This window comes from Aegilops tauschii, chromosome 3 (assembly GCF_002575655.3).
Source record: "Aegilops tauschii subsp. strangulata cultivar AL8/78 chromosome 3, Aet v6.0, whole genome shotgun sequence".
NCBI classification, from domain to species: Eukaryota; Viridiplantae; Streptophyta; class Magnoliopsida; order Poales; family Poaceae; genus Aegilops; species Aegilops tauschii.
In genome coordinates this window covers 591,424,943-591,496,266 of record NC_053037.3, presented here as the reverse complement: position 1 = coordinate 591,496,266, position 71,324 = coordinate 591,424,943, and the positions used below count along the sequence as shown (strand labels likewise).

The 71,324-nt window shown below is 45.4% G+C and overlaps 4 protein-coding genes and 1 pseudogene across 6 annotated transcripts; 1 reads left to right on the top strand and 4 right to left on the bottom strand.

Annotated features, from left to right (window-relative positions):
- Positions 1-9,957: 9,957 nt before the first annotated feature.
- Positions 9,958-12,698, bottom strand: LOC109766491 (amino-acid permease BAT1 homolog; annotated as a pseudogene).
- A 23,844-nt stretch (positions 12,699-36,542) lies between these two features.
- LOC141021073 (uncharacterized) lies at positions 36,543-40,198 on the top strand. The gene is made up of 6 exons (XM_073496010.1): positions 36,543-38,962; positions 39,054-39,227; positions 39,317-39,427; positions 39,511-39,577; positions 39,692-39,793; positions 39,897-40,198. Exons 1-6 carry the CDS (start codon positions 37,689-37,691, stop codon positions 40,035-40,037), a joined length of 1,869 nt encoding a protein of 622 aa, XP_073352111.1. The 5' UTR covers positions 36,543-37,688; the 3' UTR covers positions 40,038-40,198.
- Positions 40,199-46,176: 5,978 nt separating this feature from the next.
- On the bottom strand, positions 46,177-52,428 carry LOC109751811 (uncharacterized). 3 transcript variants are annotated; one of them, XR_012205699.1, is made up of 11 exons: positions 52,020-52,428; positions 51,005-51,133; positions 50,834-50,925; positions 50,561-50,632; positions 49,614-49,659; positions 49,214-49,374; positions 48,469-48,553; positions 48,266-48,337; positions 47,664-47,761; positions 46,454-46,533; positions 46,177-46,371 (listed from the first exon to the last, which is right to left on the bottom strand). XR_012205699.1 is itself a non-coding variant. In XM_073511214.1 (11 exons), the coding sequence occupies exons 7-11, from the start codon at positions 49,285-49,287 to the stop codon at positions 46,776-46,778; spliced, it is 402 nt and encodes a 133-aa protein (XP_073367315.1). In that variant the 5' UTR covers positions 49,288-49,374; positions 49,614-49,659; positions 49,729-50,202; positions 50,561-50,632; positions 50,834-50,925; positions 51,005-51,133; positions 52,020-52,427; the 3' UTR covers positions 46,576-46,775. The 3 variants fall into 3 exon arrangements, 2 of the variants coding, with proteins under 2 accessions (XP_073367315.1, XP_073367316.1); XM_073511214.1 differs by lacking the exons at positions 46,177-46,371; positions 46,454-46,533 and adding exons at positions 46,576-46,848; positions 49,729-50,202 and having other exon boundaries at positions 52,020-52,427; XM_073511215.1 differs by lacking the exons at positions 46,177-46,371; positions 46,454-46,533 and adding an exon at positions 46,576-46,848 and having other exon boundaries at positions 52,020-52,427.
- A 3,929-nt stretch (positions 52,429-56,357) lies between these two features.
- LOC141020761 (uncharacterized) lies at positions 56,358-59,328 on the bottom strand. The gene is made up of 4 exons (XM_073495703.1): positions 58,829-59,328; positions 58,559-58,627; positions 58,191-58,458; positions 56,358-56,411 (listed from the first exon to the last, which is right to left on the bottom strand). The coding sequence occupies exons 1-4, from the start codon at positions 59,326-59,328 to the stop codon at positions 56,358-56,360; spliced, it is 891 nt and encodes a 296-aa protein (XP_073351804.1).
- A 313-nt stretch (positions 59,329-59,641) lies between these two features.
- On the bottom strand, positions 59,642-64,320 carry LOC109751812 (DNA repair protein recA homolog 2, mitochondrial). Its single transcript, XM_020310698.4, has 8 exons — positions 64,141-64,320; positions 63,983-64,043; positions 63,237-63,457; positions 62,605-62,692; positions 61,715-61,884; positions 61,206-61,352; positions 60,524-60,658; positions 59,642-60,351 (listed from the first exon to the last, which is right to left on the bottom strand). Exons 1-8 carry the CDS (start codon positions 64,258-64,260, stop codon positions 60,067-60,069), a joined length of 1,227 nt encoding a protein of 408 aa, XP_020166287.1. The 5' UTR covers positions 64,261-64,320; the 3' UTR covers positions 59,642-60,066.
- Positions 64,321-71,324: the final 7,004 nt, after the last annotated feature.

Sequence of the window (71,324 nt, the reverse complement as noted above, 5' to 3'; positions counted from 1 at the left end):
CAAGGATCTGATGCCAATTGTTGGCGCCGCCTCTTGCAGCGCTGCTCCTCTTCTATACCTTGCAACTCTCGCAGCTCAAGGTTTCTCTCAAGGACACACTCACCATGGAAGAACCCAAAGAAACACGCACGCACACAGGCGCCAAGGAGAAAGAGACATGGCTTTGTCATGAAGCATTTTCTACATGGTGTATCTCACTGGCTACATTTTCTTCATGGTGTATCACACTGGCTACATTGTTTTTGTGCCCAACCGGCTACCTTTTCTCATTCATCAGTCCAACGTCCAACTTAAATACCCAGTACAATAGACTCATACATAGCTAAGGCAACAACCTGCCCGGTTCTCATGCCATGCACCCCACAACTTGATCCACTAATCAACTGACCTATGCACTAACTAATCTAGCTACATGCATGCGCACGTACATCACCGGAGCAATCTCTCCACAACGGCCACATGACTTGGCCAGCTAACAAACTCATGCATCAACACTATCTAATATCCTAATATCACTACTAACTTGTGTGTACACACATTAACTCATCTCCACGTGAGTACACAGCCGCATCCTAGTAGCTGGACACGACTACATGCATGAAACAAAATATGATGAAAAACTAAAGAACAAGGTTAACTCTAACAATCACCCACTTAACCTTGTTATCGCTTATTCCTCTCTTGAAGCCCATGGCCATCGATGTCGTCGGTGCAACACGGAGCGGCCGCGAATACCATCTTGTCAAGCCGATTGCCGCCGTTGCCGTTGGCTTCAACAAGGTACACACCTTCAATGCCTTCACCACGAGCTGGCCGTCGTGGCGTGCTCGTTGCCGCATGTTTTCCACCGGTGCCGCAACTTGCCGATGACTCGTTCGTCACCAATGACGCAACTCGCCGGTGACTCGCCTCCATGTTTTCGACGGTGATGCACGACTCAGACATGGAAATCGTCGTGGCAGTGGCCTCCGCTCCATGGCCATCACCTTCTTGCCACCAGTGACGCAACTTACCGTACAGCATACCTTTCCCCATCGCTCGTGATGCAGCTCGACAATGAGGGAGACACATACCAGCCACTAGCAGCATCACGCCGCCAATGCCCTCCACCATGCGCCGATGACCTCCACGTCACATGGAGTCCGCTGCGCCGCCACCACCGCCTCGGATCAACAAGGCTCTGATGCCAATTGTTGGCGCCGCCTCTTGCAGCGCTGCTCCTCTTCTCTCCCTTGGAACTCTCGCAGCTCAAGGTTTCTCTCAAGGACAAAATCACCATGGAAGAACCCATAGAAACACACACGCACACAGGCACCAGGGAGAAAGAGACATGGCTTTGTCATGAAGAATTTTCCATGGTCAATCTCACTGGCTACATTTTCTCCTTGGTGTATCACACTGGCTACATTGTTTCTGTGCCCAACCGGCTACCTTTTCTCATTCATCAGTCCAGCGACCAACTTAAATACCCAGTACAATAGACTCATACGTAGCCAAGGCAACAACCTGCAAGGTTCTCATGCCATGCAGCCCACAACTTGATCCACTAATCAACTGACCTATGCACTAACTAATGTAGTTACATGCATGCGCACGTACAGCACCGGAGCAATCTCTCCACAACGGCCACATGACTTGGTCGGCAAATAAATTCATGCATGCAATACTATCTAATCTCCTAATCCCACTACTAACTTGTGTGTACACACATTAACCCATCTCCACGTGAGTACACAGCCGCAGCCTAGTAGCTGGACATGACTACATGCATGAAACAAAATATGATGAAAAACTGAAAAACAAGGTTAACTCTAACAATCACCCCCTTAACCTTGTTATCGCTTATTCCTCTCTTGAAGCCCATGGCCGTCGATGTCGTTGGTGCAACAGGGAGACGGCCGCGAATGCCATCTTGTCAAGCTGATTGCCGCCGTCGCCGTTGGCTTCAACAAGGTACACACCATCAATGCCTTCACCACGAGCTGGCCGTCGTGGCGTGCTCGTTGCCGCATGTTTTCCACCGGTGCGGCAACTTGCCGATGACTCGTTCGACACCAGTGACGCAACTCGCTGGTGACTCGCCTCCATGTTTTCGACGGTGATGCACGACTCGGACATGGAAATCGTCGTGGCAGTGGCCTCCGCTCCATGGCCATCACCTCCTTGCCACCCGTGACGCAACTTACCGGACAACATACCTTTCCCCATCGCTCGTGACGCAGCTCGACGATGAGGGAGATACATACCGGCCATTAGCAGCATCACGCCGCCAATGACCTCCACCATGCGCCGACGACTTCCACGTGACATGGAATCCGCCGCGCCGCCACCACCGCCTCGGATCGACAAGGATCTGATGCCAATTGTTGGCGCCGCCTCTTGCAGCGCTGCTCCTCTTCTATACCTTGCAACTCTCGCAGCTCAAGGTTTCTCTCAAGGACACACTCACCATGGAAGAACTCAAAGAAACACGCACGCACACTGGCACCAGGGAGAAAGAGACATGGCTTTGTCATGAAGCATTTTCTCCATGGTGTATCTCACTGGCTACATTTTCTCCATGGTGTATCACACTGGCTACATTGTTTCTGTGCCCAACCGGCTACCTTTTCTCATTCATCAGTCCAACGTCCAATTTAAATACCCAGTACAATAGACTCATACATAGCTAAGGCAACAACCTGCCCGGTTCTCATGCCATGCACCCCACAACTTGATCCACTAATCAACTGACCTATGCACTAACTAATCTAGCTACATGCATGCGCACGTACATCACCGGAGCAATCTCTCCACAACGGCCACATGACTTAGGCCAGCTAAAACCCTCATGCATGCAACACTATCTAATATCCTAATCTCACTACTAACTTGTGTGTACACACATTAACTCATCTCCACGTGAGTACACACCCGCAGCCTAGTAGCTGGACACGACTACATGCATGAAATAAAATATGATGAAAAACTAAAGAACAAGGTTAACTCTAACAATCACCCCCTTAACCTTGTTATCGCTTATTCCTCTCTTGAAGCCCATGGCCGTCGATGTCGTCGGTGCAACACGGAGACGGCCGCGAATGCCATCTTGTCAAGACGATTGCCGCCGTTGCCGTTGGCTTCAACAAGGTACACACCTTCAATGCCTTCACCACGAGCTGGCCGTCGTGGCACGCTCGCTGTCGCATGTTTGCCACCGGTGCCGCAACTCGCCGATGACTCGTTCGTCACCAATGACGCAACTCGCCGGTGACTCGCCTTCATGTTTTCGACGGTGATGCACGACTCGGACATGGAAATCGTTGTGGCTGTGGCCTCCGCTCCATGGCCATCACCTCCTTGCCACCCGTGACGCAACTTACCGGACAGCATACCTTTCCCCATCGCTCATGATGCAGCTCGACGATGAGGGAGACACATACCAGCCACTAGCAGCATCACGCCGCCAATGCCCTCCACCATGCGCCGACGACCTCCACGTCACATGCAGTCCGCTGCGCCGCCACCACCGCCTCGGATCGACAAGGCTCTGATGCCAATTGTTGGCGCCGCCTCTTGGAGCGCTGCTCCTCTTCTCTGCCTTGGAACTCTCGCAGCTCAAGGTTTCTCTCAAGGACAAACTCACCATGGAAGAACCCAAAGAAACACACACGCACACAGGCACCAGGGAGAAAGAGACATGGCTTTGTCATGAAGCATTTTCTCCATGGTGTATCTCACTGGCTACATTTTCTCCATGGTGTATCACACTGCCTACATTGTTTCTGTGCCCAACCGGCTACCTTTTCTCATTCATCAGTCCAACGTCCAACTTAAATACCCAGTACAATAGACTCATACATAGCCAAGGCAACAACCTGCCCGGTTCTCATGCCATGCACCCCACAACTTGATCCACTAATCAACTGACCTATGCACTAACTAATCTAGCTACATGCATGCGCACGTACAGCACCGGAGAAATCTCTCCACAACGGCCACATGACTTGGCCGGCTAACAAACTCATGCATGCAACACTATCTAATCTCCTAATCTCACTACTAACTTGTGTGTACACACATTAACTCATCTCCACGTGAGTACACAGCCGCAGCCTAGTAGCTGGACAAGACTACATGCATGGAACAAAATATGATGAAAAACTAATTAAAGAACAAGGTTAACTCTAACAATCACCCCCTTAACCTTGTTATCGCTTATTCCTCTCTTGAAGCCCATTGCCGTCGATGTCGTCGGTGCAACAGGGAGAAGGCCGCGAATGCCATCTTGTCAAGCTGATTGCCGCCGTTGCCGTTGGCTTCAACAAGGTACACACCTTCAATGCCTTCACCACGAGCTGGCCGTCGTGGCATGCTCGTTGCCGCATGTTTTCCACCGGTGCGGCAACTTGCCGATGACTCGTTCGACACCAGTGACGCAACTCGCTGGTGACTCGCCTCCATGTTTTCGACGGTGATGCACGACTCGGACATGGAAATCGTCGTGGCAGTGGCCTCCGCTCCATGGCCATCACCTCCTTGCCACCCGTGACGCAACTTACCGGACAACATACCTTTCCCCATCGCTCGTGACGCAGCTCGACGATGAGGGAGACACATACCGGCCACTAGCAGCATCACGCCGCCAATGACCTCCACCGTGCGCCGACGACCTCCACGTGACATGGAGTGCGCCGCGCCGCCACCGCCGCCTCGGATCGACAAGGATCTGATGCCAATTGTTGGCGCCGCCTCTTGCAGCGCTGCTCCTCTTCTATACCTTGCAACTCTCGCAGCTCAAGGTTTCTCTCAAGGACACACTCACCATGGAAGAACTCAAAGAAAGACGCACGCATACAGGCACCAGGGAGAAAGAGACATGGCTTTGTCATGAAGCATTTTCTACATGGTGTATCTCACTGGCTACATTTTCTCCATGGTGTATCACACTGACTACATTGTTTCTGTGCCCAACCGGCTACCTTTTCTCATTCATCAGTCCAACGTCCAACTTAAATACCCAGTACAATAGACTCATACATAGCTAAGGCAACAACCTGCCCGGTTCTCATGCCATGCACCCCACAACTTGATCCACTAATCAACTGACCTATGCACTAACTAATCTAGCTACATGGATGCGCACGTACATCACCGGAGCAATCTCTCCACAACAGCCACATGACTTGGCCAGCTAACAAACTCATGCATGCAACACTATCGAATATCCTAATCTCACTACTAACTTGTGTGTACACACATTAACTCATCTCCACGTGAGTACACACCTGCAGCCTAGTAGCTAGACACGACTACATGCATGAAACAAAATATGATGAAAAACTAAAGAACAAGGTTAACTCTAACAATCACCCCCTTAACCTTGCTATCGCTTATTCCTCTCTTGAAGCCCATGGCCATCGATGTCGTCGGTGCAACACGGAGACGGCCGCGAATACCATCTTGTCAAGCCGATTGCCGCCGTTGTCGTTGGCTTAAACAAGGTACACACCTTCAATGCCTTCACTACGAGCTGGCCGTCGTGGCACGCTCGTTGCCGCATGTTTTCCACCGGTGCCGCAACTCGCCGATGACTCGTTCGTCACCAATGACGCAACTCGCCGGTGACTCGCCTTCATGTTTTCGACGGTGATGCACGACTCGGACATGGAAATCGTTGTGGCTGTGGCCTCCGCTCCATGGCCATCACCTCCTTGCCACCCGTGACGCAACTTACCGGACAGCATACCTTTCCCCATCGCTCGTGATGCAGCTCGACGATGAGGGAGACACATACCAGCCACTAGCAGCATCACGCCGCCAATGCCCTCCACCATGCGCCGACGACCTCCACATCACATGCAGTCCGCTGCGCCGCCACCACCGCCTCGGATCGACAAGGCTCTGATGCCAATTGTTGGCGCCGCCTCTTGCAGCGCTGCTCCTCTTCTCTCCCTTGGAACTCTCGCAGCTCAAGGTTTCTCTCAAGGACAAACTCACCATGGAAGAACCCAAAGAAACACACACGCACACAGGCACCAGGGAGAAAGAGACATGGCTTTGTCATGAAGCATTTTCTCCATGGTGTATCTCACTGGCTACATTTTCTCCATGGTGTATTACACTGGCTACATTGTTTCTGTGCCCAACCGGCTACCTTTTCTCATTCATCAGTCCAACGACCAACTTAAATACCCAGTACAATAGACTCATACGTAGCCAAGGCAACAACCTGCCCGGTTCTCATGCCATGCACCCCACAACTTGATCCACTAATCAACTGACCTATGCACTAACTAATCTAGCTACATGCATGCGCACGTACATCACCGGAGCAATCTCTCCACAACGGCCACATGACTTGGCCGGCTAACAAATTCATGCATGCAATACTATCTAATCTCCTAATCTCACTACTAACTTGTGTGTACACACATTAACTCATCTCCGCGTGAGTACACAGCCGCAGCCTAGTAGCTGGACACGACTACATGCATGAAACAAAATATGATGAAAAACTAAAAAACAAGGTTAACTCTAACAATCACCCCCTTAACCTTGTTATCGCTTATTCCTCTCTTGAAGCCCATGGCCGTCGATGTCGTCGGTGCAACAGAGAGACGGCCGCGAATGCCATCTTGTCAAGCCGATTGCCGCCGTCGCCGTTGGCTTCAACAACGTACACATCTTCAATGCCTTCACCACGAGCTGGCCGTCGTGGCATGCTCGTTGCCGCATGTTTGCCACCGGTGCGGCAACTTGCCGATGACTCGTTCGACACCAGTGACGCAACTCGCTGGTGACTCGCCTCCATGTTTTCGACAGTGATGCACGACTCGGACATGGAAATCGTCGTGGCAGTGGCCTCCGCTCCATGGCCATCACTTCCTTGCCACCCGTGACGCAACTTACCGGACAACATACCTTTCCCCATCGCTCGTGGCGTAGCTCGACGATGAGGGAGACACATACCGGCCACTAGCAGCATCACGCCGCCAATGACCTCCACCATGCGCAGACGACCTCCACGTCACATTGAGTCCGCCACGCCGCCACCACCGCCTCGGATCGACAAGGCTCTGATGCCAATTGTTGGCGCCGCCTCTTGCAGCGCTGATCCTCTTCTATACCTTGCAACTCTCGCAGCTCAAGGTTTCTCTCAAGGACACACTCACCATGGAAGAACTCAAAGAAACACGCACGCACACAGGCACCAGGGAGAAAGAGACATGGGTTTGTCATGAAGCATTTTCTCCACGGTGTATCTCACTGGCTACATTTTCTCGATGGTGTATCACACAGGCTACATTGTTTCTGTGCCCAACCGGCTACCTTTTCTCATTCATCAGTCCAACGTCCAACTTAAATACCCAATACAATAGACTCATACATAGCCAAGGCAACAACCTGCCCAGTTCTCATGCCATGCACCCCACAACTTGATCCACTAATCAACTGATCTATTCACTGACTAATCTAACTACATGCATGCGCACGTACAGCACCGGAGCAATCTCTCCACAACGGCCACATGACATGGCCGGCTAACAAACTCATGCATGCAACACTATCTAATATCCTAATCTCAGTACTAACTTGTGTGTACACACATTAAGTCATCTCCACGTGAGTACACAGCCGCAGCCTAGTAGCTGGACACGACTACATGCATGAAACAAAATATGATGAAAAACTAAAGAACAAGGTTAACTCTAACAATTACCCCCTTAACCTTGTTATCGCTTATTCCTCTCTTGAAGCCCATGGCCGTCGATGTCGTCGGTGCAACACGGAGACGGCCGCGAATGCCATCTTGTCAAGCCGATTGCCGCCGTCACCGTTGGCTTCAACAGGGTACACACCTTCAATGCCTTCACCACGAGCTGGCCGTCGTGGCACGCTCGTTGCCACATGTTTGCCACCGGTGCCGCAACTCGCCGATGACTCGTTCGTCACCGATGACGCAACTCACCGGTGACTCGCCTCCATGTTTTCGACGGTGATGCACGACTCGGACATGGAAACGTCATGGCAGTGGCCTCCGCTCCATGGCCATCACCTCCTTGACACCTGTGATGCAACTTACCGGACAAGATACCTTTCCCTATCGCTCGTGACGCAACTCGACGATGAGGGCGACACATACCGGCCACTAGCACCATCACGCTGCCAATGACCTCCACCATGCGCCGACGACCTCCACGTCACATGGAGTCCGCTGCGCCGCCACCACCACCTCGGATCGACAAGGCTCTGATGCCAATTGTTGGCGCCGCCTCTTGCAGCGCTGCTCCTCTTCTCTCTCTTGCAACTCTCGCAGCTCAAGGTTTCTCTCAAGGACAGACTCACCATGGAAGAACTCAAAGAAACACACACGCACACAGTCACCAGGGAGAAAGAGACATGGCTTTGTCATGAAGCATTTTCTCCATGGTGTATCTCACTGGCTACATTTTCTCGATGGTGTATCACACAGGCTACATTGTTTCTGTGCCCAACCGGCTACCTTTTCTCATTCATCAGTCCAACATCCATCTTAAATACCTAGTACAATAGACTCATACGTAGCCAAGGCAACAACCTTCCCGGTTCTCATGCCATGCACCCCACAACTTGATCCACTAATCAACTGACCTATGCACTAACTAATATAGCTACATGCATGCGCACGTACAGCACCGGAGCAATCTCTCCACAACGGCCACATGACTTGGCCGGCTAACAAACTCATGCATGCAACACTATCTAATATCCTAATCTCAGTACTAACTTGTGTGTACACACATTAACTCATCTCCACGTGAGTACACAGCCGCAGCCTAGTAGCTGGACACGACTACATGCATGAAACAAAATATGATGAAAAACTAAAGAACAAGGTTAACTCTAACAATCACCCCCTTAACCTTGTTATTGCTTATTGCTCTCTTGAAGCCCATGGCCGTCAATGTCGTCGGTGCAACACGGAGACGGCCGCGAATGCCATCTTGTCAAGCCGATTGCCGCCTTCGCCGTCTAACTCGAAACTGCGCTGGGTTGACTTTTAATACACTTGTATGCGGGTTCGGCTTGCATCTCTTAATAATAGTCCTTTTTTCACGAGCTTTCCCATACAGACAAAACTTTTCTAGAATACGCACACACACACGCAAAAATGAATAACTCATGGATCTAAATCATAGTCTGATCCATACACCACCACAAAATCATTGACCACTGACGGGCGCTTCATCGTCTCCGTTGGTTAGTTTTTTTTCACATGACAATGATTAAAGGTCACTAGTAACAAAAATAACCATCGACGGGCCTCCCTTCCTCACCAGAACTTTGTTGGGCATTCTCTTCTCCCCCATAGTCGTCGCCATCTCCTCTTCCATGATGGCCTTCAGGGCCTCATCCTCTATCTTCCCACAGGCGGAGGCGTCCCACTGGGTCAAGTCAGCAGTAAGAGAGGTTGGGGGCGAAGGAGTTAGAAGCGGTGGGCACAAAGGGATTCATTGATGGAGGAAGGGAAGAATGATATCGCCATGGATGATCGAGGAGAGTGAAGGGAGAAACATATATCATTTTGGTTTAGGAAGAAGAAATAAAGGTTAGGGGGGAGGGGGGGGGGAGGGAGGCGAGCAAGAAGAGTGGAGGCATCGGGGCCGTCACTAGTAGAAGTGTCACGGGACAAAACTAAAACCCACTAGTACCAACTTATCTTTGATGAACTGGATCACCTATCCAAGTCACCACTAGTGGTCATGAGCGTCCCATCAATGTTAAGTACTCCCTCTGTCTCAAAATGTAAGACTTTTTTTTGACACTATCATAGTATCAAAAAACGTCTTATATTTTGAATCAGAGAGAGTACTACAATAGATAGTTCTTCTCTTCCCTGTCAGTGATGGCCGGTCAACAATGAGTACTTTTCTAGTAGTGCATATAACTATATATTGAGCCTGCAATTACAAGGGGTTGAGACTGGAATCGTCATAGAACCCCAGGTGATATGTATAAGTATAACGATGACCTTGCCACACAGATGAACCACACCTTCTTTGTCAATACTCCTACTCGTAAATCTAGGTTCACAAGCAAATAATCTCACAGGACACAAAATTCTAGTACGTGTCAACATTTATAATTGGTCCTTTGAACCAGAACCGAGCATGGAACACCCAGGAGCCAACGCTGAGCAGCAGCACGCCCCCGACTGCCACCGGGCGTGTAGTTGAAGTTGTCCTTTGCCATCGGGTACGCAACCGGCAGCGAGAAGAGCACGGTGACGAAGGCCACCCATAATACGGCTGCCCAGCCGATAACGACTCCGTACCTGCCAAGATGAAACGGCCCCGAGATGAATGACTTCCGGGCCGTGGTCACACGGAAGAAGATGGGCAACGCCTAGGAGATATACAACCCCAGCGTCGCGATCGACAACATCGCCTGGAACGCCACATGACTCCCCAGCGACTGCACACATGCCAAACAACACAATGCAAAGAAGAAACAAATGTTAGAACTATGATGCACCGAGTTCGTGGGATCATTGCATGGTCGATCAATATATGCACATACATACTGTAAGGGCCATGGTGAACGCCACGACGATGGAGAGCCAAACGACGTTCAGTGGCTTGCTCACCTGGTACCACATGTGAGAGTATGGCATGGCCCCATCACGGGAGAAGGCGTACCCCATCCTTGAATTGCTGGTGATGCAGGCGACTCCACAGAGGAACATGGCAATGGCAACGACGCCTAGGCAAGCGAGGCCCCCGACGCCGCGGCCATATCTCTGATGGAAGGTGTTGTACAGGGCTTGAGCAATGGCGTAGCTACCGGCATCGTTGTCGGCACTCAACAAGTACGGGATGTCTGTCACGATCGATGTCAGCGCCACCAGATAAACCCACCTGATGATCGTGGCTAGAGACACTGAAGTTATGATCCCGATCGGGCCACTCCTATCTGCGTTCTTCGTTTCTTCTGTCTAGGATTGTGAGATTGAATATCAGGTCATTAATCATCATCTTCTAGGGCATATGTTTGGTTCAAATGAATGGACAAAGGAAAAATAGAGGAAAGTTTCCATTGATCTCACTTCAAAAAACGCCAACAATCCACTTGAGCCTATTTTTCCAAACCCTATGCGTGAAAAAGTTACTAATACTCTTGGTGGTATGTAACATTCTAGTTATACCTTTTCAGATGGTTTGACTATGATTTAACCATGTTTATTTGGATTCACGTGAACCAAATACTCAAGTTTCCAAAATTCTTGTGTTTATTCAATACTTTGTGTTACACATGCATGCATGTCATATTCCTGTGTTTTTCTTGTTCCTCCAAACCAAAACAGACCTATATATAATGTATATGGGGAATATGATTAAGTAAATAAATTACTTTTAAATAAGTTGATGTTTGTTGGAAAAAGAGGACTAACATACCATGTGAGCAGATGTATCATATAGCCAATGACAGAGTATTGGCTCATCAACAACCCCACAGCTAGAATGTAAAGCCTTGCCATGGACGCCCATGCCATTGTCCGTGTTGAATTGCGTAAAGATGAACTCAACACTTGCCCTTTCATTGGCAACTGCTGGAATCAATATTGCTAACACGAACACGCCTAAAATTGTTCAAAGTTCAGACATGCGAAGTTGATGGACAGCAATAAGTTGATGAAATTTGTATCTTGCGTTTCATAGCATTTCAAACACCCAGAAAAGACGTTATGAAAACTTGTAATATGGGATGTGGATACAGCTTACTTACCTCCCTACACAAATAAGATGTACTTTTTGTGAATCGGGTGCACGTTTTAGTGTGTTTGTTCACTAATTTCAGTATGTATGTAGTTTATATTAAAATATCCAAAACATTTTATATTTGTAAAGAAAGGGAGTACAAGAGACTTTTGAACATACTAGGTAGATTAGAAAATCAGAATACCTGCAGCATTCCAGAAAGCACCGAACTTGCCAAACCAGGAGAGCCAGTGAATGGGGAGGCTGTTGATGAGCCCATGCAGGACCAAGATGAAGCCGTAGATGGCCAGCACGACGTACTTGGAGGCCCTATAGCCGCCGCCTTGGGCTCCGCCGGTGCCGAGCAGGATGATCACCTGTAAAAGCTGCGCCAGCGAGAAGTCCACGCTCGTCGTAGACGCCCACTGCCAGAGTCAGTCAAAACAGGAGGCTAGACCATGTCAGCTACAGGCAAAAAAATTCAGTTTACTACAGAAACATCAACAAAAAAAAGTAAGCATGAGTTCACTGCACGTCTGCATCATCTGAGAGACAGAGATTGTTTGCAGTATGAGGTGCGAGGTGTACCTGTCCGACGATGTTGAACCAGCCGGTGACCCAGGAGGCGAGGGACGCCCACTTGCCGCCAGCAAGCTTGGCGCTCCAGTAGTAGAGCCCGCCGGAGGTCGGGTAGGCCGAGCAGATCTCGGCCATGGACAGGGCGACGCAGCCGTTGAACGACGCCACCACCAGCCACCCCAGCGTCATGGACGCCGGCACGCCGGAGCGCAGCCCCGTGTTGTTCGTGGACGTGACGCCGGTGAGCACGGAGATGAGGGAGAAGGAGAACTCGAAGTTGGACACCACGCTGAGCCCGCGCTTCAGCTCCTGCTTGTACCCCAGCTGGTGCATCCTGGCCCGGTCCGCCCGGGCGACGGAGATGGCCACCGCCATGGAGCGCGGCGGCGCGGCCATCCACCGATGTCCTCCGCTTCTGCTCTTCTTCCTCTACCTTGGCTTAGCTATCGTTTGGTAGTAGTAGTAAGCTTGTAAAGAAGCTGGTCATGGTTGGTGTAGCAGGGGAGTGGAGTGGAAACGATCCACGGCGGCGCCGTGCCGGCGTGCAGAAGAATATTGCTAAACCTACTCGGGAATCGGCATTTGGCTGCGGCGTGATTCCGCGTGTTTGACCCAACGGAGAAGATGGCGGCAAGTGATGCGTCAGAGTAAATGGACTACTGGTCGCCCGTGAAACAGAGCTACAGTAGATCCTACTGACTAACTTAATTACAAGTGACAGATCGAGGAAAAGTGTTTGTTTTATGACATATGCATATGGATGATATTCTGTGGTAAGAAATCACAAACTGTCTATCTTGCTGGAATTTTGTCTATTTTGGGCCTAGCCCAATAATAGTTTGAGAAATTCCTAATAAATCCTAAAGGCCTGCACAACCCATTCGTGCAAGGCAAGAGGTGGAACTAAAGTTTAGTCCCACATTACTAGTTTAGAGGGAGTTGGACCTCTTTATAAGGGAGGCTCTCTCTCCACATGTATGAGGATGAGAACAAGAGGGACATCCACGCTCGCTCCTCCTCCGACGCCCGCCTCGCCACAACGCGGGTTGCGGGAATGAGCCGCGCTTCTTTGAGTCCTGTACGGGAGAAGGGTGATAAGGTTTTTGGGGAGCGCTTCGCGCGACTACTGACTTATTCATCACGGACTCCGACGACTTCTTCCCCGACATCGACAACCTCAACGACGACATGGCTGGAGAGGATGTCGACCCCAAGTCCAGTACTTCTACTGCTGTTGTCCCGTACGTGTTCTTGCTCTTTCTGTTAGAAGTTCTGCCACAGTTTTTTGCTCTAGTTTCTGCCCTACATATGTTAGGTTCTACTTCGTATATGCAACTTCATCTAGTGTCTGTTCTAGATGTGTTTAGTTCAAGTTCATATATGCAGATACAATTTACCTTCTCTCTGTCAGATTGCATGACTTGCTTTATCTCTGCTATATTAGTCATGTTTTATCTAGTATTTCTGTTAGCAAAATTATTTGGTAAATTGCTCATATTTCCAACATATCTGAAGATTCAACATTTGATCGGAGTTGAGCTACAATCTAAACTTCATACTACTACCTTTTCGGTGCCCGCGGCCGGCCACCGTCCATCTTCGATCCTACTGTATTTCTGATAGACCAATTACCACTTTGCCGGTGAAAAATGACCATGACGACGTCGATCTTCAATCGGACGGCTACCAAGCTTCTGGATGTACTTTATGAATGCTTTGCAACAATAGTGAATCAAATGTGTGGCCTTCACGTCTTTGTCATGTTAACTTTGGTTGCATGTCGCGGCTAGCGAAGTTGAACTTAATCCCTAGTTTCACCACTGACAAAGGATCTAAGTGTCAAGTTTGTGTGCAAGCTAAGCAACCTCGTAAGTCTCACACGACTGCAGAAACGAGAAATTTTGCACCACTAGAGCTCATACATTCAGATCTATGTGAAATGAATGGTGTTTTGACAAAAGGTGGAAAGAAATATTCCATGACGTTAATTGATGACTCCACTAGATACTGCCGTGTGTATCTTCTGAAATCTAAGGATGAAGCTTTAAACTTTTTCAAGATCTATAAAGCTGAAGTGGAAAACCAACTTGATCGGAAAATCAAGAGGCTTAGGTCCGACCGTGGTGGAGACTATTTTTCCGATGAATTTGATGCTTTTTGTGCGGAACATGGTATAATCCATGAGAGGACGCCTCCCTATTCACCTCAGTCAAATAGGGTAGCCGGAAGAAAGAACCGTACTCACACTGATTTGGTTAACGAACTCTAAGTCGTTGAACAAATTTAATTCTAAATAAAAAGAATACACATTTATGCAGTATGAGATCATGTTAATTGGTTGCAAGGCTGAAGATGGTCCAATGCTAGTGCCATTAGAACCTAGCTATTCAAATTCAGGATACTGAAATGTGAAAACAGTGTGCAGATTACTACTACTATCCATGGTGGAAAGTAAAAGGGACCCAATATATAACTTAAATACAACCTAGTTAGTTAGTGGAGCTTAATTCATCAGCCACATTAGTACGGACGTTACGAATTGCCATAAGCAAAGCAGCAGCTACCTGTCTATCGGGCACCCACAGATTTTAAAACGGAAATGCACATGCGGGGCTAATAAGCAGTTGATACGCCACAACAATACAGACAGATTGCGCGGACACAAACATTGGTCCATCCACGATATGATTAGAAAGTTAGTAGAATAATGCATCAAGCATGCTTACTAACTTAGTAGCCACCAGCACAATATTCTGCCGCTTAGGTGGCTACCTGCTAGAATACACACACACTGAGAGGAGAGGAAAAAGAAGACGAGACGACGACGGCGACGACCGGCCTCCACCACTAAGCTCCACTCCACAAAGCAGAACCGCTAAAGCGCCGAGAGAGGGAGGCCGACCATTATAACCCACACAAATTCCCTAGAACCCGAGCACTGAAAAAGGAGAGGAGGAGGAAGGGGAAGCTAGAGAGTCCCGCAGCTAGAGAGCAGTCATAAGCTTTTCTTACTTTTGGTGCCATGTCGAGGTGGACGGTGCGGCCGTGCGGGCTGCTGCTGCTGCTCCTGGCGGTGACCGTGCCGGCGGCGGTGGACGACAGCGGCGAGAAGTGCACGGGGCGAGTGTGGCAACCCGTGCGGCATCCCGTGCCTCCAGCCCGCCACCGCCGGAGCCGGCGCTGCCCCCGCCCGTCTACTACCCGCCGCCGCATCCCGAGGCCGTCTACCAGCCGCCGCATCCCAAGGCCGTCTACCCGCCGCCCATGCCCACGGTCGACTGCCCGCCGCCCCCAACGAGCCGTCGCCCGGGTACACGCCCGCGCCCTACACCCCGACGCCGTCCACGCCGTCCGGTGGGTACACCCCGACGCCCTCCCGCGGATATAATCCTACCCCGTCCAGCCTAAATACACTCACACAGTCCCACCAATGTTTACTAATGAATTGCTACCTCTATCAGATTAACACTTGATTGCGTGGAATCTGCTAGCGGGCTCCCTCCGCGTCGTCTCCTGCGAGGCGGCCCGGAGGCCAACCCCAACCCTCGCCGTCGCTACCTCCTCCCCCCCCCCCCCCCCCCCCCCCCTCCTCCTCCCTCGCCGCCGCCCAGGGGCGCGGCCGGGCGAAGCCCTGCTGTTGTCGGCGGCGGCGGGGCTCCTTTGTCTCCCCGCTCGGGCGGTGCTTGCGCGGGCCGGCGTCCCGGGCCGGGTCGTGGAGCTGCAGCCGGGCTCCATGGCGGCGCGGTGGGCGGCTGGGCGGGTGGCGCGCGTGTGCCCGAGACGGCGGCGCCTCCAGCGCGGCCAGATCTGGCCCATGGCGGCGCGGGCTGCCGGTGGCCATCTCTGCCGTGGCCGCGTCAGGTGGTGGTGGCACCGCGGCAGTTGGTGGTGGTGGTGCGGGCCAGAGGTTGAAGACAGCGGCCGCGGCGGCTCTTCCACATCTGGCCTCTCGGCGGCATGGGCCGCGACGGCTAGGGCTGCGGGCGGCGGCCCTGACCGAGGCCCCCTCGGCTGGTCGGGGTGGCGGCGCAGTGGCGGTGGCTGCGCGGGTGCGTACCCGGCGGCTGCCGTGGTGGTGGCAAGTTGATTGCGGCGGCGGCCAGATTGTTCTGGCGTCAGCTCGTCTGTAGGCTGCCTGTATCGGCCTTCGACTCCTCTCCTCGGCGTCCGTTCGCTTCTCTCGCCGGTGGGCTGGCCTTCTCCCGGCTGCTGTCCATCGACCGTCTCGCACCCGGTGCCGTAGGACTGAGCTGGTCTCGCGCCCGGCAGCAGGACCGGCCGGTCTCGCGCCCGGCAGCAGGACTGCGCTCGTCTCGCGCCCGGCAACAGGACCGGCCGGTCTCGCGCCCGGCGGCAAGACTGCGCTCGTCTCGCGCCCGGTGTCGAAGGACGGCTCGATGGAGGCTTGTCGCCGGCCTATTGGGTCTCGGTGCTGGGACCGGCCAGGGGTGCGAAAGGCGGAGCCTTTCCGCCCGTCTCTTCGGTTGGGGTATCGATGGGGCTCGGAGGACTTGGTGTCAAGGTCTTGGATTCCGGGGCGGCGGCCCTGGTGGTGGTGGCGCGGTGCTCATGGGCAGAGCTCGTGCCTCGGTGCTGCCCGGCTGCCACGGCCGTGTGGGCGGCGTGGTAGCCGGGGTGTGGCGTTCGGTGGCGGTGTGTGTTGGCCGGGCCGAAAACCTACTCTATCTTCGGACGGACTGGCGACGGCGAAGATCGCTCCCTTCTTGAAGGCGTCGTCGCGGCTATCACTGCCCATCGTGTTGCTCCAGGGGAAACTCTGATCCTCGGATCGGGCGGTGGCGGCGCTCCGGTGCCGTATCCTTCTTGAAGGCGCCGCCTTGGAGCCCACGGTTCGTCATATGCGGCTTCACTTCTTCGCGGTGTCCACAGATGAAGCTCCCGGTGGCTCGTGTAGTGCTAGGGAGTGTGTTGCTGCGCTCAGCGCCTATGTATGCTGCCTTGGGTGTGTGTGCGTTTGTGGTGGGTGCGTGCGGTTGTACTGGGCACTGTTGGTCTATGCTTTATATATAAAGCGGGGCGAAAGCCTTTTTTGGTAACACTTGATTGCTATCTACTGAAGAAAACAATAGCCGTGTGCAGCAACAGGAAATCATCCAGATGGCCGAAATTTCGTGATCAGCATATACTTGGGTGGCAGAATCGCTTGCAAAAGAAGGAGACTCGAATCATAAGTCACACGCTAGCCCGAATTATATCTCCCCACTTCTGATAACCGGACACCTACCTGGATCGTAATTCGTGCGCCGCCCAAAGCGACCCCCCCGGGCTGATCTAATACAATCCAGAGGCGATTCAGATCGGAGAGACGCGAACAAAATACTTTATTTTATCCCGCTCGAGTTACTCTCGGCAGCGCCCCGCGCCGATTCGACAGAGGCGGGCAGAAAGCGGAGGGGATCGACGGGTGCGTACCGAGCGCGAGGCGGCCACCGCGCGACGAGGAGGCTTTGCCGTCACCTGTGGTGGTGTCGGGGGCGGGGTCGATCTCCGGCTAGAGGAATCGGTGGCGATTGGAGAAGGGCCGGTGGTGATAGGGAATAGGATGCTCTCAACCAGCGGTCGGGTCGGCTTCCGAGGGAAGAAGTCATGGGGACGGGCCGAGTGTGGGGTCGTTTGGCATGTGGAGGCAGTGGACATGCTGAGTAGTAGCGTGGGTGTATCGCCTGCGCTATAGCTATTCACTTAATAGTAGCGTAGGATTTACGACCCGCGCTATTAATATTTTTTCATCTGGTGGTCTGGTATGGCACACTTACCAGTAGCATGCCCAAAACAAACCAACGCTACTGCGAAGCCATACTAGAAGCGCGCTTTGTACCCAGCGCTACTGGTACTTACCAGTAGCGTGGGGACACAAATAAACGCTACTGGTAAACTTCTATGTATAAGCATTTTCCTAGTAGTATGTATAAGTCATGAAGAAAGCAATAGCAATAAAACCTAACGATCATTATACTAAGCTAACGGATGGGTCTTGTCCATCACATCATTCTAATGATGTGATCCCGTTCATCAAATAACAACACATGTATATGGTTAGGAAACTTAACCATCTTTGATTAACGAGCTAGTCAAGTAGAGGCATATTAGGGATACTCTGTTTTGTCTATGTATTCACACGTGTACTAAGTTTCTGGTTAATACAATTCTAACATGAATAATAAACATTTATTATGATATAAGGAAATATAAATAACAACTTTATTATTGCCTCTAGGGCATATTTCCTTCAGTCTCCCACTTGCACTAGAGTCAATAATCTAGTTCACATCGCCATGTGACCAACACCCAAAGGGTTTACTAGAGTCAGTAATCTAGTTCACATCGCCATGTGATTAACACTCAAAGAGTATTAAGGTATGATCATGTTTTGCTTGTGAGAGAGGTTTAGTCAACGGGTCTGCCACATTCAGATCCGTATGCATTTTGCAAATTTCTATGTCTACAATGCTCTACATGCAGCTACTTTAGCTAAATGCTCATACTTCCAATATGTATCCAGATCGAGACTCAGAGTCATCCAGATTGGTGTCAAAGCTTGCATCGACGTAACTCTTTACGATGAACTCTTTTATCACCTCCATAACCGAGAAATATTTCCTTAGTCCTCTAAGGATAATTTTGACCGTTGTCCAGTGATCTACTCCTAGATCACTATTGTACTCCTTTGCCAAACTCATGCTAAGATATACAATAGGTCCGGTACACAGTATGGCAGACTTTATAGAACCTATGGCTGAGGCACAGGGAATGACTTTCATTCTCTCTCTATCTTCTGCCGTGGTCGGGCTTTTGAGTCTTACTCAACTTCACACGTTGCAACATAGGCAAGAACTCCTTCTTTGACTATTCCATTTTGAACTACTTCAAAATCTTGTCAAGGTATATAGTCATTAAAAAAATCTTGTCATGCGTCTTGATCTAGATCTCGATGCTCAATATGTAAGTAGCTTCACCGAGGTCTTTCTTTGAAAACCTCCTTTCAAACACTCCTTTATGCTTTCCAGAAAATTCTACATCATTTTCAATCAACAATATGTCATTCACATATACTTATTAGAAAGGTTGTAGTGCTCCCAATCACTTTCTTGTAAATACAGGCTTCACGACAAGTCTATATAAAACTATATGTTTTGATCAATTCATCAAAGTGTATATTCCAACTTCGAGATGCTTGTACCAGTCCATAGATGGATCGCTGGAGCTTGCACACTTTTTAGCACCTTTAGGACTGAAAAAACCTTCTGGTCGCATCATATACAACAAAACCATTAAGGAATGCAGTTTTGACATCTATTTGCCAGATTTCATAAAATGTGGCAATTGCTAACATGATTCAGACAGAATTTAAGCATCGCTACGAGTGAGAAAATCTCATCGTAGTCAACACCTTGAACTTGTCGAAAACCTTTTGCGACAAGTCGAGCTTTGTAGATAGTAACACTACCATCAGCGTCTGTCTTCATCTTATAGATCCATTTATTATCAATGGCTTGCCGATCATCGGGCAAGCCCACCAAAGTCCACACTTTGTTCCCATACATGGATCCTATCTCAGATTTCATGGCCTGAAGCTATTTTGTGGAATCTGGGCTCATCATCGCTTCCTCATAGTTTGTAGGTTTGTCATGGTCTAGTAACTTGATTTCCAGAATAGGATTACCGTACCACTGTGGTGCGGAATGTGCTATGGTTGACCTACGAGGTTCGGTACTGACTTGATCTGAAATTTCATGATCATTATCATTAGCTTCCTCACTAATTGGTTTAGGCATCACTGGAACTGATTTCTGTGATGAACCACTTTCCAATTCGGAAGAAGGTACAATTACCTCATCAAGTTGTACTTTCCTCTCATTCACTTCTTTCGAGAGAAACTCCTTCTCTAGAAAGGATCCATTCTTAGCAACGAATATATTTCCTTCGGATCTGTGATAGAAGGTGTACCCAACAGTTTCCTTTGGGTATCCTATGAAGACGCATTTCTCCGATTTGGGTTCGAGCTTATCATGCTGAAGCTTTTTCACATAAGCATCGCAACCCCAAACTTTCAGAAACGACAGCTTAGGTTTCTTGCCAAACCACAGTTTATACGGTGTCATCTCAACGGATTTAGATGGTGCCCTATTTAACGTGAATGTAGCTGTTTCTAATGCATAACCCCAAACGATAGTGGTAAATTGGTAAGACACATCATAGATCGCACCATATCTAATAAAGTACGGTTACGACATTCGGACACACAATTACGCTGTGGTGTTCCAGGTGGCGTGAGTTTTGAAACTATTCCACATTGTTTTAAATGAAGGCCAAACTCGTAACTCAAATATTCGCCTCTGCGACACTAGTAGAAAAAGGGTCAAATGTGAGACACATTAGTCCCGGTTTGCATTTGAGCCGGCACTAATGTGTCCATTAGTGCCGGTTTAAACGGCTAGGCGGGAGGAGATCTTTAGTACTGGTTCAGTGCGAACCTTTAGTACCGGTTCTTGCCACGAACCGGTACTAAAGCCTCGTTAGCCTCGTTAGTACCGGTTCGTGGCATGAACCGGTAGTAAAGAGGTTATGGCAGGCTGTTTTTAGTCCCACCTCGCTCCCCTAGCAAGATTTTTACCACCTTAATATGTTACTTCTCAAACCATCACAAGCACTTGGTCTTCATTGAACTCTATGTGTAGAATTTGTGGTCGCAATATGAGTCTTCACCAGTTTCTAAACCGTTGAGGACTCATATTGACAATTCAAATTGTACACAAAAAGATCATTGATAATCAATGTATTTTTTATGATAATCAATGTTTTTTAAACTTATTTGAACTCCAGACTATTTTTGCGTTCAGTATGATGCATTCAAAGCGACGTCATCAATTTGAACACGTTCTGACATCATTTGTTGTTTTTCAGTCATTTACCGATTTGTTTAGAGAGCTAAATGAGCGTGAAATATAAAGTCACTACAAAATGAACTCTGAAAATGTTGGAACTTGGCATGGTATCATCATTTCACCCGCATAGCATGTGCAAAAGAGTAGAGAGGGTCACGACGAAAACTGGACGCACTTCATGTACAAACTGGACAATCTCTTTCGGAGTATCAGGGTTTCGGACGAGAACTCATCTGTTACACGGGCACTTCAATGTTTTTTAAACTTATTTGAACTCCAGACTATTTTTGCGTTCAGTATGAAGCATTCAAAGCGACGTCATCAATTTCCAAGACGTTCTGAAATCATTTGTTGTTTTCAGTCATTTACCGATTTGTTTAGAGAGCTAAATGACCGTGAAATTGAAAATCACTATAAAATGAACTCTGAAAATGTTGGAACTTGGCATGGTATCATCATTTCGCGCGCCGCCCTCGCCGGCCCCGCCAAGCGCCGTCGCCCCCGCCGCCCATCGTCACCGTCCCCGCCGTCGCCCCCGCCGCCCGTCGCCGTCGCCCCGTACTACGTCGCCGTCTCGATCGCGCCGTCGCCCCCGGCCCGTCGCCCGTCGTCGCGCCGTCCCCGTCGCGTCGCCGTCTCGCGCCGCCGCCCGTACGCCCCCGCCCCCCGCTCGTACACACACACACACACATATTTTTTTACTTATTTTCTGTTTTCTGTTGTTTAGATTAATGTTAGATGAATTACGTAGATAAGAATGTTAGAATGTTAATGTTAGATGAATTATATGGAAAAGTTGTTAAATATTAATGTCAATTGTTAGATGAATTAGCTAGATATTAATTAGGTATATATATATGAGATTTGAACTAGTTGAATTAATATAACTAGTTTATTTTTAGTATGAAAATTAATAGAACAAGTTTATTTTTAGTAAGAAAATTTAGGTATATGAGATTATTTGAACTAGTTGAATTAATATAACTAGTATATTTTTAGTAAATGCTTAGTTGAACTAGTTGAATTAGTAGAACTAGTTTATTTTTAGTAAGAAAATTTAGGTATATGAGATTTGATGATCTAATTAAAATATTACTATATATAGCTACTTTATATATTTTAGTAAGAAAATTAATAGAACTAGTCTATTTTTAGTAAATTCTTAGTTGAATTAATAGAACTAGTTTATTTTTAGTAAGAAAATTTAGATATCTAAGATTTGATGATCTAATTAAAATATTACTATACAAAAACTAGCTACTTTATTTTAGTAAGAAAATTAATATAACAAGTTTATTTTTAGTAAATGCTTAGTTGAATTAGTTGAATTAATAGAACTAGTTGAATTAATAGAAGTAGTTGAATTAGTTGAATTAATAGAACTAGTAAGTGTTTAATGTTTCACCTATATGAACATAGGAAATATCGTCTGACGATGAAAAAGATTTCATTATGTGCGAATACTGTGAAGACTAGCGCGGCCTGTGCGACAGAAATTTCCTTGTTGATTATAGGCGCTTTAGCATCAAGCTGGATGAGACCTTTGAAGTGGATACAGTAAGTCACGACGACAAGTCTTTTTTCGTAATTAAGCATGACTTATATATGCTTCATTTGCTTTAACTTATAATTTTAAATTTTCACTATTCTACTAGCGCAACCCCTGCCATGCAAGAATTTTTGTCTTGGATAAGATAGGTTTCAGTGCTATGGAAACTATGGAGGTAAAGAGAGTTTACCTGAAGACCGAGCATGGTTATACTTTCAACGTCAAATTATACAATGCAGACACGTACACCTATTTTGTGTGCAAAACTTGGCAAGCACTATGCAAGGCTTATGCATTTGAGCCTGATATGGTTATCACCTTTGATATTCGTCCGGAAGATGATATTGCAGGTAATAGAGACATCTGGGTCAATGTGCAGACGCCTCTAGTTCTACCATTATGTCAGTTTCTCAACCATATTTATGTCTTTTATATTGTTTATTCAAAAATAGTTGACAACTAATTTCTATTGACAGCTTATTTCCATTCAAGCAAACATGTCCGGCGCTTGGTAGACAGGACCTACTACTGTCCCAGAGCTGAACTAAACTGCGAAGAGATAAGTCATTATGTTTCATGGCATGAGGATCTTCATATTGTCAAGACAAATTTTCTTCCTGCACTTAGAAATGTTAGTACTCAAAACGTGCGACCAATAGTGATCGTATTGAACTACCGTCACATCTATTTATGAAAGATGGTAAGATTTTTACTAACCTCAGTGCATCTTTTGCATACATTAATTTTTTGCTAAACTTTCATTGCTAAGTATATTAATTACTATATGATGTTCTTCAACAGGGAGTCCCGATGACAGTTGTGCCTCAGTGGATCAAGACTAAAGGTCACATGTCAATGGTTAGCTTACGGCCAAGATATCCTACATTGCACATGAGTGCATTCAGGATTTCTAAAAGCGATGAATGCTTAATAGTGAAAGATTGGAGCAAAATTGTTAACGATCCCAGAGAAGTACTAGGGGGCAGCAATGAGAAGCGCAGCCCACGATTAGGAGACAGGTTCATCTGCATGCTCCAGTATGATGAATCAGGAGAGCTATACATGTTCTATGCTATTTTACCTGAGAGAGAGCAGCAGGAGTGATTTAGCTAGTTCATGCTCTTAGTACTTGTCCTCTCATGTCCGTGTTCTTCGTCCTGAACTTAATCTCAAAGAGTGATTTGCTTTTGTGGTGTTATGAACGCTTATAATATCATGACCATGTTAAAGTCGATGTTATCTTTGCTTCTGGTACAAGTGAATGTTTCTTCTTTAAGCTAGTGTTGGTGGTAATTAGATAGCGGTAATGACTATGATGATTAAACAGTGGTAATGACGACTATGATGATTTTTAGCTAGCTAGTATATTGTTGTTGATGATATGATGCAAGAGTTTTTATATTAATATGATGATGATGATGAGTTATTATATCATTTATGAAAAAACCGCAGATTAGTTTCAGCTGGATGGATCCTAGCTAAGTGATCAGGTATATGCCATATCCATGTTATACTTGATCACTTAATTATAGGTGATCAAGTATAATATGGATATGGCATATACTTGATCTCACTTAGCTAGGATCCACATGCATCGAGTCGAAACTAATCTGCGGTACTTTCACCTAATGATTTAACAACTAAAATAATCACTAAATTAAATTGAAAACACAAAACTAAAGGAAAAATAAAAAATAAAACCAAAACACCCCCAAACATTTAGTACCGGTTGGTGTTACCAACCGGTACTAATGAACACCAACCGGTACTAATGTCCTACACGCACCCGGGCCTGGCTCGTGCCACGTGGTGGCACTTTAGCGCCAGTTCGTGATGAACCGGTACTAAAGGGGGGGCCTTTAGTCCTCACTCTTTAGTGCCGGTTGTGGAACCGGCACTAAAGGCCCTTACGAACCGGCGCTAAAGCCCGGTTCTGCACTAGTGCGATGATGATTGTAGAAACTTTATTTTCTTGTTACGATGATTCTCCACTTCACTCTAAAATTCTTTGAACTTTTCAAATGTTTCAGACTTGTGTTTCATTAAGTAGATATACCCATATCTGCTCAAATCATCTGTTAAGGTCAGTAAACAACGATACCCGCTGCGAGCCTCAACACTCATTGGACCGCATGCATCGGTATGTATTATTTCCAGTAAGTCAGTGGCTCGCTCCATTGTTCTGGAGAACGGAGTCTTAATCATCTTGCCCATGAGGCATGGTTCGCAAGCATCAAATGATTCATAATCAAGTGATTCCAAAAATCCATCCGCATGGAGTTTCTTCATGCGCTTTACACCAATATGATCTAAACGGCAGTGCCACAAATATATTGCACTATCATTATCAACTTTGCATCTTTTGGCATCAATATTATGAATATGAGTATCACTACGATCGAGATTCAATAAACCATTTACATTGGGTGTATGACCATATAAGGTTTTATTCATGTAAACAGAACAACAATTATTCTCTGACTTAAATGAATAACCATATTGCAATAAACATGATCCAATCATATTCATGCTCAACACAAACACCAAATAACATTTATTTAGGTTCAACACTATTCTCGAAGGTAGAGGGAGTGTGCGATGGTGATCTTATCAACCTTGGAATCACTTCCAACATGCATCGTCACCTCGCCCTTAACTAGTTTCTGTTCATTTTGTAACTCGTGTTTCGAGTTACTAATCTTAGCAACTGAACTTGTATCAAATAACGAGGGGCTACTACAAACACTAGTAAGGTGCACAATAATCTGTATATCAAATATACCTTTGTTCACTTTTCCATCCTTCTTATCCGCCAAATGTTTGGGGCAGTTCCACTTTAGTGACCATTTCCTTTGCAGTATAAGCACTCAGTTTCAGGCTTGGGTCCAGCTTTGGGCTTCTTCACGGGAGTGGCAACTTGCTTGCCATTCTTCTTGAAGTTCCCTTTCCTTTTCCTTGACCTTTTACTTGAAACTAGTGGTCTTGTCTGTTGGGGAACGCAGTATTTCAAAAAAATTCCTACGATCACGCAAAATCTATCTAGGAGATGCATAGCAATGAGCGGGAGAGTGTGTCCATGTACCCTTGTAGACCGAAAGCGGAAGCGTTAAGCAACGCGGTTGATGTAGTCGAACGTCTTCTCGATCCAACCGATCAAGTACCGAACGCACGGCACCTCCGCGATCTGCACACGTTCAGCTCGGTGACGTCCCTCGATCTCTTGATCCAGCTGAGTGCCGAGGGAGTGTTTCATCAGCACGACGGCGTGATGAAGGTGATGATGAAGTTACCGACGCAGGGCTTCGCCTAAGCACTACAACGATATGACCGAGGTGGAAATCTGTGGAGGGGGGCACCGCACACGGTTAAAAAACAATCGACTTGTGTGTCTATGGGGTGCCCCCCTCCCCCGTATATAAAGGAGGGAAGGAGGGGGCCGGCCGGCCTCATGGTGCGCCCCAAGGGGGGGAATCCTACTTCTACTAGGAGTAGGTTCCCCCCTTTCGTGGTCCTAATAGGAGGGAGAAGGAAGGGGAAGAGGAGAAGAAGGAAAGGGGGGCCGACCCCCCTCCCAATTCGGATTCGGCTTGGGGGGGCGTGCCCCACCTCTTGGCCGCCTCCTCTCTCTTCCACTAAAGCCCATGTAGGCCCATTAAGCCACCGGGAGGTTCCGGTAACCCCCCGGTACTCCGGAAAATGCCCGAACTCATCCGAAACATTTCCGGTGTCCAAACATAGCCTTCCAATATATCGATCTTTATGTCTCGACCATTTCGAGACTCCTCGTCATGTCCGCGATCACATCCGGGACTCCGAACAACCTTCGATACATCAAAACACATAAACTCATAATACCGATCGTCATCGAACGTTAAGCGTGCGGACCCTACGGGTTCGAGAACTATGTAGACATGACCGAGACTCATCTCCGGTCAATAACCAATAGCGGAACCTGGATGCTCATATTGGCTCCTACATATTCTACGAAGATCTTTATCGGTCAAACCGCATAACAACATACATTGTTCCCTTTGTCATTGGTATGTTACTTGCCCGAGATTCGATCGTTGGTATCTCAATACCTAGTTCAATCTCGTTACCGGCAAGTCTCTTTACTCGTTCCGTAATGCATCATTTCTTAACTAACTCATTAGTCACATTGCTTGCAAGGCTTATAGTGATGTGCATTACCGAGAGGGCCTAGAGATACCTCTCCGACAATCGGAGTGACAAATCCTAATCTCGATCTTTGCCAACTCAACAAAGACCATCGGAGACACCTGTAGAGCATCTTTATAATCACCCAGTTACGTTGTGATGTTTGATAGCACACTAAGTGTTCCTCCGGTATTCTGGAGTTGCATAATCTCATAGTCATAGGAACATGTATAAGTCATGATGAAAGCAATAGCAACAAACTAAACGATCATCGTGCTAAGCTAACGGATGGGTCTTGTCAATCACATCATGTTCTAATGATGTGATCCCGTTCATCAAATGACAAATCATGTTTGTGGTTAGGAAACTTAACCATCTTTGATTAACGAGCTAGCCAAGTAGAGGCATACTAGTGACACTTTGTTTGTCTATGTATTCACACATGTACTAAGTTTCCGGTTAATACAATTCTAGCATGAATAATAAACATTTATCATGATATAAGGAAATATAAATAACAACTTTATTATTGCCTCTAGGACATATTTCCTTCATAATGGCTCCTGGTGAAACTTGGGGAGGGAGCAAACTCCTTGTGTGGTGATTGAATTGTGAAAGTAACTTCATCCACCAAGGTTCGAATCAGTGAGCTCTTTTTTATGCACCAAATGGAAGCGGATTTTTGGGACATGGTTCCACGCGAGGATGTAATCTGGGCAGACCATGCATGCGGTGTGATTAGCACTTTATATAGCGATTATATGAATACACCAACGCTATGCTTGGTTAATTCAGCAAATACAGATATATGGGCTGGTGGTTGGCTATCTTAAATGAAGCTGGATACGTACTTGAGAGATCAATGTGAGGTGCTATGCATTTTTAATGGTTGAGTGGTTTCCCAGCACACCTTGAATGTTGATAATTACCACGTGGGCTTAACGACTCATTTTTTCTTCTTTGGTCAGCCGTTGTTCATAGTATGTGTTTTTTTAAGTTGTTCATAGTACTTGTTGGGATTGTAATAGTGCCTCCCCTAGTGGAGACGGTGGGGTTCGGCATATATATGTTGTTTTCATTTTTCAAACGTCATATACATGATGTTAGGGGCTAACACAATTTAGTTACTAGCCTTACTGAGGAGATATAACATTACTTTTTGAAATAAAAAAATGTTAACACAAACATCTATACATGCAGAGCTTTAAAAACTGGATTGCAAGAAACTAGTATTACATTAGGAGCAGCTGGGTTGTGGCCTTCATTACTACCATAGGTACTTGATAAGGATGCAAATAATACGTACTAGCAAATAAACATGTGCGTGAGTACATCTGCTAGGGTGGGTTGTGATAATGAGCCATCACTAGTAGAAAACAGGGCATAGGTCACAGGGCAGTTTTCACATTAGCCCCGGTTCAGTCACGAACCAGGACCCATGGGGGCATTCGTCCCGGTTCGTGAGCCCAGGGGGGCGGCCGGGGCCTCGTGGGCATTGGTCCCGGTTCGTATGGAACCATTTGTCCCGGTTCGAGCCACGAACCGGGACTAATGGTCCTCGCTCCTGGCCCACAACCATTTGTCCCGGTTCTTGGCATGAACCGGGACAGAAGGCCTGGATTTAGTACCGGTTCATGCCACGAACCGGGACCAATGAGGTGCCTATATATACCCCTCGCCCGCGAGCAGAGCACTCCAGTGCTCTATTTTTCTCTGGCCGGCGAGGGGAGGGCTTTGTGGTGCTCTAGCTCACCTCCTATGCACATGAGGTGTTCGATGAAATGCCCGAGCCACACTAGTTAAGCTTTGTCCTCTCAAAGCTCGACCTCAAAGCTCCATTTTCCTCGAGATTTGTCTAGGTTTAGCGGCCCGTCACGTCCCATTCCCGTCTTCACCGCCGTCGACCGCCCGCGCCGATCTCGTCGCCGGCAACACCGTGGTGAGCCTCTTGTTTATCTTCTTTTTGAAAGAAAAAAATTCTTACTTTAGATAGATACTTGTCTAATTTTCTTACTATTTTATTCCTTCTTATTACATAGTGCGATGGTTTTGGTATCCGCCCCCGTCGGCCCTCGTCCTGTCTATGATTCGGATGTGGTATATATTATCTTTTTATAACTATTTGATTCATTTATTGTTTATGACAAATATACCGACCAGCGTGACATAGATTTTATTTATCTAGGAGGTGGTTGAACCGGAAATTCTAACCGACCCTATTGTCGAGAGGTTAAATTTAGTTGAAGAAGAAAACAATTACTTGAAGGGAAAAATAAAAAAAATTGAGGAGGAGAAGATGATATTGGAGTTGCATGTTGCGGATGTCGTCGATGATCACAAGATCAAGATGGATGTAATGCGCTTGAAGATTAGAAAGATTAGAAAATATGCCATTCATACCGAGGCTTGGTATCATTATGCCGTTGGATCAATTGTTACCTTGGTTGCGATTATGATCGCATTTGTTTTCGCATTGAAATGTTTTACATAGTTTCAATGTATGGTTTAATTAATTAGATGCTCTGGAGAGCTATATATATGCTGTTAGATGAGAACTATGTATGTACTTTGGTTCTAATGTGATGATGAACTTCTATTAATTTGGTCACTTAACTATCTATTCATGATGTTCTGTAATGGTTTTTGACACACTTAATTATATATAATGCACGCAGATGAACCGGCAATGGATGTACGGTGACAGACACACCTCCGAGTACATTAAGGGCGTGCATGATTTTCTCGAAGTGGCTGAGGCAAACAAGCAGAATTGTTTTATGTGTTGTCCATGCCCTACATGTGGGAATACGAAGTCTTACTCTGACCGGAAAATCCTTCATGCCCACCTGCTTTACAAGGGTTTCATGCCACACTATAATGTTTGGACGAGGCACGGAGAAATGGGGGTTATGATGGAAGACGGCGAAGAAGAAGAGGACGATGACAACTATGTGCCCCCTGAATACGGTCATGCTGCAACGGGGGAAGCTGCTGAAGATCAAGAGGAACCAGACGATGTGCCCAATGATGCTACAAGGGGGGGAAGCTGCTGAAGATGAAGAGGAACCAGTGCCCGTTGATGATGATCTCCGCCGAGTCATTGTCGATGCAAGGACGCAATGCGAAAGTCAAAAGGAGAAGCTGAAGTTCGATCGCATGTTAGAGGATCACAAAAAAGGGTTGTACCCCAATTGTGAAGATGGCAACACAAAGCTCGGTACCGTACTGGAATTGCTGAAGTGGAAGGCAGAGAATGCTGTGCCTGACAAAGGATTTGAGAAGCTATTGAAAATATTGAAGAAGAAGCTTCCAAAGGATAACGAATTGCCCGACAGTACATACGCAGCAAAGAAGGTCGTATGCCCTCTAGGATTGGAGGTGCAGAAGATACATGCATGCCCTAATGACTGCATCCTCTACCGCGGTGCGTACAAGGATCTGAACGCATGCCCGGTATGCGGTGCATTGCGGTATAAGATCAGACGAGATGACCCTGGTGATGTTGACGGTGAGCCCCCCAGGAAGAGGGTTCCTGCGAAGGTGATGTGGTATGCTCCTATAATACCACGGTTGAAACGTCTGTTCAGAAACGAAGAGCATGCCAAGTTGATGCGATGGCACAGTGAGGACCATAAGAAAGACGGGAAGTTGAGAGCACCCGCTGACGGGTCGCATTGGAGAAAAATCGAGAGAAAGTACTGGGTTGAGTTTGCAGCTGACCCAAGGAACGTATGGTTTGGTTTAAGCGCGGAAGGCATTAATCCTTTCGGGGAGCAGAGCAGCAATCACAGCACCTGGCCCGTGACTCTATGTATGTATAACCTTCCTCCTTGGATGTGCATGAAGCGGAAGTTCATTATGATGCCAGTTCTCATCCAAGGCCCTAAGCAACCCGGCAACGACATTGATGTGTACCTAAGGCCATTAGTTGAAGAACTTTTACAGCTGTGGACTGGAAACGGTGTACGTACGTGGGATGAGCACAAACAGGAGGAATTTAACCTGCACGCGTTGCTGTTTGTAACCATCAACGATTGGCCCGCTCTCAGTAACCTTTCAGGACAGACAAACAAGGGATACCACGCATGCACGCACTGTTTAGATGACACTGAAAGTATATACCTGGACAAACGCAGGAAGAATGTGTACCTGGGCCATCGTCGATTTCTTCCGACCAACCATCAATGTCGAAAGAAAGGCAAGCGTTTCAAAGGCGAGGCAGATCACCGAAAGAAGCCCGCCATGCGTACCGGTGATCACGTACTTGCTATGGTCAATGATTTACACGTAATCTTTGGAAAGGGTCCCGGCGGACTAGCTGTTCCGAATGACGTTGAGGGACACGCACCCATGTGGAAGAAGAAATCTATATTTTGGGACCTACCCTACTGGAAAGAGCTAGAGGTCCGCTCTTCAATCGATGTGATGCACGTGACGAAGAACCTTTGCGTGAACCTGCTAGGCTTCTTGGGCGTGTATGGGAAGACAAAAGATACACCTGAGGCACGGGAGGACCTGCAACGTTTGCACGAAAAAGACGGCATGCCTCCGAAGCAGTATGAAGGTCCTGCCAGCTACGCCCTTACGAAAGAAGAGAAAGAAATCTTCTTTGAATGCCTGCTCAGTATGAAGGTCCCGACTGGCTTCTCGTCGAATATAAAGGGAATAATAAATATGCCAGAGAAAAAGTTCCAGAACCTAAAGTCTCATGACTGCCACGTGATTATGACGCAACTGCTTCCGGTTGCATTGAGGGGGCTTCTACCGGAAAACGTCCGATTAGCCATTGTGAAGCTATGTGCATTCCTCAATGCAATCTCTCAGAAGGTGATCGATCCAGAAATCATACCAAGGCTAAGGAGTGATGTGGCGCAATGTCTTGTCAGTTTCGAGCTGGTGTTCCCACCATCCTTCTTCAATATCATGACGCACGTCCTAGTTCATCTAGTCGACGAGATTGTCATTCTGGGGCCCGTATTTCTACACAATATGTTCCCCTTTGAGAGGTTCATGGGAGTCCTAAAGAAATATGTCCGTAACCGCGCTAGGCCAGAAGGAAGCATCTCCATGGGCCATCAAACAGAGGATGTCATTGGGTTTTGTGTTGACTTCATTTTCATTCCTGGCCTTGAGAAGATAGGTCTCCCTAAATCGCGGTATGAGGGGAGACTGACTGGAAAAGGCACACTTGGAGGGGGGAACTCAATAATATGCAGGGACGGATATTCTTGGTCTGAAGCACACTACACAGTTCTACAGAACTCTACCTTGGTGACCCCGTATGTCGATGAACACAAGAACAGTCTGCGCTCCAAACACCCGGAGCAGTGTGACGACTGGATTACATGTGAACACATCAGGACTTTCAGCAGTTGGTTGGAAACACGTCTCAGAGGTGACACCACTGTTTGTGATGAGTTGTACTCGTTGTCCAGGGGACCATCTTCGACTGTATTGACTTACAAAGGATACGAGATAAATGGGAATACATTTTACACGATCGCCCAAGATCAAAAGAGCACCAACCAAAACAGCGGTGTCCGCTTTGATGCAGCAACCGAGAGGGGAAAGGACACATATTATGGTTACATAATGGACATATGGGAACTTGACTACGGACATGATTTTAAGGTCCCTTTGTTTAAGTGCAAATGGGTCAATCTGTCAGGAGGCGGGGTACAGGTAGACCCACAGTACGGAATGACAACAATGGATCTGAACAATCTTGGGTACACTGACGAACCGTTCGTCCTAGCCAATGATGTGGCACAGGTTATCTATGTGAAGGACATGTCTACCAGACCGAGGAAAAGAAAAGATAAGGAAGCGAATACATCATACGATGAGCCAAAGCGGCACATAGTTCTTTCAGGAAAAACGGACATTGTGGGAGTGGAGGGCAAGACAGACATGTCTGAAGATTATGAAAAGTTTCATGAAATTCCTCCATTCAAAGTCAAGGCTGACCCAAGCATCCTGATAAACGATGAAGATTATCCATGGTTACGGCACAATAAGCAAATGACACAAGCGAAGAAAAAGTGAAGACTTTCTCCCGCAACTATTATGATGATAGCATGCCAACTTTGTAATAGACGAGTATGATACCATTGTCCGTTTTGTACAAGAAGTGCATCTAGTTTTTGCCGTAACCCTCTCAACTTTCTTGCACATGCTATGTGGATGAAATGATGATACCATGCCAACTTTCAACCTTTTTAGAGTTCATTTGAAATGCTTTATAAGCCCTGAGTGCAGAGAGGTTAGGCCCGTAAGCCTGCTTTAGAGAGGAGCTCGACAGCTCAGGCGCACCGCACCTTATAAACAGGAGCGGCTCTCTCTTAGCTAGCGAGGTGGGACTAAACTCGCCACCACGCCGCTATGCAAGGCCATTGGTCCCGGTTGGTGGCACGAACCGGGACCAATTCCACCCTTTGGTCCCTGTTGGTGCCACGAACCGGTACTAATGAGGCTGTGGCCCCACGAGCACCTTTAGTACGTGTTCGTGGCACGAACCGGTACTAGAGTTTCTTACTAGCTAAGCAGTTTTTGAGTCCCACCTCGCTAGCTGAGAGGCACTAGGAGCGGTTTATAAGCCCTGAGTGCAGAGACGATGAAGAAGAGGCGCAATGCTCACGTTGCTTAGCTTCAAGCCTTGAGGAATAAGGTAGACTGCATCGAGCTATGTGCAGTGCAGTCTACACTATTCCGAAAGGCTTGAAGCAAATCAACGCGCATTGCGCCTCTTTTTTATTTTTAATCATTAAAAGCAAAAAGAATTTTCATAAAGAACTTTTTTTGATAGAAACTTTAATAGCAGAAAGAATTATCATAAAGTAAAATAAATAAGTAATTAGAAACAAAATAAAATAAAATAAATAAGTTTTTTGTTGTAAGTAGAAATAAAACAAAATAAATATAGCAAAAAAGAAAATAAAAAACTAAATATAGCAAAAAGAATTTTCATAAAGAACTAATGGCACTAATAGAAAGTTTATATGTTTTCTAAAACTAATGGCACTAACAGACAGTTTATAATTTTGCTGACCTAAAAGCAAAAAGAATTAAAAAATAAAGCAAAAAACAAAAGAAAATAAATAATGCAAAAAATTTAAAAAACTGCCACCTATTGGGCCACCACGGCCTGAATACGACTAGAAACCCAACCTGGGCCAGGATTCAGGCCCGCAGAAGGCCCGATAGGCCAACAGACAGCACAGTGTGACATTAGGCCCGTAAGCCTGCATTTGAGAGGAGCTCGAGAGGGCAGCCGCAGTGGAGCTTATAAACCACTCCGAGCCCCTCTCAACTAGCGAGGTGGGACTAAACTTTTGGCCGCGGGCAGCGCAAGGCCTTTGGTCCCGGTTGGTGGCACCAACCGGGACCAATGCCCCCCCTTTAGTCCCGGTTGGTGCCACCAACCGGGACCAAAGGCCGCCGCTTCCCGCCTTTTGGGCTGCTGAAAAGAGGCCTTTGGTCCCGGTTGGTGGCACCAACCGGGACTAATGCCCACCTTTAGTCCCGGTTGGTGCCACGAACCGGGACTAAAGGTTTTGCTATATAAGTCCACATTTAGGAAATTTTCGACATACCTCGCCCGACACCGCCAGGCTGCCCGTGCTCGCCGTCGCCGCCCGCTCCTCATCGCCGTCGCCCCGCGCCCTTGCCTCGACGGGTCGCCGCCCGGTGCTCGTCGCCGTCGCCCTGCCCCCACGCGCCGCCCCGCCTCGTGCTCCCCTGCTCGCGCGCGCCGCCTCGGCGCCCCGAGCCCCCCTGCCCGGCCCGCACGTGCTCGCCGGCGCCCTCGCCGCCCCCGCCCCGTCCCGGCCCCGTGCGCCGGCGCCCTCGCCGGCCCCGCCCCCGCCGTCGCCATCTTCCTAGCCGCCCCCGCTGTGAGAGCCGCCGCCCCGGCTCTGTTTTTTTATTTTTATTAGTTTAATTTTTTTGTTCATATGTGATGTATATGTGTATGTGGCTATAATGTATATGTGAACAAAAAAAATTGTATGTATGTAGATGTTCAAAATGTATGAATATATATGTCAAAAATGTTTTTTTGTTCATAGAAAGTTTTTTGTTCATATATAGAAAGTTTTTATATATGACAATGGATATATATTCCATATATATGAGAAGTGATGATCCACATGGAAAAGTTTTATATATGCAAAAGTTACAATTTTAGAAAAGTTTTATATATCTAGCTAGGAAGGGAAGAAGAAGAAAAAGAAGGATAGGAAAGAAGAAAATAAGAAGAGGAAAGAAAGAAGAAGAGGAGAGGAAGAAGAGGAGATATAAATAAGAAGAGGAAAAAAGAAGAAAAAGAAGAGGAGAAGAAGAAAGGAATAGAGGAGAAGAAGAAAAAATAGAAAATATTCTATTTTTTCTTCTTCTCCTCTATTCCTTTCTTCTTCTCCTCTTTTTTTTTCTTCTTTTTTTTCTTCTTTTTTTTTCTTCAATCCTCTCCTCTATTCCTTTCTTCTTCTCTCCTCTTTTTATTTCTTCTTCGTTTTCTTATGTTTTATCGGGTCTGTCGTCGTCGATATATACCCCTCCCGATAACTTCAACACGAGGGGGGATAACTTCAACACGAGGGGGGGTCGATATACCCCCTCCCCGATAACATTATTTTCCCGTGTATATATGTCGTCGTTGTCGATATAACCCCCTCCTGATAACTTCAACACGTGGGGGGTCGATATACCCCCTCCCCGATAACATTATTTTCCCGTGTATGTATGTTGTCGTTGTCGATATTACCCCCTCCCGATAACTTCAACACGAGGGGGGATAACTTCAACACGAGGGGGGTCGATATACCCCCTCCTCGATAACATTATTTTCCCGTGTATGTATGTCGTCGTTGTCGATATAAAACCCCCTCCCGATAACTTCAACACGTGGGGGGGGGGGGGGGGTCGATATATACCCCCTCCCCGATAACATTATTTTCCCGTGTATGTATGTCGTCGTTGTCGATATATATAACTCCCTCCCAGATAACTTCGACATGATGGATGGTCGATATGTATACCCCCTCTCGACCGTGATAACTTATACCACGGGAGCACCCCCCGGCCCTCTCGCTCGACCAAAACTCTCGAGGACACCCAAACCCTAGAAAAAAACGATGTCGGTCTCCTACCCCCTCCCGCCGCGCCCCTACCCTTGAAGCGTTGCATAGGCCACCCCAAACCCGGAATAAGCTAGGTCTACGTTTGCACTAATATATCCACCTGTTGTCATGTTTGTGTAATAATTGCCATGTTGTAATATTTGCAGAAACAATGGAGCACGGACGAGATGAGCAAGCAGAAGAGGTGTTGGGGGACATAATCTTAGCCGGAGGTGATGTCTTGTCGTATCTTAACGACAATGATGGTCTGGAAGAACAGGGTGAAGAAGCAGGCTGCGGTGATCGAAGAGTGGAGGAGGAAAGACATGATTATGATGGCTCCGGTGACCCAATGCTGGTGCAAGAAGGAGCCCGTGGTGACGGCTCCGGTGACCGAACAGAGTCCGGCCAGGTAAATATATTAGTTAAGCCTGTGCTGACTAGCTAATTGATGCATTCATTGTTTTGGTATGTACACATATTAATTAACACTCGTCTTTCTTCTTTTTTCTAGCCCTCCGGATCGAGCACAACTGCGGTAAAGAGACGAGGCCCGAAGAGAAAGTTGCGCTCGGATGAAAGGTTTGAGATCACAGCAATCGCGCGCGACGGCCAACCGATTGAACCCCTCCGGACAAAGGATGCTTTTGCTGCTCAGTGCGGGGTTCTAGTTAGGGACAAGATCCCGATCAGCATCCACCAATGGTATAAGCCTAAGAAGGAAGACCCTGAGGTGTCTTATGTCAATGATATGCAGAAAGATGATCTTTGGACTGAGCTGAAGGCAAATTTCACCCTACCGCCAGAGGAGGATCCGGAGAAGCCAGTTATAGAGAAATTAATCAAGTCTCATGCTCTTAAGAAGATGGCAGACCTATTCAGGAGGTGGAAGAATGAGCTGAAAACGTTTGTCGACAAAGAAGAGACACCTGAATTCATCGGCCGGTATGAGAAGATCAGAGATCACTGGCCCGCATTTGTGGCCCACAAGACATCGGAAAAGAGTAAGAAGATGTCAGCGACAAACAAGATGAATGCTGCGAAGAAGAAGCTTCACCATCGCACGGGGTCAGGTGGCTACCTCAAAGCCCGGCCTAAGTGGGCCAAGTCTGAGAGGGATCTGCTTGATAAAGGGATCGAACCACAGACAATGAACTGGCCAGACCATTGCCGGACTTGGTTCTTCGGGGCTGGCGGAACCTTGGACCCTGTATCAGGGAGGTGTCGTTGGACGGATGAGCAACTTGCAATACCCGTCAAGAAGATTCAGCACTATATCGATGCAGCGCAGCAAGGGTCGTTCGTTCCAGACAGAGAGAACGACGAGCTCACAATGGCCCTCGGGAATCCTGAGCACCCTGGACGGACACGAGGCACGCCAGGCTCCGTTCCGTGGAAGGCTGGTTTTCCGGACGCGGGCGGTTACAAAACCTAGGAGAGGAGGAAAAAAGTGGAGCAGATCCAAATTCAGCGTCTGCACGAAAGGGTTCGAGTGCTAGAGGAACGAGACAGCAATAGAGATGCCGAAACTGCCCCCGAAGCTACACCGCCATCTCAGCGTAGAAGCAGCGTGGCTTCCACCGAGCTGCCTCGGCTGGAGCATGCGGCTACTCCTAGCTACCCCGTGGATGCTATCACGGAGTCTCAACATTGCCACCTTATGGCGGAATGGCAGAACTTGAAAGTCAAGGCGGCTGTTGGCTCTGTTTTACCTACTGAACCCGGCGCAACCTACCACTGCCGGCCGATTCCTGAAGGATATGCTAGGGTGATGGTGGATGAAATAACGGAAGGATTTGAGGACCTCCAGCTTGACCACCCTACCGGTGAAGGGGAGACTCGGCTGGGTTTAGCTCTGAAGACTCCATGTCTATGGCGGAAGGAGCTCATCAAGCTTCCGAACTGGACGGCTCCGGCGAGTAAGGGCACTCCGCCTCCTCCTCCGCCTCCTCCTCCGGCGAGTGATCAGGTCACTCAGCCTCCTTCTCCGGCGCGTGGCGGCACTCCGCCTCCTTCTCCGCCAGCGCCAGCGCGCCAGAGCAGCCAGCCTCCTCCTTCTCCGCCTCGTCAGCAAGGGCGGAAGAGACCCGCCGCCGCTGCGGCTGCTCCGGCGCGTCGTAGTCCTTCTCCTCCGCCTCGTAAGCAAGGAAAGAAGACAGCCGCAGCCGCTCCGTCTGCTCTGCCGGCGTCTAGCAGTACAGCTGCCAGAGGCGGGAGGCAATACAGATTCGGTCCTTCTCTGAAGACTCCAGAGAAGTTACCATATGAGAGGACCGAGGAGGAGAACGCGAAGATCGTGCGAGCCGAAGTGAAGAACTTCTTTGAAGGGGACAAAGCAAAGAAACATCCACCTCCGGAGGAGAAGGTAGATCCGGTGAAAGCAAAGCGCACTCTGGCTGCCCTGACAAAACCACCAAAGTCTCCGCCAAAAGGCAACTATGAGCGCGTTCTTGCAAAGGCATATGCCGAAGCGGAGCGGTCGGGAAGTACTGTCAGTGATAAAAGGATGAAAGAACGACGAGCTGGGAAAAAAATTGCCCAGCTCGGCAAACAAGAGAACCAATCGTGCCCCCCGCTCAAGGTGTCAAAAGACATCGTCGCTAATGATCCGGGTATGGTGCCCGGTTACACCGATCTTGGAGATTACCTGCCCGACGATGTACATTATGAAATCATGGAGGTGGACGAACACAAATACCATTATGGGAAGCCTCTCGTCAAAGATGTCAAATCTCTAAGCACGATGATGCGAAGACTACATGATTGGTACATGAAAACCTGCAGAGAGTCTGATGGGATGAGTACTTTAACGCTGAGAGTTAAACCGGAGCATGACCTCGTTGGAATTGAACTGCTGAATGTTCCATTTGAGGATTTCTTCCAGTTTTACAATCTAAAGTCCCTCGATAAAACAACGATCACTTGCTACTGTCTGTAAGTAGTACTACTTCGGTCATTAAGTCTCTCTATATAGGTCAGCTCTTTCATTGCATGTATTTATACTTATCCTCACTATATTATGCAGATTGAAGATCGCCGAATTGAAGAAAAGACAAATCGGTGATATTGGGTTCATTAACACAAATCTCATAGATGATTATCAGGTTAAATTTCATGCCAAAGATACCGAGGCCAACTTGCTACAATCGTTGGTAATAAATCAAAACAAAGATATAATACTCTTTCCTTACAACTTCAAGTGAGTGTTACTGTCTTCTGCATATTCGGTTTCCCTTTATTAGTCCAGGTTATGGTAATGTAATTGATGACTTATGCATGCATGCGCAGCTTCCACTATATTCTCCTAGAGATTAAGCTTGAGCCGGGAGTAGTAACCGTCTTAGACTCGAGACGAAAAGATCCCCAGGACTATGCGAACATGACTCAAATGCTCCAGAAGTAAGTTAAATCAATCATTATCCACCATATCAGCAACTTTGTTCATTTCCTGATATCAAGTAATTGTTTTCTTTGTCTGGCAGGGTTTGGAGAAAATTCACCTCAAAAGCCCCGGGACTGCCGAACCAGCTGCAATTTAGACACCCGAAAGTAAGTACTATAGTAGCATGTTCCGCGCATCTCCTAGTGATTCAAGCGCTAGTTTGATCAATACCATTTAGCATGCTTGCTTATCAGTTTGATTGACCTCTATTTCTTGTAAAGTGGTTGTGGCAGCAACCCGGGAATAATTACTGTGGATACTACATTTGCGAGTCCATCCGCTACCATACCTGTGAGCGGGGCTACACTGAAGAACAATATGAAGTGCGTAAGCAATAATATTCACAATTTTATTTTATTACCATCATTTGTGTTGAGTTTCATTTATTCATATATATATATGTATTGACCCCCTTCTTCAAATTAGATTTTTCGGAAGCGGGATCAACTCCTAGCACCAGATCGTATGCGAGGAATTCAAGAGGAATTGGCGGCATTCTTCCTTGACCACGTGATCGCTGAAAACGGAGAATACTATGTGGACCCTGTGTTCCTACAATATAATTAGGAGATTGTATTGTAAGAGATAATTATTGTATATATGTAGCCGGTAGTGTCGGATAGATATACGAGAACTTGTTGTTCGACCAATATCTCGGAGAAGGAGAGGTGGTCGATATTACTTCTCTCTGTATGCATATATATATGTTCATGACGATCTTCTGTTTCCTTCATTTGATTACTAGCTAGCGTGTCTACTCCTCTCCATACGTATATAGTACGTAGCATCGACAAAGCACGGAGATAAGAGAGGACACTTCTCTCTATTAATTAGCTAGCTAACACAATATATGAAACACCTAAATTAACCCCCCAAAACCCCTAAACCACCCCCTTTCAAAAAAACAAAAACCTCAGCTCCTGCCAGGTGCTGACGCATGGATGCCTATTGGTCCCGGTTGGTGGCACCAACCGGGACCAAAGGCCCTCCTGCCTGGGCTCCCCGCACCGGCCACGTGGACGGCCTTTAGTCCCGGTTCGTGTAAGAACCGGGACTAAAGGGCTAGGGCATTAGTAACGACCCTTTAGTCCCGGTTCCAAAACCGGGACTAAAGGCCCTTATGAACCGGGTAAAAGCCCCTTTTCCTACTAGTGCATTATCAACATCATTACGGTGGGATCAATGGCGAATGGGATGTGGGTCAGGTATCATCATTGCTACCGAAAGGCCAGCATATGTCTAGTCATGTCTGGTCACTGACATAGTAATTTGGATTATTTTCACAACTGCCCCTCCTGCCCATCTCCTTCTCTCGATTGGAAGGATATCCCATGCTCCCACACATTAGGTGCTCCCATGATAGAATTTTTCAAAAAATATATTTAAATGTTTCAACAAATTCTGAAAATAATTATGAGTGTTCATGTGACATATGTTGACAACCTGTAAAAAGTTCAAGTCAAAAATTCAAAATACACATGCGGAAACAAAAAGGACAAATACGAACGTAAATAGTGTCATTCTAGATTTTGTCTTTTTGTGGCACTATTCATACTCAATTTGTCTTTTTTGCTTCTCGGCGTGTGTTTTGAATTTTGATTCGAACTATTTACAGATTGTAGACACGTGCCTTTCGAACACTCACAATTTTTTTTTCAGAATTTTGTGAACCATTCAAATACGATTTTTGAAAAATGGTATGGTAGCATGTAATGTGTGGTAGCATTTGATATTTTCACCTCTCGCCTGAAGCTTAGTTCAATGTGTTCTGATCCGCACAAAGCTGCAGGGAGCATGTTGTAGGTACCCAAATTCAGCCTAACAAAAACTCAGTGCGCTCAGAGCGAATGGGAAAACTATACTACCTTGATACGGTGAAGAGATATTAGTATACGCGCTTTGTGTATTAAAATTGCATGAATCACGTGGGAGCTGACCGGCAGGATTACATCCTCGCGTGATACCATGTCCAGTCGTGATTTATCGCTAAGTATATTTCAATAAAAATATTAGCAAGATTTGGGGTACTCATCGATCTTATGCATGTCATGGTGTTTACATGTACACCTATGTATGAAAAACATAAGAAGGTACTAGACACAATTGATGACAAACAAACTGAGAAGACTATAAACGTAAAACAAATGAGAGCAAATAGATAGCAGTCATAAAGCAAGGTTGGGACATAGATATATGTACACTAATCTTAATCTTCATCATCATCTTCATATTCGTATTCATATTCATCATCTGCTTCCTCTTCATTTTTATTGGAGTAGGCACTTAGTGGAATATCTCCGATCATGCAGGGTGTGTATAGAAATGACTCGTCTATTCCCAATGTTGGGCAGTCAGAGTTTGGACGGAGATAACCTATGTACTGAACTTTTGAGGTGTTCAAATGGTAAGCCACTACATCATAATACCCCACCAAGAAGAAGGCAGTCTCTTTACAGGGATGAAATCCAATTAGAAAGTTTCCACGAAGATGTCCACGCTCATTTGTGTTAAGAATATTATCATCGTCCCAGCTCCAATCAAAACATTGCCCCGCTAGGCTTTTGTTATTTCCATATTTGTCGAGAACATGATTGTTATCTAAGATCCAAGGCTTGCAAATTCCTTTCGGGCTGAGTGAAGATATATTTGCAAGGTCAATGCTATTCTTGAACACCCAGTCTACCTGAGCGCTTGATTCACTCAGGGTCCAAATCCGGATTTGATCATGGATCTTTGCAAAGTACACATCCTCCTCCAATCTTCCGAGATAATGCCTCCTAACTTTGCCTTCATTGGCGTCTATTGGAGTTCTTATTACTTTATATTTGCCACTAGGCAATGAGAACCTACAAAAATGTCAACAACAATTCGAATGTAAATTATAAGCAGTATGAATACTAGAGTTGGCAAGAAAATTTAATTTCATACGCTTCTGTCATGATGTTTACCTGGTGACAAATGCACCGCCGTAAAGTAGCACATGTAATGCTCCATGACAGTACACGCCGTAGCGCCATCTGCATGTTGACACCAGAAACATGTACATGAACCACACTCTACCCCGCAAATTTACAGCTCTCGTCATAGCACCACCTTCCCTAGCAAAGGGCCTCCTCTGCCATTGTCCCGTGCTCGATGAGAAAACATCTAGCACCAACTCAGGCGGCGGCCATTCGGTCGAGTGTGGTGGCGCCTCCATGTCCATGCTCGTGCTCCGTGAAGACCAACTTATCGTGAAGTTTTCCTCGATGAGCTGTTCTGGCAATACTTCTGCCGACTCGCAGTCCCTCACGTTGAACAGTCCTAGATCCTTAGGTTGTATCAAGAACACTGTGTAGTGCGGCGACACTGTAGGATCAAACGTCAGGTACGCGGTGGAGCTTTCTTCGTCAGGCGTCCCCAGGAGGCGCTCCCACCGTCGTGTGGCGGGGTTAACCACGCAAAACACCCTCATGCCGCCACAGTTGGAGAGGTTGTAGCCGTCGCCATAGAGGAGGAGGCCGTTGCAGTGGTCCAGGATCTTGATGTTGTCCTCCGCGTAGCCGGGCAGGAAGTGCAGATTGCCGTAGTCAACGCCGGGGTGCCGCGTGGAGGGGCGGCCGAGGAAGTGCGGGCGGTCGTAGCTGCAGTAGATGGTGAAGATCCCCTCGACCGAGTCCGGCAGGTGGTGGTTGCACGGCACCAGCCGCTGCCCGTCCACGATGGCGAGCCACACCCTACGCACGCGGCGGCAAGCCGCCAGGTCCCGCCGCGTGAGGCGGCTGAGGATGGCTGCCTGCACGTCGTCCGGCAGAGCCTCCGTGTGGTCCATGAACGATGATTACGACAGCTCGGGGTGTTCTCGGTTCCGACGAAGGTTAAACCTGTCCCCTGCCGTGCTTTATATGCAAGATTTTACGGCCATAGATGGTTGAATTTGTCTGTACTGGTGTCATGTAAAAAGGGAGTGGAAAACTTGGCAAGTACGGAACCAAGTTTTCGTACGGAAAATTTTACTTGCGGCTTACGAGTTACGATCCATGTGCTATGCACGCAAGGTCGAAATTACAGGTTTCCACGGCAAACTATTCCTTTTTTGAATGCAACATATATTTCTGATGATACACATGATATACTACATGGTAAAAAAAAATACTACATGGTAAAATTTGTAAAAGTGAGCTCGAGAATTACAATGATCGAGGAATCGAACCTCGGCGAAACCGGCTAACTAAGGTACAGATTACAGAATAATCCAAAAGGAAGCGGTAACAATGTGCTGGTACCCTAGATTATTAAAGTTAGGACAATTCTAACTACCACACGTGTGGTGGGAGTCAAATCCGCCCACATGCCCTATAGTACACAGACTACGCCATGTCACCGCATGCATGCATGTGGAAATCTTTGGACGCCGATAAGTGCCACACGTGTGGGCGTTAGGGGGTCTGCCCACACATTTTGTGTGATGTATAAGAGGAACAGCCCACACACCTACGTGTGGGCAAAACAAGTAATGCCCACACACCTCTTTTCTTTCCTCCCGATCCCTCTCACACGCGTGCGTGTGGGCGAAATAGATAACGCCCACACGCCCCGTACGTCAGGCCTCGTACCTCGTGGTCCCGCACGCCCCACGTGACAGTCACCGCGCGTCCCGCAGTTGCCATGGTCCAGACCCTCGTCTATGTTCGTTTAACTGTAGTTGCCATGTCGCTGAACTTCAGTTGCCATGTCGGACAACTACAGTTGCCATGGTTGCTCAACTGCAATTGCCATGTATGGTCTGGTCTACTGCAGTTGCCATGATTTCAAAACTTTAGGAGTTGCCACCCACTAACACTAGGCAGTTGCCATGTAGCACTAAAAAAAGTATGGCAAAAAAACATGTTCGGGTAAAAGAGAGACTTGCATGTGCTCACAAGCACGCTAGGGCAGTTGCCATGTAAAGAGAAAGAGTTGACATCTGCTTACGTGCACGCTAGGGCAGTTGCCATGAACCGCAAAAACACATGGCAACTCGGGTAAAAGAGAGTTGCCATCTGCTTACAAGCAAAGCTAGGGCAGTTGCCATGTACCCTACAGAAACACATGGGAACTGCCAGCTTTAGGTGTGGGCGAGTAGACGGGCGTGTGGGCGAAGTGATAACCACCCACACACCAGCCCCCCTCTGCGTGCGTGAAAACTGGTGTGTGGGCGAATTGCTAAACGCCCACACACCACCCCCCGTGTGGTGAAAAAGGACTTGTGGGCGACCGGATGAATGCCCACACACCAGCTTAGTCCTACGTGGCACACAAAAACTGTTAGAACGCGCCAAGATTCATACAGAATTGATTGGACGAGGATCCATGCGTGTGGGCGAGTTGCCAGACGCCCACACGTGTGGGCGTTAGTGTTTTCGAAATCTTTTTGGATTTTCTGTTTTTAAAATGTTTTATCTCTTAAATGAAAAATCCAATTGAAGATCCATTTTCACCATTAAATCTCTCGCGACGAGATCTTCGAAACTAGATCTGGTATCAATATATTTTGACGTAATTTCTTTTGTTAAAAGTTGCCGTGTCTATTGCAGATCAATTGCTATGATGTTTACACTGAAGTTGTCATGATATGTTTCAGCTATTTTCTTCCATATTTAAAAGTAAATTTTGACATATTATAAAACGGGAAATTAAGAAACTAGACTTGCCATGCACCATAAATTAAAAATGCCATGATACATGCACTTAAAATTGCCATGGTTCATACAAAAAAATATTTTCAAGGTCAAAGTACTAGAATTGCCATCATCGAAAAACTAAAATTGCCAGGATATACAAACTAAAATTGCTACATGGCAACTTTAGTTTAAGCACTATGACAAGTACAGTGTAAACATCATGGCAACTTTTGGGCAAAAAAATTCGTCGAAACATATCAACATGGGGTCTAGTTTTGAAGATCTCGTCGAGACGGATTTAATGGTGAAAACGAATTTTTAATTCGCTTTTTTTAATTAGGAGATAAAACATTTTTAAACCAAAAACCAAAAAGATTTCTGCTTATGTCATCTGTTCATACGTGGCAAAATGAGTGGTGATGGAGGAGTGTGGGTGATGTGCAAATGCCCACACGTGTGGGCGTTAGTTTTTTCGTAAAGTTATTACACAGGAAAAGCCCTACAGGCACATATGATCCATCCGCGCGTTGACTCACTGTTCAGAACGTCGATCGATCGATTGGATCTCTAAGGGGAAACGTGGCCTCCAAAGGGATCTCCCTGTTGTCAATCGAATCGAAAGAAAGAAAAGAAAAAGGTGTTTTGAATCGAATCGCGGCAGCATGCAAACCCGTACGCGTACGAGACTATCCAGCCAGCCCCACTATGTTGTTTTCTCCATGCAGGCATCCTCCGAATTCTTTTTTCTTCTTCCAGGCGACCGCCGTGTGCGACGCCAGCTGACGCATTGTTTATTACTAGGTAGGAAGTGCGGCTTGCCGCAACCGGCAGGCGGTGCTGCTACTGCCGGATATAGTCATATCCAACCCGCTAATACTGGCATTGAAGCATCGCAAATATATAAAAAACTGCATAATGTAGTTGTGTTTATCATCTAATATATCAAGTTTAGATCAGAAGCATTGCGTCGATATATACACATTCAATACATAGCAATTGGCCCAGTAAAAAACAGAATGCTTCAGTCCAAAAGCAAGCTATATATATTTAGTACTGGGCAACAATTTAGATAACTCGGTACCAAGTCCTATGCATTTAGACAGAGTTCGTTATTACATACCGCGTCTACCAAAAGAGAGCACAAATGATAGTGTTACATAGTCCAATTAAAGGCGAAATGCATATGGCAACGGGATTATAAGAGGCATAAGACTGAAGACTGAAGCGTATCCTTCAAGATTCGCAACAACAATCAATAGCTGCAGAGAAGAGCACATATACTGCTTAAGTACTGATATATTCTGTAGCTGCCATAGGAAATGATTTTAGAAACTGGCTTACATGCTGCCATAGGAAATGCGCCTTGGTGCACGGTGCCTTGCTCAACATATTAACCCGTCGTGTAAAGAAAGCATCTATTGCTGCAAGAGTAGCTGAAAATGGATCACTTCAATGCATCAAACTAACATCATAAGCATTGCATTTCCTTTATATATATCATAAATTATGCTCAATATGTAGCATCTGTCCAATCAATGCAAGGGGTCGTCACATAGTAGATACATTTTTGCTCCAAAAGTAAACCAACACAATGGGGTCGTCACATAGTAGATACATTGGGTCATTACATAGACAAATGGAGCCACATATTGTAAGTAGTGCACTATAAATTATTATTTGATAGCTTTCTCGGGTCGTCCTGTTGCCCAGCTCCTTTAATGCCATGATATAGGAGCCTGCCGCAATTATATAGTTTAGCCAATGCAATCACAAGAAGCATTTGCCTAGTATGAGTACGACTTTGTAATCAACCCTCTCAAAGCGGGTAGATAGTGAAGAGACGGTTTAACAGTGTAATTCAAAGTGGGTAGACAGTGAAGAGACGGTTTAACAGTGTAATTAAAAATGAAGTAATCCTGTAGCCAATCATTCTCTACAGTTCTAATTGCTGTTTACATGCCTCACTATCTACTTGTCTAATTCAAAATGAAGTAATCCTGTAGCCGATCACATGAAGCATTTGCATGTCTAATTGCGGTTTACACATTCCCTCTTATAAATGTTGTTGTCCGTGCAAAGAAATAACAATGTAACTCAAAATGAAGTAATCATTTTAGAGGAACGCGAATAGCCGACGAATGTGATCATTTGTCATGGGCTAACATACTGGAAGCAACAAAGAAACAACCGGTGGTGTACTGGTGGCGGTAGCGAGGGTGACAATTGCATGGATCTATGGAGTGAGGGGGCTGGTACATATCTTTGGGATTTACGGTTTTTAAAAAGGTTAGAACAAGTTTAAGGAAAATAGTTTAGAATGACTACCGAACAGGGGGCTGCAGGTAAAGATGGTTTCAAACACAGGAGACCAAAATTGGAACTACTATTGACGTTAAAATAACACCCCTCCAGCCACAAACCCACATTACTAATATTTTGAACATAAAGGATTTTCTTAGGCCTGGTAGCGGCAAGATCCTTGGTTAATATGCTACAAACATACTTCATGACCATATTAGATGACCCTATAATAATTATATGAAACGGATACCTGATATGAAAAACCACACATGGCATGCTCTGTTTCTTGCCTCGAAAAAAACCAGCAGGCCCTGACCCGGCTGAGCAGCGGCAGCGGAGTGCTTTGTCCTTTGAAAACAAAAAGGAGAATGGTTTGAGATATATTTTGCGGCACAAGAGAAAACATCTTTCGTTATTATTTGAACACAACACATACCCTGCTCCAGATTACTTAATTAAAACTGAAGCAATACAAGGAGCTATCATAGATTGGCATTATATGGCTAATGATCATCTTATACAGATTAGCAACAACACCACTTTAATTACCAGCTTACATATAATGAACATGTGCCTATAGTCAACATGTAATGTTGTACCTCAACCGGTCTAACTACATAAGTAGATATCCTTTAAGCAAGTGAGAGCATGCTTTTCAATCCAGGTGGATAAACTAAACAACTTTTTAGATAAATCGCAATCAATAAAGGGAACGAAAGCTACAAAGCATCTAGTAGACGTGACCTAGAGCCTAGAACACTCGATTTATAAAGGTTGTCCACAACTAAAAGAACGTCACAGAAATATAGAGAGCAAAACTGTAGTTGAATTGGTTGCTGGAAGGGTTGCTACCTTATTCGACGGGGCCGCCTCACGGCGTACCCTTCCTCTGCCGGTCACCGAAGCAGCGGAGAACAACTCCCTCTGCGTGCAAGAGCCCATCACACACCAAGAATCACCAAGAGACCAACAATGTTGCATAAAATAGGTAGACATGGATCAGATACGCAAGATCTGCGTCACGAAGCAAGCATAAGAGGAAGGAAAAAGCTGACCTTGCCCGAAGGGAAGGGAGAACGCGCTGCCATCGGCATGAGTTTGAAGGGAGAGCAGCCGAGCTTATCTGGAAGTTGGTGGCATCTGTCCGCCTCACACCAACAGGAAGAGAGAAGCACCACATTTATAAATCTGGCCTTTTCTTTTAGTTCCTCATAATTTGCTTTTGATAAGGTCTCTTCTGTATGTAAAGGAGATGCTGACAAACAATATAGGTGCTTCACACAACTAAACTGCCAACAGATGACTGACTAAATGTAGGTCTGACATCCAACCTGAGTACCCCCAAGACTGAGCGATAAAGGAATTAGCATTGTATAGAAACAATTTGCAGGACATGATGGTGTCTGCAGCTCACAACCATATATAACCGCAAACAAAGCTAAACTACTGCTAAGAAGCTAGCAACTAATGTCTGTGAAACTGATGAACGAATCCCACACAGAGTCTACTATTTGTTAGCCAAAGGAATTTTTTTCCAAGAAAACCAAAGAACTACACGGGAGCCATCATGGCTATACCAACATCATATTAAGAAAATGCAAAGGAATAGCAAAAGAACAATTACTTCAATAGCCCAGCTTAGCTTATATAATTCACCACATATGTTGCATGTTGACTGAAACCAAACTATTTCCTAAAACTACGTCTCAAGAATATCCTATTTAAAATTTAGAGGAAGTAAGATGCCAAAGCAAGCAAATTTAATATATATAGGAGGGCTTTCCACCTGGATTTCATTACCGTATCAGGAAGTTCATGTCTAGAGCTGCGGAGGCAAAATGGTCCAGAGAAATAATGTCGCACGGAAGCGGCATAGGCAAGCTTCCATGGACTGCTTAGCATTTCTAATATTCAGAAATGAGAAGTCAAGATATAGATTGAGCATCAGTATTATTTTCAGCCTGCGTAAAATCAAATCAAATGTATGAGTACTCCATGGATATACTATATACTATTGCTTTTCAGATTCAAAATGATCAAAAGTAATGAAATAACGCCAAAGTCAATTGACAACATGATTTGGGACCAGCAAGCTATAAAACCATTTATAGGAAAAGTGCCACATAATATGTTACTATGACAGGTTTATTCAAGACAGAATAATCATGAGCAATTCAAAATGAAGAAAGTAATTTCTTACATAAACAACAGCCAGCTGAGATGCCGCCAATTCATGTTCCTGCAACCTGTAATAACACACTTGAGTTAATGGGATCAACACACGCATTATTTTCAGTGCAAACAAAGCTGATTACCCTTAAAGATAAACCAAGTGTTGTAATTGAAGTAACTGTAAGAAAATATCATCACTACGCTTTTGATGAAGTTGCAGCTAACAAAAAAGACAGATCAGAATGCCAGTTAAGATACACTTGCTAGTCGAAAGTGACTATAAGTTGGTTGAGGAAACATGAGTAACACCCATGTTGCAGATTTATATGAACATGAAAGGACACCACATATGGCAACAAGACTCTGTCATGTAGTTCTAAATCAAGGGTTCATTCAGGAAAGCAGACAACATCAAAAGTGCTCATTCATATGAACCAAATAATGTAATATTTGCCAAGAACACAAGGGTGTAAAATTAGAATAACAGCATGAATCTCCATCTCAATCAATAACTTAAGCTAGGAAAAAAGAGCAAATCATTCCCGCTGGTGTTTTATTTCCATTCATGAGTCATTGTCATCAAATTATCTTGTCTCTTCCTTTGTGTGAGATTGCACCTACATATTCAGGTCAGAATCATACATGAGCTTTTTTACTGACATACTTAAACAAAGATCATGCTTTGAATAAATCCTGACTGGATGCTAGCATTTATACCATGGTTCAGACATCAGTTAATCACAAGGGTTAGAATACAATCCATTGTCGCTGTAGCACCCGGTACAATCAATTTAAAATGTAAAATAGACGGAGCAAGCACAAAAAGGCCACCAAACATGGGGCATGAATGTGGTAAAGAGATGATTCATCACTTGTAGGAACGAAATTGAGGAACAAAATATGAATTGTGGTAAGGGGATATGCTAGAGAGAGAGAGAGAGAGAGAGAGAGGATTCAAAAGGAGCACATATTCACCTGGGACTTAGACCTTTGATTTGGCGGCCATGGAAGAAAATCCCTAGCTGAGCAGTGTCGCCTTGCTCGATCCTATCAAGAAGAAGCCCCAAATCAGCTTAGTCGATTCACTAAAAGGAAGAACAGAGAAAAAATTTCTCAGGGATCTCCCATGAACAACAACAAAACTATTCTAGAAGAAATACTACTACTCCTGCACGGAGAATAAACATGTGAAACAATAGAGCAACCATACCAAAACAATACTTGGGGGAAATGGGTCAGAAAACTTGCCTTGCTCCACACTGCAACTGTGCTTCCTGCCTCCTCGCGTCCCCTACGTACCGGGGTTAATCACCTTAACTGCTAATTCATTATCCTTCCATCTGCAACATAAGCCCCGGAGTAAATAACTACGAATGAAAATACATGATGGATAATAAGTACACGGATTGGTCCACCTACTAATTTAGCCCACAAGCCGTCGAGTAGCATCACAGCATGCCATCATTTGGGATCTTTCTTCATGGAACTTTAATTGAGATATCTCACATTCTACCCACAAAACCTTCGAGCCATGTCTATCCAACCAATCTGTGCATAAACAACATGGTTAATTAAAATAGGAAGTAATCCAAACAAATGGTATTTCTGAAAGAAAGAGGTAGGAGCAAGCATACATAACAAGCAATGGCATCACATAATAGCAGACAAGGATCGAAGTTATGTGGTACTTCACGAATCATAACAAAAGGTAGTACGCCCCACAAACATATATATAGGAATTGATCAAAATATGAGAATTCTGGAATCATACTTTCGAGAGATTTGCCCCTATCTCTTTCCGGCGGACACTCAAGCAAAAGAGCAGATTAGCTTCATATGATAATTTTGGAATCATACTTTAGAGGAATTTGCCCCTTCCTCTTTCCGACAAACACGTAACCAAAAGAGCAGGTTGTCAATTGCCTTGTAGTAGGCAGCAAACCAAGCAACTGCACTAAAACTTACTCAAATTGGATCGATAAATTGCCGCAGCTGTATCTGGTATTACACCATTGCAGGGCAATAAAATTAACTATAGAGAGATTAATTAAATTTCCATTGTTAATTGATGGCCAACACAACTTCTGTAACTCCCACATCTTTCAGAGTCTCAATCTGGCGAGAGAGGCATTACAAAAGAAATTAACCACAAGATACACTGAACAGTTCCCACATCTTTCGGAGCCAGGATCTGGTGATGAAGGCATTACAAAAAAATAATCACAAGATACACTGAAAAATTAAAGGTTTTTGTTCAGTGTTTGTTGTCCTAGAGCATAGAGGATATCATGACTGACCTAATCTGCAAATTTTGCAGGCAATATCTATGTACAAGTATCAAAAGGAGAATATCTTGACTCACCTAATTTCCTCTAGGACAACAGGCAAATCCACAAGAAAGAGAGAGGAGGAAACTATGGAGAAGTGGGCTTACCTTCGGGGGAGCCCGGTGGTGGCAGTTGACGGCATAGTATGGAGCATGCTACACCCTGGTGGCAACCTCGTCGTCGGCCAGCACGGATCCGCGGGGCGGCATGACAACCTTGCCACGTGCACCTCCTTCACCCTCCACCACGTCAGGGACGCCATCCCTCTCTGTTGTCGTCCTTCACAGCGCCGTATGGTAGGTGGCGGGGATGGCGTGGCGGCAGCAAATGGGGAGGATGGTGGCGGCGGCGGGCAGGGAGGATGGCTGGCGGGGAGCGAGTCGGCGACTGAGCGAAGACGCGGGACGCGGAGGGTGGTCGACGGCCACGGGAGGAGAGGAGGCAGGGTGGCGGCGCGAGGTGCGGGAGGAAGGGAGAGGGAGTCGGGGTGAGAGTGGGAAAGGAGAGAGGCAGCTAGGGTTTCACCACGGGGTGCTGTCTTTTATACGTTCATGTGTGAAAAGACGAGAATGCCCTCGGTGGGGCACGGAAATTACCGGCGGTGGCATGGTGCTTTTGATCCGACGGTGAGGCTCTCTCTATCACACGATCCGACGGCCAGACTCTCTCCATCACACGATCCAACGGCCAGATCTCGTTTGGACACGCAATCAGACGGTCCAAAATCACATGGCCTGATAAGGCTTCATTTTGTTCCAGACTCTAACAATGGGATTAGTATCACATTGCTCCCCTAGACGCGTAATCACTACTGTAATTTAAATAGCGCCATCCACCCAGGACGTTAAGTCCTTTATCGTGGCAGCCCTACCTCATCATGCTGGTGTAGGCGATGCTACAGAGCAACGTCTACATCAGCCTAGTAGGGTAGATCTGTCCACGATCAAGGAGTTTTTTTCATGTAATTTTTTCCGACATTTATAAAATCGACCCAAAAATTATTTAAATACTTATGTCATCATTACAAGCAATTTTGCCATGTCAGTTTTCGACATGTCTCGAAGTGTCATGTCTAATCTATATGATTTGACTTTACACTGTTCGAGCAGGGCGGCAGAGCGCCGCCGCTCTTCCTGGACAGGAAGTTTAATGCCTGTGTCGCGTGAGGAGGCCTCCGCCCCTCACCTTACTATTCGAAAAGAGCACCCGCAGCTGCACAATTTCACGGAGTGCTCCCCGCACCAGCACCATTCGGGTCTGCCAGAAGGGAAGCCTGAAGCACATTTTTTTATTCCAACTCCGCCAAATGACCGTAAACTTTTTTCACACATTGCCATCACCATGGACATCGTGCATGATCTTCAGGTGGGAGCAAAGGGCCCGTCTCGAAGGACTTTTTTTCGGCGTCCTTCAAATGGACTCAATTTTTTTTCATAGCCTTGTATCATAATGACAAGCATGCGTCCCAAGTTTCATAGCTTTTCTACTATGTATGAATTTTATATGGTTTTCTCGAACATAAAACCCTGAAAAACTGTCCAGACATGACGCAATGTGCGTATTTTGTCGGAATTCGATGGAATTTTGCATGCCCATTCAGTCGCAAAATTTGGACTCATTCGGAAGATGCCTAAAAAATGACCTTGTCAGCGGAGGCCGTTCTAGTGGGAGCGAAGGGCCCGTCTCGAAGGATGTTTTCGGACATCCTTCAAATGGACCCAAATTTTTTTCATAGTCTTGTACCATCATAACAAGCATGCATGCCAAGTTTCATAGCTTTTCGACCATGTATGAATTTTCTATGGTTTTCCTGAAGATAAAACCCTGAAAAACTATCTGGATGTGATGCAACATGCGTATGTTGTCGGAATTCAATGAAATTATGTGGGGGGGTCCTATGGTGTGCATGCCCACTCACTTGTGAAATTTGGAGTCATTTTGAAGATGACCAGAAAATATTGCCCAGACGTTCAATGCATTTTATAGGGTTTCACGATGATAAAAGCCTAAAATATTGCCCGAACGTGACGCAACGTCTCCTGGTTATCCAAATATACGGATACTAATACTAACCCATAGGAAGCGCTCTACAAAATACGGAATTTTTTTTGTCCAAAGGACCAAATAAAAATCCAAAAACTATGTCAACAGATCCCGTAATAAAACCCCTAGGCAAGCGACAGTTAGTTATTGTTCATTATTTATGGACCTTTTTTAATTTTTGTGAACATTTTCTAAAAAGATTATGGACATTTTTTTCCAAATTCCCGAATATTTTTGGAATATTGGATTAATTTTTTTAAATCATGAACATTTTTTATTTCATTAACATTTATTTGAAATCAGAATTATTATTATTGAGATGTGCAAAAAATTCAATTTATTATAACATATGCATATTTTTTGAAATCCCGAATCAATTTAGACATGAAAAAACAAAAATTTAAAATTTAAAATTAAATAAAAATCAGAAACTATAAAATATATAAAACAGGGGAAGCCAAGCCCGCGCTTGGGCCGACCCATTACCGCGGGGCCGAGGACGAGGCCCGGCGAAGGGTGTCGTCTTTTGGCCCGCCGTAGGGTGCCGTCTTTTTTCATTCAAAATTTCTTCCCCGCCTCTCGTCCGCCTCGATGCCTTTATTTTAAAACTAATTCGAACGAAATTTAGGGATGCCTGTGACGTCGGGCAAATTTCATTCAAATTTTGGAATTTATACAAAGTTTTTTTGAATGAAATTTAAACGTAAACATAAAAGCCCTAAACTACTCCGAGTCGCTCCACACCGGCTCCAGGAAGTACCTGCCGGAGCCGCCCACGTCCGGCGCGTCGCCGCGGACCATGTCGCCTCCAGCGCCGCCCACTGCCAGCTACAGCCCAGCCGCCAACGCCGACCGCCGGAGCGTCTCCAAGAGGCCCGGTGAGTCCTCCGGGTCATACGGTGCGCACTGCAGAACCCACCCGCGGTTGTCGCCGACTCACAGATGGTGCGGAAGGGGCCCGGCATGTCGTTGGGTTCACCTTCTCGGAGCGCCGTCAGCTTCGGCAGGACCCGTGGCGCCGGTGGTGAGGGGGGGGCGATGGCCACGGCCGAGGGGGTGGGGGCGGGGGAGGGTGCGGCACGGGAGGCGCCGCACCAGCGAGACGATGGCGAGCCTCCTCGATGACCTTGTCGAAGTCGCAGCCGTCCCAGAACGTGCGGCGGCTGTGCCTGTTGAATTGGCCGCCACGACCGGTGCACTCATGGCCGCGAGCGATGGGGGGCCCTCCACCGCGTAGCCACCGCCATCAATGTGCCAACCTTACGGCAGGCGAGCAACCGGCGGCACGAGGACGCCGTACTGGGTCGGCCTGGTCGACCGTCGGCGACAACGGCCAGGACCCCGCCCTCGCAGCACCGCGCCTGCCGCTGCTGCTGCCGCCGCTCAACATCGCCGCCGGTGGGAGTGGGATCAGGTCGTTTTGGATCGTGTCGCTGCAGGGGGTCTGTGGTGCGAGGGGGGAGGGGCTTCGCGGCGATGCGTCCATTTATAGGGAGAGGACAGGGGGCGGGGTCGATGGCGCGGCTGGGAGCCTCAATTAGACTTATCGAGAGCCGGCGGGACACGTCATCAATGGCGTCCCTCGGGACCCGGTCGCAACACACCTTGCAGTGCCGCCGAGGGGGCAGTAGGCGGCAAGGAGCATGTTGCGGAGGGAGAGGGCAGCGAAGGCGTCACGAGCACTGGTCCATGGCGACGGGAAGGCGCGCAGTCGAGGACGGGGACCAGAGGACAGGTGGGGACTCGGGGGAGGTAAGCTCTTGCCGGCGGGGTTGCTGGAGAAGCTGACGGCGAAGTCGCGAGATATGGTCAGCGGTGGTGGGGAGGCGTGGAGTTGGGGGCGGGGGGGGGGGGGGGGGGGGGGGGGATCAGGAAGGTGAGCCCCGGCCGGCGAGGTAGCCGGAGATGCCGTCGGTAACGCAATGGGTAGCCCCAGCTCCCGGTCTCCTGCGTGCGTTGGGGCAGAAGGGGGAGGGGGAAATGAGGCTGCGGGGTGAGAGATGCGAGGGATTTGTGAAGTGGTTCTGCTTTTATATACCGATGGCAGTTTCGCCATAAGTACTGTCTGAAGTTCAGTGGCATTTCTGTGGGGAAGGGGTGAGAAGCTGCGGGAAGCGCACGAAGCACGTCCTGAGGTGCTTTTTGCTTCTAGTGCATTTGGGATGGGTGCTTCTACAGAGCCAAGGCCCAAGTTTTAGCTGTTTGTTTGGGCTAGCGTTTTTAGGAGTTCAAAAGCACCAAAAGCAAAAACTCAAGCCCAAGCAAACAGGGCCTAAAATTGAGGGTTCTGAACTTCTGAGATGCTACTTAACCAATTCTGCCTTTGTTTCTCGATACTTTCCAAGATTTTTAGTAATGATGGTGACTGCATGCAGCTATAAAAGCCATCAAAGTGAACTTATCTAAGCATCATTTCCTTGGGACATGGAGTTTCTAATCCTGAGCTCAAATGCACCCTTTTAAACAGTAAAACCGAAAATAGAGTAAAAAGATTCATAACCTTCTGATTTTTTTTACAACAAACATTGTTCAATGTTATGCATGCGTGCGAATTTCGTGAAGAAAACAAATCCCTAATAATCTGGGCAGAAAAAAGAAAAATCAATGCTCAGAAAAGACTATTTTGTAAAGAATTTTCTATCACTGATTTTTCCCCAAAGCAATAGGAATGTTTTTTTCTTCACGAAATTCGCACGCATGTAGAACATTCAAATTCAAATGCTGTCAAAAACTTTCAGAATTGTTTTGTTTTGCTATTTTTTTTATTTTGATGTTGATGCAAGGTGCATTTGAGCTCGGGAGAAGAAGAGTAGTTTCACATTGTGAACGATTATTAAGCCAATCAGCGGTCGTCCCAATTTCCATCCCATGATACTGAGATCCCAAGCAAACTACCTTGGTCTGTTGGTCATCTGTCCACGATGCTAATGCATGCACTTATCCTGCTTATTTTGTTACTGTTCACTTCCAGTTACAGTATAAAAGAAAAGTATGACAGGTATATTCCCTTTGTTTCTAAATATAAGTATTTTTAGAGATTTCAGTATGGACTACATACGGATGTATATAGACATAGTTTAGAGCGTATATTTGCTCATTTTTCTTCGTATGTAGTCCATATTGAAAGTATTTAGGTGCAACGGGAGTAGAAGAAAATATTGGGCTTCTCTAGAGAGGGGAGATGACTAAAACAGTGTGTTACACAGAACGCACAATTAATCAAAGTGATCAGCGTTATTATCTATATACTAATATAAAAAGATCCAAAGGAGCAGATCCAACTGATCTCGGCCATCGAACTAAGTCAATCCAACGATCTAGACTGCTCCAATGGCGAGCGTTAAATGTGTTTAACATGCAATTAATATCATACCAAATATTGCACTAATCATAGGATTAACACAAATAATAGCATAGTACCTAATATCCGTGTGCAATTAATATATTACCTAAATATTAACATGCGTTGCACGTGCGCATTTACTAGTCCTAAAAAGGGCGTGCAATATTAGCTCCCGGTGAACCACCTCCTGGTGTGGTGGTTGAATCGTGGAAGCACCAAGTAGTATATTCAAATCAGAGAGCTCACTTTTACGCACCTAAGTCTTTCAATTAAAAAATTAGCAAGATTTACGGTACTCATCAATCTTCTTATGCATGTCGCGGTGTGTACATGTACCTTTGTACTAATGGCGAAAAAACAGAGCAGACACCAGGCATAATCGTTGACAAACTAACTAAGACTGTAAACGTAACCGACCGAGAGCAAACAGACAATAGTCATGAAGCAAGGTTGGGACACAGATATATGTACACTAATCTTCATCGTCTTCATCTTCATTTTCCTCTTCTTCTTCTTCTTCTTCTTCTTCTTCCTCTTCCTCTTCCCCATCCTCTTCATCTTCTTCATCTGAGTATGCACTTAGTGGAAGATCTCCGATCATGCAGGGTGTGTATAGAAATGACTCTTCTTTCCCAAATGTTGCGCTGTCATAGTTTGGACAGAGATGACCTATGTACTGAACTTTTGAGCTATCCAAATGGTAAGCCACTACTACATAATACTCCGCCAAGAAGAAGGCGATCTCTTTGCAGGGATGAAATCCAATTAGAAAGTATCCACGACGATGTCCACACTCATCGTTTGTGTTTGTGTCAAGCATATTATCATCGTCCCAGCTCCAATCAAAACATTGCCCTGCTAGCCTCTTGTTATTTCCATGTTTGTCAAGAACCTGATCGTCATCTAACATCCAAGGCCTGCAAATTCCTTTCGGGTCGAGTGAAGATATACTTGCCAACGGCGTGAGGTCAATGATATTCTTCAACACCCAGCTTAGCTGATCGGTTGATTCACTCAGGGTCCAAATCCGAATTCGATCACGGATCTCTGCAAAGTACACATCATCCTCCGATCTCCCGAGATAATGCCGCCCAACTTTGCCTTCCATAACATCTATTGGAGTTCTTATTACTTTATATTTTCCACTAGGCAATGAAAACCTACAAAAATGTCAACAACTATTTAAATATAAAATAAGCAATATGAATGCTAGAGTTGGCAACAGAATTTAGTTTCGTGTGCTTTTATCATGATGTTTACCTGGTGACAAATGTACCATGATAGAGCGGCACGTGTAATGCTCCATGACAATACACGCCGTAGCGCCATCTGCATGTTGACATCATAAACATGTACATGAACGACAAGCTACCCCGCAAATTTACCACTCTCGTCATAGTACCACCTTCCCTAGTAAACGATATCTTCTGCCATTGTCTTGTGCTCGACGAGAAAACATCTAGCGTCAACTCGGGCGGCGGCCATTCCGTCGAGTGCAGTTCCTCCTCCATGCTCGTGCTCTGCGAATACCTTGAGCTTACGTCGAACAACCCCAAATCCTTGGGTTGTATCAGGAATACCTTATAGTGTGGCGACATGGTAGGATCGAATGCGAGATACGGGGCGCAAAACTCTTGGTCGAATGTGGCCGGGAGGCGCACCCACCGTCGGGTGGCGGGGTTAACCACGCAGAAGGCCCTCATGCTGCCACAGTAGAAGTTGTAGCCGTTGCAGTGGCCCACGATCATGTTATGGTCCTCGGTGTAGCCGGGCAGGAAGTGGAGGTTGCCATAGTCGACGCGGCGGTGCCGCGTGGAGGGGCGTCCGAGGAAGTGCGGGCGGTGGTAGTCGCAGTAGTTGGCGAAGATGCCCTCCACCGAGTCGGGCAGGTGGTGCCTCCGGGGCAGCAGCCGCCGCCCGTCCATGACGGCTAGCCACGCCCTGCGCACGCGGCGACACGCCGCCAGGTCCCGCCGGCGGCCGAGGATGGCGGCCAGCGCATCGTCCGGCAGCGTCTCCGTGTGGTCCATCAATGCAGATCACGGCAGCTCGGGGTGTTCCGAGTTCCGACCAAGGTTTCCGCTCGAGACCCTGTACCCTACTGTGCTTTATATGCAAGATTTTACGGCCATACATGGTAGGATTTGTCTGTACTGGTGTCATGTAAAAAGAGAGTGGAAAACTTGGCAGGTACGGAACCAAGTTTTGGTATGGAAAACTTGACCTTTGGCTTACGATCCATGTGCTATGCACGCAAGGTTGAAATTGCAGGTTTCCACGGCAAACTATTCCTTTTTTGAATTCAGCATATATATATATATATTTCTGATGATACACATGATATACTACATGGTAAAATTTGTGAAAGTGAGCTCAAGAATTCCAATGTTCGAGGGATTGGCCCTCAGCGAAACCGGCTAACTAAGGTACAAATTACAGAATAATCCAAAAGGAAGCGGGAACAATGTGTTGGTACCCTACTAGATTAAAGTTACACAGGGAATGCCCTACAAGTACATGATACAACTTCAGATATCCACACCTTATGCAACCACACCATTAATATCACACCTGTTGATGTGTATGTGCATCGATCCCAGTTGCTGATGGACCGCTCACCCGCACTTCACCGGATAAATAATAAATGAGCCGCTCAAATCATACACCGGCTGTACACGCAATATTCCTCGGAGTTTCTATATTTACATTGTGTTGATATGGCGAGCTGAGATATTCTCGAGAACCAAATTTCCGGTGGTCTTCGTACTTCACGTTTCAAAGAGTTGGCTTCTCATGGTACTGCAGATGTCATCTGCCACAGCATCGTTCTCAAGTAGGAACTTCTCGGCTTCCTCCTTGCCAGGCAGGAAGTCGCCGTTGATCCAATACCCAGATCCTTCCTTCACGATAACTCCATGCGTAGAAGCCATCTCCAGAATCTCTGATTCATGGCAGATTCCCTTACCAAACCCAATGTTGAGCCCAGCTTCTTTCAGGGCTGCTGGTACTAATTTGTTCTTGATGATCTGCACTGCTATGCTAATGCCAGTGGCCTGAAAATGCAGAATTTTGTACTATTAGAGCAATGGCATGTACCCGATGCTCTGTTATGATCAAGTTATGCATACTTTGCATGTTTAGAAGAAAAATGTGCATTTGTCTATAGTGCTATCGACCAAGGGTAACAGAACACCAAATAAGAATCATGAAATCTATCTGTAATACCTCGTCTTTGCTATACTGCAATTTCCTTCTCGAAGTCCTCATTCTGATTGCTGAATAGAACCCTAACGCGTTGCCACCACAGGTCACCTCCTTGTAGAGCCCAGAAGATGGATCTGAGCTCCGCTTTGTTCTAACCTATAAATAGAATCAATCAATAGAGTCAAAGAAGCATGGCAGAAGAATCATACTCTCTGTATTAAAATATCTTGGGAGACCTTCGTGTTTTGACTAGTATGATAGGAGGAAGAATAAGGATAACAAAATCACATTAAGGCTGCAACAGAAAGGGATAAAAATATCACTCTGATATAGAGGCATGCCAGCATATTTGATACTTTCAGTACTACAATAGCATATCTTTCCAACTGTTACACAAGCCAGTACTGAGTTTTCAATTTTTCAGATCAAGCCCATTTCATTTTGAAGATTAGGTTTACAAGAACATAACACAGCATATTCATCTATCTTTGTCAGTACATGGAGAAATGCTCATTTATAATATTAGGAGATTGGTTTTAATAGGTTCTTGTTCGAACAACAGGAAACAATACAAACTGAAACAATTACTCAGTCAACAACATCTGACAAATCATGTGGGAACCAGGAACAAGGGTCTCAAGGAGCTGAGGTGCTGTTCGATGTAATAACCCAACAACACCAAGAAACACAAGTAAATTCATACCTGATTCACAAAAATAATAAGTGTTTCAGAGCGACTTAATGTGTATTGAATTTTTCGAAGTGCCCGAGTCATTAAACGGGATTGTGCGTCTTTAAATTTCATGTATATTTCACCTTCAAGTTCACATTTGGGAATCAGTGCTGCCACCTGTCATTAATCCATTAAAAGCAAGGTAAACAAATACTATATAACATAGATTAAATACGAAGTACATAAAGTTGGCAGCCTAAGCAAAAGTTGATGAATGATTGCATAAATGAAAGATAAATAACATATCATGCAAAATTATAGTGCTAATCTTAAATCATGGAGTTAACAGTCCAACTGTCGGACGAACTACCAACACATGCTCTTCTTTTGTACTACTAGGGAATGCACCATCTTCAAAATTCAGTACATATCATCAATGCTAATGTAAGGAAGCCTCTACCTACACGATATAACAAAGTAGATAAAATAAGGTAAAGAAAACATAAAATATCTGAAAATGGCATAGTGAAGTAACATACACTATCCACAACAACAACATCAATGGATCCACCAACAAGAGTGTTCACTATGCTTAAAGAATTTTCAGCAGAATCAGGTTGAGCTATTAGGAGTTTGTCAATGTCCACACCAACTTCTTCTGCAAATGAAGTGTTGAAAGCATTTTCTGCATCAATATAAGCACAATAGCCTGCAAGTTCCCAATCACAAATATTGATCAGATACTCTGCTTCACGATAAGATGAAAAACGTATCAACTACCAAGCACAATAAACCAAACAAAGAGTAAAGATAAATCACGCAATAGCTCTGTGAAAGTACTTGACGAGAAGGATTTCAACCAGTTGGATAAAATTTGCTCTTGAGACTTGATGTAGGGAAATCTTACTAGCCAGCATTGTAACAATGTAAAAAAAAGACTCCTCGAATAAGAACGGTATTTGCATTAAAACATATTACTCCTCCGATCCATATTACTTGTTGCTCAAACAGATGTATCTAGACGTATTTCAGTGCTAGATACACCCATTTGAGTGACAAGTAATATAGATCAAAGAGAGTAGCAATTTTTAGATATGTTTCTAAGTATACAATTTCCAAACATTCTTTACTAATGCATGTTTGGGAGAACATTAAAAAATAAAAATTGACAAATGTGGAAGCCATTCTTAAACTTGAAAATCCAACTTCTTGACACTGAAATGTTACTTATAATGCTAAGTACAGCTGCTCAAGAATATACAAAAACATTTATAATGACTTCAGGAGTGCACAAGATTATAACCATTCACAGATTTCATGTTGTCAAGGATTGCTGTAGCCAAGTAAATATGGTGAAGGATAAAACAGGAGGGTAGACAATTTGATAATTGAATAAAAAAATTGCAGGCACCATAAAAGAAATATCAACCTCCATTCTTTTGGGCTTCCTTTATAACATGAAGTGCAAGTGTTGTCTTCCCAGATGACTCTTTCCCAAATATTTCAACCATTCTACCCTGCCAAAAACCTTTAGTCAGTGATTTGTTAAACAGGGCAAGTAAAATCAAATTTGAAATATACTGAAAAAAAAAAGAAATCCAAGGAGACAAACATGAAGCTGTGCCTGTATATACTTTTCTAGCAATGCTGAAGATAAACTGTGATTCTTGAGTGCCCAGTCAAAAGAAAGATAGCAATCATCATCAACAGTTCAACACGCAACACATGATGTTTAGCACAAGTGAATGAAAGGGGCTTTGCCACTCAATTGACCAGTTGAACACATGATACAGTTTAAACCAATGCAGAGGTGTAGGTGTGCATAAAAATTCCCGCAAAATACACCAAATAACATTTGGACTTGTGACTGCAGACAGAAATAAGGACTGCTGTATAGCATACAGCAACAGGACAAAGAAAGGTTATTTGAATTTTCCTGCACAACATCAGTGTGCCATGTGCAGTACCAAGTGAGGCATTTACATGCAATTAAATGATAACAACACATACTTAGATCATGTGAATATTTAGTTTTGAACAATATGGGAAAGCATTATAAACCTTTGGTAAACCTCCAATGCCAAGAGCGAGATCAAGCTTAAGAGAACCAGTCGAAATGACAGATGCACGCCTTGTCCGGGAGAAGCGCTCCAAGCACAGATTAGAATCTCTATCGAAATCACTTGCAAGCTGAGAGACAGCACCATTCAGTGTCGACACTTTCTCAAGAGATTTCGCATCATCCAGTGGGGGGTCGCTTTCATAGTCTAACTGCATATCAGCTGAAATTTTGTACAGATTCCTGAGTAGACGCATAACTCATAAGGAAGGCAGTTAATAACTTAACATAGCTATAGAACACAAAAGAGTACTACGTATATAGCGCTGTAACTTCGGAGAGCATCAGGTGTCTACTACTCCCTCCGTCCCAAAATTCTTGTCTTAGATTTGTCTAGATACGGATGTATCTAACACTGAAATGTAACTAGATACATCTGTATTTAGACAAATCTAAGACAAGAATTTTGGGACGGAGGGAGTAGTAGAATACTAACATACTTTTACCATATGTTTTGTGCAGACAGTTGGGGAAAGACAGTGCCTAATAGGCATTGAATGGCCACAACAATTTGATTTTCGCTCATATGTCGTGTGCAGAGCTGGGTTTTGACAATACTAGGTATATATTACACACGGTATTAAACTTCGAAGGTCATATATATATATACCAAACAGCAGATAAATCTGGAGCCTTTCATAACACAAATACCAAACAGCGAATAAATCTGGGCAGACATCAGCCGCACCTGTGGTTGACATGAAACAGCCTTGCGACCAGAAGCGAAAATATGCATCGCTTCTCCCACCCTAGCAGATCACAGCGAGGAAAAGGTGGCCAGAGTTAACTTGGGAGTCAAAATGCAGCATTGCAGGCAGAGTGGCGGTGGGGATGAGGAGGCGGCACCTGAAGGGGTAGGTGGCGGAGGTGAGAGGGCACGCACGGCGTGGAGTAACGGCGGCCCGCGCCGGAGGCGAGGGCGGCGGCTCGTCGGAGGAGCGCCGGCGGCGAGGAGAGGACGCCCATGCTGGCGGCGCGGCAGGAGCGAGGAAGGAAAGCAGGAGGCAAGGAGGAACGAACTGACAAATCTTACGGACCCAAACAAACTAGAAACGTTGGGCTGGGCCGGGCCCGCATACCGCAGGCCCTAGTCAGGGAGCTGCGAGTGAAAAAAAAAAAGAGAATGGCCCGGCTCATGAAACGAGCACACCATCGAAATGGTCTCTTCAGGTTTCGAACTCGCGCAGTTCCACTAACTTAAGTGTTTCGCAAACAACTCAAGTTATATGCCATTATGCCATTAGTGATAGGTAATAGCGCCAACTGCATAATAGCAATGTCGCCACGCTATTTTATTACTGATTAATGTTTTTTGAATTATTTGACAAAAGAATCCTGAATTTCAAAAGGTTTATGGTTTTCGAAAAAAGTTCGTCCATTTTTCAAGAAGTTCAGAAACTTGAAAACAAGTTCACCAATTTTCAAGAAAAATTTCATCGATTTTGAAAAAAGTTAATCAAATTTGAAAAAAAATTCATGTATTAAAAAAACGAATTTGAATAAAGTTCATCAAATTTAATTTTTTTTATCAAATATGAAAAAAAGTTCATCAATTTTGAAAAAGGTACATAGAAATTTGAAAAAAGTTCTTGGATTTTCAAAAAATCATCGAATTTTAAAAAAGGTTCATTAAATTTGAGAAAAAATCATTGAATTTTAAAATAAGTTCATGAATTGTTTTATAAAATTCATCAATTTTTTTAAAAAGTTCACAAATTTTGAAAAGAGTTCACAGACTTGGAAAAAAGTTGATGGATTTTTTAAACAATGTTCGTTGATTTTGAAGAAAAGTTCATCAATTTGCAATCACACATTTCAGAAAATGAAATAAATAGAAAAAGAAAAAAGAACGGTAAAAAGAAAAAAGAAAAAGAAATGTGAACTTGAAAAAGAACAAAAAGGACCGAAGAAGTTTCTGTGCATAAGTTTGCGATGGCCCTAGTGGTTAGCGAGGTGCGCTATGAACTTAGAGGTCTATAGTTTGATTCGTCGGCACGCACCATCTTTTGCACTTTAAACAGATAAAGGAAAATGCTAAATGGGTCGGCCCATCTCACAGTAGAGAGAGTGTGCTTCACGTGCCCGTTTGGAAAAAGATCTATAATGGGCGCCTGAAGCGCCAGATAGGAACAACCCCGGCTCATCCGCTGGTAAGTACGTTTGGGTTGGACCGGCCTTGCATTCACGTTCATGGTTTTCCTTTTTCGAGGGCACGTCGCCAAGAGGCTCCTAGTCATCGTATTTTATGAGAATAAATTTACTCTCACTCTTTTGGCGATGCCATGAGATTAGAGAATTTAGTATTACGTTGCCGGGATATGACGAGTTTATGTTGGTGTGTTAAACTCTTTTTTGTGTGTGTGTTTGATTCTTTGTGGAGTTTAATATCTTTCATCGACACCATGGTGAATATATTGTGATCTGACAGCCTGCACTTCTAGGGGATCATTCCCGGCCCAAGTACATTCATCGATCAAGCTTTCATCTTTTGGATGGGCAACTCAAGGCGCTTTAAAAACTATTGGTAATGTTTCTGCGGGTGAAAGAGTGATAACATCGTTGCACCAATCCAATTGCAGGCTCTTTACTGATGTCTTTGAAGCCCTGCTCAACAATTCATCCGATTAACAAGTTAACTTGTCGATTAATCCCTACTCGCTGGGTCACCGACTAGCCGATAAACTGATAAATTGTCTAATTAATTGATTAGTTGGTCGATTAGCTTGTAAATTAGCCTATTAATCCCCTACTCGCCAGCCAACTAAGCAGCTAGCAGTTAACTATTTCCCCAACAATGCTTTGAAGTAATTCTTCTAGATTAATACAACGAAGAAGGTGTTTCCAAGAGATTTTATTGTAATTCTTAGTCATAGAAGTTAGTTTGTATTTTTCTTGGATCTTAGATACAAATCAGTGTACCTATAATTGTTATGAGTATGAATAAAATTACAGGCATTTATAAAAAAAAGTCATATTCGGCGCTCTTTTTAGGGGGAACCTATTTGGCGCTCTCTACTATTAAAGGGTAATCCGTACATAGTATTTCGTATCCAGCCTCATATCGATCGACAAAAACAACCCCACCGTTTTTTTTCAAAGGTACATCCCCCAACGGATCTTTACCAGAGAACACCACACGTTGACTAGTTTTTTATCCTTAATATTTTCGTTCTATTCGGTCTCCTTCCATCGATCCTTTCCAATCCATTCCGATCCGGATTTTTCTTTCCAAACCCATCCACACAGTATGGAGATCCGCTGGTTGTGTAGCTGACCTGGGGAGTTAGTGACCACAGCGTCGCACGGGGTTAGGGTTCTCGTTGTTCCCTTGTCCTTTTATTCCAGCGGCTCCTCCATGTACTAAGAGTTCCAGACCTCCTGAACTGTTGGATGTTGTTGTATTGTTCTTCTCTATCTAATAAAGATTGGCCAACGGCCCTTCGATGACAAACCCATCCACACAAGATATGCATCTTGATGGGTTACTTCCCATCCATCCCATCCCATTCCTTTACCGACCATGGAAAAGAAAAAGGTGAGCAGAGCGGAGCATGCTGGCTTGTGAGCTAGTCAAGTAGAGGCATACTAGGGATATTTTGTTTTGTCTATGTATTCACACATGTACTAAGTTTCCAGTTAATACAATTCTAGCATGAATAATAAACATTTATCATGATATAAGGAAATATAAATAACAACTTTATTATTGCCTCTAGGGCATATTTCCTTCAGTCTCCCACTTGCACTACAGTCAGTAATCTAGTTCACATTGTCATGTGATTTAACACCAATAGTTCACATCTTTATGTGATTAGTTCACATCTTCATGTGACTAATACCTAAAGGGTTTACAAGAGTCAGTAATCTAGTTCACATCGCTATGTGATTAACACCCAAAGAGTGAGTATGTTTTGCTTATGAGAGAAGTTTAGTCAACGGGTCAGCCACATTCAGAGTCGTATGTATTTTGCAAAAAAAATGTCTACAATGCTCTGCACGGAGCTACTCTAGCTAATCGCTCCCACTTTCAATATGTATCCAGATTGATACTTAGAGTCATCCGGATCGGTGTCAAAGCTTGCATCGACCTAACCCTTTACGATGAACTTTTTGTCACTTCCATAACCGAGAAACATGTCCTTATTCCACTAAGGATAATTTTGACCGCTGTCTAGTGATCCACTCCTGGATCACTATTGTACCCTCTTGCCAAACCATGGTGAGGTACACAATAGGTCTGGTACACAGCATAGCATACTTTATAGAACCTATGACTGAGGCATAGGGAATGACTTTTCATTCTCTTTCTATTTTCTGCCGTGGTCGATTTTGAGTCTTTACTCAACTTTACACCATGCAACACCGGCAAGAACTACTTCTTTGACTGTTCCATTTTTAACTACTTCAAAATCTTATCAAGGTATGTATTCATTGAAAAACTTATCAAGCGTCTTGATCTATCTCTATAGATCTAGATGCCCAATATGTAAGCAGCTTCACCGAGGTCTTTCTTTGAAAAACTCCTTTCAAACACTCCTTTATGCTTTCCAGAAAATTCTACATCATGTCCAATCAACAATATGGCATTCACATATACTTATCAGAAAGGCTGTAGTGCTCCCACTCACTTTCTTATAAATACAGGCTTCACCGCAAGTCTGTATAAAACTATATGCTTTGATCAACTCATCAAAGCATATATTCCAACTCCAAGATGCTTGCACCAGTCCATAGATGGATCGCTGGAGATTGCACACTTTGTTAGCACCTTTAGGATTGACAAAACCTTCTTGTTGCATCATATACAACTCTTCTTTAAGAAATCCATTAAGGAATGCAGTTTTGACAACCATTTGTCAGATTTCAAAAAATGCGGCAATTGCTAACATGATTCGGACAGACTTTAAGCATCGATATGAGTGAGAAAATCTCATCGTAGCCAACACCTTGAACTTGTTGAAAACCTTTTGCGACAATTCGAGCTTTGTAGATAGTAACACTACTATCAGCGTCCATCTTCCTCTTGAAGATCCAACGGGCAAGTCAATCAAAGTCCATACTTTGTTCTCATACATGGATCCAATCTCAGATTTCATGGCCTTAAGCCATTTTGCGGAATCTGGGCTCATCATCGCTTCCTCATAGTTCATAGGTTCGTCATGGTCTAATAACATGACTTCCAGAACAGGATTACCGTACCATCTGGTGCGGAACGTACTCTGGTTGACCTACGAGGTTCGGTAGTAATTGATCTGAAGTTTCATGATCATCATCATTAACTTCCTCGCTAATTGGTGTAGGCATCACTGGAACTGATTTCTGTGATGAACTACTTTCCAACTCGAGAGAAGGTACAATTACCTCATCAAATTGTACTTTCCTCCCACTCCTTCTCTAGAAAGGATCCATTCTTAGCAACAAATATCTTGCTTTAGATCTGTGATAGAAGGTGTACCCAACAGTTTCTTTTGGGTATCCTATCAAGACGCACTTCTTCGATTTGGGTTCGAGCTTATCAGTTTGAAACTTTTTCACATAAGCATCGCAACCCCAAACTTTAAGAAACGACAGTTTTGGTTTCTTGCCAAACCATAGTTCATACGGTGTCGTCTCAACGGATTTAGATGGTGCCCTATTTAACGTGAATGCGGCTGTCTCTAATGCATAACCCCAAAACGACAGTGGTAAATTCGGTAAGAGACATCATAGATCGCACCATATCTAATAAAGTATGGTTACGACGTTCAGACAAACCATTACGCTGTGGTGTTCTAGGTGGTGTGAGTTGTGAAACTATTCCACATTGTTTTAAATGAAGGCCAAACTCGTAACTCAAATATTCGCCTATGTGATCAGAGCGTAGAAACTTTGTTTTCTTGTTAGGTTGATTCTCCACTTCACTCTTAAATTCTTTGAACTTTTCAAACGTTTCGGACTTGTGTTTCATTAAGTAGATATACTCATATCTGCTCAAATTATTTGTGAAGGTCAGAAAATAACGATACCCGCCGTGAGCCTCAACACTCATCGGACCGCATACATCAGTATGTATTATTTCCAATAAGTCAGTGGCTCACTCCATTGTTCCGGAGAACGGAGTCTCAGTCATCTTTCCCATGAGGCATGGTTCGCAAGCATCAAGTGATTCATAATCAAGTGATTCCAAAAGCCCATCAGTATGGAGTTTCTTCATGCGCTTTACACCAATATGACCTAAACGGCAGTGCCACAAACATGTTGCACTATCATTATTAACTTTGCATCTTTTGGCATCAATATTATTAATATGTGTATCACTGCGATCGAGATTCAGTAAACCATTTACATTGGATGTAAGACCATAGAATGTTTTATTCATGTAAACGGAACAACAATTATTCTCTGACTTAAATGAATAACCGTATCGCAATAAACACGATTCAATCATATTCATGCTCAACGCAAACACCAAATAACATTTATTTAGGTCCAATACTAATTCCGAAGGTAGAGGGAGTATGCGATGGTGATCTTATCAACCTTGGAATCACTTCCAACACACATCGTCACCTCGCCCTTAACTAGTCTCTGTTCATTTTGCAACTCCTGTTTCGAGTTACTAATCTTAGCAACTGAACCAGTATCAAATACCCTGGGGTTATTATAAACACTAGTAAAGTACACATCAATAACATGTATATCAAATATACCTTTGTTCACTTTGACATCCTTCTTATTCGCCAAATACTTGGGGTAGTTACACTTCCAGTGACCAGTCCCTTTGCAATAGAAGCTCTCAGTTTCAGGCTTAGGTCCAGACTTGGGCTTCTTCCCGAGAGTAGCAACTTGCTTGCTATTCTTCTTGAAGTTCCCCTTCTTCCCTTTGCCATTTTTCTTGAAACTAGTGGTCTTGTTAACCATCAACAATTGATGCTCCTTTTTGATTTCTACCTCTGCAGCCTTTAGCATTGCGAAGAGCTCAGGAATTGTCTTTTCCATCCCTTGCATATTATAGTTCATCACGAAGTCCCAATAACTTGGTGATAGTGAGTAGAGAACTCTGTCAATTACTATCTTATGTGGAAGATTAACTCCCACTTGATTCAAGAAATTGTAGTACTCAGACATTCTGAGCACATGCTCACTGGTTGAGCTATTCTCCTCCATATTGTAGGCAAAGTACTTGTCAGAGGTCTCATACCTCTTAACACGGGCATGAGTCTGAAATACCAATTTCAACTCTTGGAACATTTCATATGCTCCATATCTTTCAAAACATTTTGAATTCTCGGTTCTATGCCGTAAAGCATGGTGCACTAAACTATCAAGTAGTCATCATACCGAGCTTGTCAAACGTTCATAACGTCTGCATCTGCTCCTGCAATAGTTCTGTCACCCAGCGGTGCATCAAGGACATAATTCTTCTGTGCAGTAATGAGGATAATCCTCAGATCACGGATCCAGTCCGCATCATTGCTACTATCATCTTTCAACTTATTTTTCTCTAGGAACATATCAAAAATAAACGGGGAGCTATAACACGAGCTATTGATCTACAACATATTTTGCAAATACTATCAGGACTAAGTTCATGATAAATTAAAGTTTAATTAATCATATTACTAAAGAACTCCCAATTAGATAGACATCCCTCTAGTCATCTGAATGATCACGTGATCCATATCAACTAAACCATGTCCGATCATCACGTGAGATGGAGTAGTTTTCAATGGTGAACATCACTATGTTGATCATATCTACTATATGATTCATGTTCGACCTTCCGGTCTCAGTGTTCTGAGGCCATATCTGCATATGCTAGGCTCGTCTAGTTTAACCCGAGTATTCCGCGTGTGCAAAACTGTCTTGCACCCGTTGTATGTGAACGTAGAGCTTATCAGACCCGATCATCACATGGTGTCTCGGCACGACGAATTGTCGCAACAGTGCATACTCAGGGAGAACACTTATACCTTGAAATTTTAGTAAGGGATCATCTCATAATGCTACCGTCGTACTAAGCAAAATAAGATGCATAAAAGATAAACATC

What these genes read in the sequence shown, in the direction of transcription:
- LOC141021073 (XM_073496010.1), top strand. Translation starts at nt 37,689, where the DNA reads ATGGCGGAATGGCAGAACTTGAAAGTCAAGGCGGCTGTTGGCTCTGTT. An exon ending in ATGACTCAAATGCTCCAGAA is followed by an intron (nt 39,428 to 39,510) that starts GTAAGTTAAATC and finishes TTTGTCTGGCAG; the next exon opens with GGTTTGGAGAAAATTCACCT. An exon ending in TGCAATTTAGACACCCGAAA is followed by an intron (nt 39,578 to 39,691) that starts GTAAGTACTATA and finishes TTTCTTGTAAAG; the next exon opens with TGGTTGTGGCAGCAACCCGG.
- LOC109751811 (XM_073511214.1), bottom strand. Translation starts at nt 49,287, where the DNA reads ATGCCGCTTCCGTGCGACATTATTTCTCTGGACCATTTTGCCTCCGCA. An exon ending in GACATGAACTTCCTGATACG is followed by an intron (nt 48,554 to 49,213) that starts GTAATGAAATCC and finishes TGAGGCGGACAG; the next exon opens with ATGCCACCAACTTCCAGATA. An exon ending in TGTGTGGTTTTTCATATCAG is followed by an intron (nt 46,849 to 47,663) that starts GTATCCGTTTCA and finishes TAATTGCGGCAG; the next exon opens with GCTCCTATATCATGGCATTA.
- LOC141020761 (XM_073495703.1), bottom strand. Translation starts at nt 59,328, where the DNA reads ATGGACCACACGGAGACGCTGCCGGACGATGCGCTGGCCGCCATCCTC. An exon ending in CATGGTACATTTGTCACCAG is followed by an intron (nt 58,459 to 58,558) that starts GTAAACATCATG and finishes ACATTTTTGTAG; the next exon opens with GTTTTCATTGCCTAGTGGAA. An exon ending in GGATGTTAGATGACGATCAG is followed by an intron (nt 56,412 to 58,190) that starts GTTCTTGACAAA and finishes ACTGTTTAAAAG; the next exon opens with GGTGCATTTGAGCTCAGGAT.
- LOC109751812 (XM_020310698.4), bottom strand. Translation starts at nt 64,260, where the DNA reads ATGGGCGTCCTCTCCTCGCCGCCGGCGCTCCTCCGACGAGCCGCCGCC. An exon ending in GCATTGGAGGTTTACCAAAG is followed by an intron (nt 62,693 to 63,236) that starts GTTTATAATGCT and finishes GGTTTTTGGCAG; the next exon opens with GGTAGAATGGTTGAAATATT. An exon ending in GGAAGCCCAAAAGAATGGAG is followed by an intron (nt 61,885 to 62,604) that starts GTTGATATTTCT and finishes GGGAACTTGCAG; the next exon opens with GCTATTGTGCTTATATTGAT.